The 72,089-nt window shown below is 43.9% G+C and overlaps 2 protein-coding genes across 7 annotated transcripts in view; one reads left to right on the top strand and one right to left on the bottom strand.

The window, feature by feature from the left end:
• Positions 1-9,584: 9,584 nt before the first annotated feature.
• On the top strand, positions 9,585-44,261 carry LOC142497447 (uncharacterized). 4 transcript variants are annotated; one of them, XM_075605241.1, is made up of 11 exons: positions 9,585-10,428; positions 12,331-12,401; positions 22,671-22,697; positions 24,357-24,671; positions 25,284-25,568; positions 28,116-28,157; positions 37,779-37,820; positions 39,320-39,358; positions 39,446-39,466; positions 41,660-41,782; positions 43,029-44,260. In XM_075605241.1, the coding sequence occupies exons 2-11, from the start codon at positions 12,338-12,340 to the stop codon at positions 43,325-43,327; spliced, it is 1,257 nt and encodes a 418-aa protein (XP_075461356.1). In that variant the 5' UTR covers positions 9,585-10,428; positions 12,331-12,337; the 3' UTR covers positions 43,328-44,260. The 4 variants fall into 4 exon arrangements, with proteins under 4 accessions (XP_075461356.1, XP_075461357.1, XP_075461355.1 ...); XM_075605240.1 differs by lacking the exon at positions 9,585-10,428 and adding an exon at positions 11,131-11,363 and having other exon boundaries at positions 43,029-44,259; XM_075605242.1 differs by lacking the exons at positions 9,585-10,428; positions 22,671-22,697 and adding an exon at positions 11,130-11,363 and having other exon boundaries at positions 43,029-44,261.
• Positions 44,262-71,532: 27,271 nt separating this feature from the next.
• The window catches only part of ZNF524 (zinc finger protein 524), a 5,625-nt gene continuing 5,068 nt past the window's right edge, over positions 71,533-72,089 (bottom strand). For all 3 annotated transcript variants that reach the window (XM_075605239.1, XM_075605237.1, XM_075605238.1), the window contains one exon: positions 71,533-72,089. This exon is cut by the window's right edge and continues 2,795 nt beyond it. The gene's annotated coding sequence lies outside the window, so the exon portion shown is untranslated.

The raw sequence follows: 72,089 nt of genomic DNA on the forward strand, positions 1-72,089 counted from the left end.
AAATTAAAAAGAATTCTGTAATAAAAGAAACACATGATTAGTATATTAAAAAATTGACAAAACATCAGCACAAGTAAAGAAGAAAGGAGATCCACGTACTAGATTAAAAAGGACTATAGTAATTAATAAAGTGCCCAGATGTCAACATCTTCATTTAACCCTTTAGGGGACATCGTATCTAATTTATGTATCCAGTACGTTTCTTTTGAAGATAATATTTTAACCCTATCTCCACCTCTCCTATTGATAGGAATCTGTTGAATCCCCTTAAAGGTCAAACTTGAGGGATCTTTATTATGGTGAGTGAGGAAGTGCCTAGACACACTGTGCTTGTCAAAGCCATTCCTAATATTTCTGACATGTTCTTGTATTCGAACTTTAAGGCTGCGCTTAGTCCTACCAACATATTGATATCCGCACGCACATTCCAACAGGTATACAATATATGATGACGTACATAAAATAAAATAATCAATGGAAAAAATGTCATTATTAATCTTAGAAGCAAACCTGTTCCTATCTGGGTGTAAGTATTTGCAAATAGAGCACTTTCCACAAATATGATTACCCTTGGGTTTAGAGCCTAACCAACTCCTTTGAAAGGATGAATCCGCAGTTTGATATATATCACTCGGTGCTAGCACATTCTTTAGGTTTTTTGCTCTCCTATAGATGAATCGTGGTTTCATGCTCAAATGTGACCCCAGAATTGGATCATTGCACAAGATGCCCCAATGTTTTGTAAAGACTTTTTCTATATCCCTATGCACAGAGTTAAAATCCGTAATAAAAGCCGCATTAAGAATATCGCTGTTTGTTGTCTGTTCTTTATTTCTCCTATCTCTGGATCCACTTTGAATTAGCATTCCACTACGATCCATACTGCGTACCCTCTCAATCTCTTTTTCAAGCAATTCCCTAGGGTTTCCTCTCTCTCTAAACCTATGAAATAGTTTAGTAGCCTGAACATTAAATACATTTATATTGCTGCAGTTACGTCTGAGTCTAACAAATTGTCCTCCTGGTACATTATTTTTCCATGAGTTTTTATGATTACTATTTGCCATCAACAGATTGTTGGTATCAACCTCCTTAAAGAAGGTGTCTGTCTCTACAGTTCCATCCGCTAGGGCCATGAGTCTCCCAGGAAGTCTACCTGAGCTGCATTAACCTTATGTGTGAACACAAGATTATAGTCGTTTACATTAAGATGGGCTATAAATGTATTAGCTGACTCATGGTCGCCATCCCACACACACAGGATGTCGTCTATATAGCGTCTCCATACTACGACATTCCTGTTGTAGGGTTTGTTTGGCGCGATGACATGTGACTCCCACTCTCCCACGTACAGGTTTGCGAAACTGGGGGAAAATCTTGTCCCCATGGCAGTTCCGGAAACCTGCAGGTAGAAGTTGGATAAAAACAAGAAATAGTTATGCTTCAATATGAAGCCTATTGACTGGAGGATGAATTCCCTATTCAATGGGTGCAACTGGAGATCTGCTTCCAAAAAGGAACTCACAGCATCCATCCCCTTTTGATCCATCCCCTTTTGATGGGGTATGTGCGTGTAGAGGGCTTTAATGTCACACGTAATCCATAAATAGGAGCTTTTCCATTTGAACCCATTAAACAAATTTAGAACTGCAGTCGAGTCTTTCAAATAAGATGTTAATTTGCCCACGTATGGCTGGAGAAAAAAATCTACATATTGACTTAGGTTAGCTGTCATCGATTGGGTACCCGATACTATTGGGCGCCCAGGTGGATCCATTAGGGCCTTATGCATCTTAGGCAGATGATAGAATATCAGGATCCTGGGAAATTCAGAGAATAGGAAAGCAAACTCTGTTGCAGTAATAATAGACAAAGAAACTGCATTATCTAACATTGCTTTAAAATCTTTCAAATATTCCGTTGTGGGATCCTTAGACAATTTGGCGTAAAACGATATGTCATTCAGGAGTCTCAGTGCTTCTTTCTCGTAGTCACATCTGTTTTGTACTACTACACCCCCACCCTTATCTGCCTGTCTTATAATGAGGCTTTTGTTATCTTTCAGGATTTTAAGCGCTAGGGATTCACTCGCACTGAGATTATGTCTTATATCTCCTGACTTAAAATTACGTGCCAAAACATTAAAATCATTGGTGACCATATTAAAAATGGTGACCCTTGGAATGTGCGGGATAAAACTTGGACTGTGGTTTGAATATTGTATGCTTAATATCTAGCTCTGTCTCAGAGTTAGTAATAGGACTAGTCGCAGCCTCATCAGAAATATGATCCCTATCTTGTTTAAGAAAGTGTCTTTTTAGGGTGATGTTATGGGTAAATTTATGAAGATCTTTGAACAACTTTGAACACAGCAAAAATCAACATAAGTGAAATAGTGAGCCAAACTAAGAAAACCTATCTCTGCTTTGGAGACTATCTACACATATAGCTCAGCCCTCTCTGACTGGGTTGGTTAGCTAGGTTCTTTACCAGCCCCAAATATATAGCATTAAATAAGCAGATATAGAAAGTCTCATAAATGAAAGTCTTATCTGTTCCTTGTGGTTTGGAGGGAAAATCTTCTCTGTCCCTGGTTCGGCTCCCTTTTCCTCAGGGTGTGCCAGCATTCAGGTTTAGACGTTTCCCCTGTGTCTTTAAAGCAGCTCTGCTATTTCTTCTGGCAGGGCTCAAGACAAGTGTCTCTTCCTTGGTTCAGCCCAGTTGTGGACTAAGGAATCTCTGTCCTGTCTCCAAAGTTCAGCTCAGGTGTGAGAGTGCCGTGGTGCCTGCTCCTGTTTCTCTGAGGCACCAGTGAGTCTGGATGTCTCGTGAGATACAGGATTAGGTCCCGCGACGTCACTTCCGGTCTAGATGAAGGATGGCACTAGATATTTGTGAGTTGTTTGTTTTTTGTCCTACTATGTAGCGTTTTTCCTGCACGATGGCGCAATGCATCTTGGTGAATAGTCTCTCAGAGCCCTGCTCATGAGTAAGATCTTGCGAGAGTTTCACCGGGATTGCTGACGTCATCGACACAGGTACACGCGATTAAGGTAATTAAACAATGTATAAATATGTGTTTGTTAAGTCTGGGGCATACTCTTTGACAAAGGGCATAGCCCGAAACGCGTCAGAGTGGTGATTGTCCGGTTTTATGGTGTGTCCCCCTATACTAATAAATTAGTTAACCCTTGATGTGCTGGTCCTGCTGTCCGTCCTTGTGCTGTGCTCCACATTCCTCTCTAGAGGCTTTTTTCCTTCCAGGTGTGAGCAAAGGAGTCTCACTTCCTATCTCAAAAGACAGGCTTTTCTAAGCAATCAGGCAGGTGGTGTTAGTTAATTGCCTACCAGCAGTTAACCACCACACTGCTGGATTAGAGGCACATTTGTGAACAGGGATAAGACCCCTGTTACATGTAGTTTATTAGCTTTATTTGCCGACGGGTAGCGGAGCCTTTGGGTTAAACCTCCATCACCGTACCCGTCGCACATGCGCCTCCCAAGGCCTACTATCTTAGGCGAACATTTGCCCAGGCCATCAGAGCAACTGATGTGGAAGGAGGTCCAATCTTAAAAGAATTTTGGAAGGGTTACAACATTCTCCATGCAGTAAGAAACATCGGAGAGGCATGGAATGAGGTGAAACAATCTAATTTAAATGGAGTTTGGCGTAATTTGTGCCCTGATTTTGTGTCTGATGTCCAAGGCCTTACAGAAACTGTTGCAGAGGTTACAGAAACTGTTGCAGAGGTTACAGAAACTGTTGTTCAAATGGCCAGAGATCTCAACTTGGAGGTGGAAACGAGGATATTGGGGAGTTGCTCGCCTCACATTCTAACGAGTTGAGTAATGAAGACCTCATGCAATTAGAAGAGCAAAACATTGCTGAGTAGGCGGCCCACCAATCTGCTGATGTGGCACAGCCACAGCCACGTAAATCATTGTCAACCAAAATGTTGGCTGCAGCATTCAAGCACATTGATAGCGCACTGGCCATATTTGAGGACAATGACCCTAACATTGAACGGAGTTCAACAGTCAGTCGTGGGGTGTCTAACCAAATCAGCTGCTATAGAGAGATCTACACGCAGAAAAGGAAAGGATCTGTCCAGACTTCAATGAAGAGATTCTTCAAGAGGCCGAAACCTTCAAGTCCACCTACATCACCTCCAAAAAGTCCGTTGTCTGTTGAAGATCTGCCCCCCCCCCCCCCCCCAATCATCTTCCTCCAATAATTGATGGTTTTTTTTGCTCATGTGCATTTCTGTACAAAATACAGCATAGTTTTATTTTTACAGTTTTATTTTACAGTTCTGGAATCAATAAATATAATGTTTCCATCATAATCTATGTGTGTGCTGCATATCTTATTGCTCGAGTAACATTTTCTGTGTATTTTAGCATAAAAAATGCCTTCAGGAACGGAACGTTTGATTTAAACAGTGTTCCTATGGGAAAACGGGTTTCGCTTTACGACGCTTCGCTATCCGACGCCATTGGTCCCCACTTGGTCCTAAATTTGCGGGGCCTTCCTTCAAACAGGCAACTGCAAAACATACAGGAAACAACAGTATCATCAATACAAAAATACATTGGCACACACCATACATAATTCAACATAATGCCTAATCACCATAACCACATTACTGTATTCAGAACCTCATATTACTACAAAGATTACTCCCTAGGAGAATCCAAACCTCAATAGTAATGTCTGGCGTCAGGCCGCCATGACACAGTTAGTTGTTGCGCTGGGTAAGGGAGAGACATGGCACAGCAGTCTCTCATGCTCACCAGCTCTTCGCAACTGAGGGACAGGAAGCGCACATCCAGCTCCTCCCTCAGTCAGTTCAGTCTTCCATTGGCAGATGCAGGGACCCCTCCCTCTGGTGGAGATTAGAGGAGGGTCCCACAGCTTCACGTCATGACCCAGAGTCAGCTCTAAGCCTGTCACCTCCCAGGAGGGCGCGGCCACGGCTTTCGCGCCACTTCCCCGATCAGGGTGGGGTTCTCTTTTTTGCGCCACTCCCGGCCAAGTTCTTGCAAAATTATTTTCTGCACACAGCCCACGCGGTCTCCCAGGGAGGCGGGAGCCGCCATTTTGGATCGCTCTGCAATCCCTACTAGCAGCAGTTGTGACTTAAGTAGTAATCACCGCCTGGCAATCAGATACTCCATCAGCCTTCTCACACATAATTGCAATGTCCTCCAGGGTCGCACCCCGGTAATTCAGGCAGGACAATAAAGGCGCGGCTACAGCTTTCGCACCACTCCACAGCAAACTTGCAAAAGTCATTTCTGCATTTTGTACCTCCGTTGTGCACACAGCACGTGCGCTTCCCATCTCTGGCGCGAACCGCCATTTTGGACTCTCCGCACGGCGCGGGACATCATCACTTATAGTCGCCATCTTTACTTTTCCTTTGCAATCGCACATGGTGCTTCTCTGCTGGACAGTCGCCATTTTGATGCAATAAAGTATGCCAGTGCACCTCTACATGTATCGTAAGTGTGTCTTACTCAGTTGTGTTGCACTACCTCAGGCTAGGCTAAACTCTTTCTGTGTATGCTGTACACGGTATCAGTCCAGTATGTGTCCTCTGTGGTTAGTAGTCTGGTTACTGGCTAGAAGTACTCTGGGCTTCTCCATGCAATACTTAGGGCGTCACCTACTGTTGGCTACACCTAGCGCAGACCCTCTCAGGAGTTCCTGACCCACGTTAACCAGGCTACCCCCTAAGGCATCCTACGACTAGCTGCCTCAAGGTGACTAGAACAGCAATAGCCCTGTCTCCAGATCTACTTTACACCATACAGGGCCCTAGGGTGTGCTTTGCGAGTAGACATCCCACCCCTGACGACTCCTAGGCTCCCTTCCATTCCGCAGCACTTTCCTGGTAGCATACATTTTCCTTTCCTCAGTTCGCCTAGCTAAAGCCTGTCCTGATGATCTCAGCAGCGCCACCAAAAATGTAACGGTGTTTCCCCCCCAATCTCATATTGGCCCCTTACGTGAGGAAACTGCCCCATGTTACATGTACTATAGTGTGGTGCACCTGCTGGCTTACAGAACTCCTGAGTCTTCCGTGGTGATATGGGGAAAAATACATCAGGACTGGCTCGTGAGGTAATGCTGAGAACTACTCACTTCTGGTACAGCGCCTCCATCTCTCCCAGGTCCCCACGACAGCAGGGAGGAGTCTCTGGAATGGAACCTCTCGGTGCAGCTTCTCCCTGAATGACTCCACTCTCAGGCAAGAAGGTTCTTTCAAATTGGACATCCTTTATTGTCATCTTTACTGGCAGACTGCCCATCATTGCGGCCGCTCTCTAGACCGCACATCATAAAGGTTGCCCACCTCAAGGAAGTCCCTGGACACCACTCCTAGTCAGGGCCCTAGAAGCTGTCCTTGCTCTTCCCTTACTCTCTAATAGAGTAAGGGGAATAGTCTGCCCACCTCTCCCCTAGGGGAGGACCACAATCCTTGCCAGAGCCCTGGCACTGTGTTGGGTCAGACAGTCTCATTCAAGTGGGATGAGACACTCACACACTTCAACACTAAATTCAGGAAGTGATGCATACTATATAGCTCCAGAAGGCACCACCCCTGTGTCACTGTAATTGGACACAGAGCATGATGTAACTTCCTTCACTACACAATACACATCACAGGGGATGAGGGCAAACCTCATGATTACTCCTGGCAAACCTGTCCTTTTAACAGGGATTATTGCACAGGAGGAGAGAGGCATATAACCCCAAAATTACACAGGGCTACAAGTGTAATATGTAAACCAGCCGGTCTGTAAGATATACAAAAAGATAGAGTTCGCAGCACACTCAAAACGAAAAGTTGTTTAATCTAAGAAAATCATTAGGCAATCACAGAAACTCCAGAGCGACGTACGTTTCTGACCACAAGGTCTTTTCTCCTTGCTTGGAGTGCCCCCTGGTGAGAGCTGCACGTGGTGCTGGCTGTGGGCTGCGAAACGCGTCGAATTGAGGCAAGAACGGAGTAAGAACGTGGTGGAAGGACGCCCAGCTGATCGGTGTTTATTGCGGCCGCAATTAGGAGCACCAACTGCAAAGCGTTTCCTCTCCACCTGGGGCAATTCTCGGAGAAGGAGCGGTGAGATTGTCTCTCGCCCAACCTCTCTGTATATCACTGCTTACTTTAACTGCTGCATTGTAAGTGTGCACTTGTGAAGTGCTTTTATTTGATTAAATTTTCGTACAGTCTGCGCTATGGTGTTTTTCCGTTTCCTGTCATAGTGCACCCTGTCCTTCCATCCTGCTATTCAGAGGGTCCTCCACATAGGTCCACTGTTCCTGCACACTTTTAGTGTGATATGCTACACTCACTCTCACACATGAGTATAATGTGTGTGGATTACTGCGTTTGAACTGCTGACTTTGCATTACAGTGATGTACTATTTTTTCCAAATTTTTTCTCTTGCATATGTGGTCTCCCGCTCCCTTACTACATCCATCCACTACGTTCCAAGGAAAACGAAGACGTTTTCTTTCTGTTAAGGTTGAGTGGCTATATTGCACATTTATCACTTTGGTGTTTGTGGGCATTTGACTTTTCCGATTTATCGCTTGCCACCATTGGGTGTCACTGTTCCATTGATTATTGTATCATTACTCATTTGTACATCTACACCTAGGCGCCAATCCTGGTATTTCTCTGTATTGTATCCTCCGTGTAACCTCTCTGGACTCGATCTCGGCTTCCATTTGACTACGTGTACCTCTCTAACCCCTGGACCTGGCTTCGGACTACGACTACGCTTTTTTCTCCTACCCTTGACCAATGGCTTCTGGACTTCACTAGTCGGACCTCTGGTGCCCCGGACTCGGCAAGTATCTGGCTAAACCTCTCTCACCAGACCTGGCAACGCAGGCTACCACACTCCGGGCATGCCCTCACTGCTGTGGGTGCGTGTTATACCCTTACCCACCTCAGTACTGGGGACTGGTCTGCTCTGCGGGCAGTACAGCGTTACACTGGTGAATACAGTCCCGCTACTCTTCGTGCAGTGGGAACCAGTGATTAGCACAGAGGACCACTATGGCACTACCATTAAGTAGCTAAGACTGCGTGCAAGAATGCGATGTGACGTGTGCGCCCTTACGTGCGCGCGCACGTTCGCCACTCTTTCACTTTGGTGTGTGTGAGTTTTCAAACTGAAAACGACACCCGGCGGGGAAGTACAGCGTTGACGCCGCTGCACTTGAAGGAGACAAATGAAGTTGTGATTTCAAGCGGCAGCCGCGTCACGTGTACTTCGCCAGCCAATTAAAACACACTTTTTCTTTTTTTTTTTTAATTAAATGGCTGAGTAGTCCCGCCTCCAAGTCAGTTCATTCTGTATGCTGGGCATGAGCACACATCGCCCAGCAGACAGAGACGCGGACGCACGAACGTGTAGTAGCCTGTCTGAACTTAGCCTAAGGCTACGCTTATAGTGCCAGCGACGGCGATGCCACGTCAAATTAAATGCATTGTCGCCGTCATGGCGCTTATAATGCATGCGTCGGCACGACCAAGCGACAGCGCTACCAAAAATCTGGTAGTCACTGTTATTTGATATTTTTAGCGACGGTCTCCCTATGTGGCCAATCAGAGAGCTTCTCCGTCCCTCTGCCTTCCCCCTTTCTGACATCACTTGTAGCCAGCGACGTCGCCTAAACTTACATTACAACTATCGCAATGGCGACGGGTGACGTCATCGGTCGCATCGCCGTCGGCAGTATAGGTGCAGCCTTAGGGAGTCGGGAGACGTTATGATCTCCACCTGCTATATATTCACTTTCTCCACACTGGGGAGAAAGCAGGCTGCAGGGCAGCAAGCATTTGGGGGCCACATGTGAAGCACCTGAGGACTGCATCTGGCCTCTAAGGTGCCTGTTGCCCACCAATGTTATACAGACATACCCCAGTTTAAGGACACTCACTTTAAGTACACTCGCGAGTAAGGACATATCGCCCAATAGGCAAACATCAGCTCGCGCATGCGCCTGTCAGCACGTCCTGAACAGCAATACCGGCTCCCGACCTGTACCAAAGCTGTGCGCAAGCGGGGAGACTATAGAGCCTGTTACAAATGCGTTATTTACATCAGTTATGCACGTATAGGATGATTGCAGTACAGTACATGCATCGATAAGTGGAAAAAAGGTAGTGCTTCACTTTAAGTAAATTTTTGCTTTACATACATGCTCTGGACCCTTTGTGTATGTTAATGCCTGTAGAAAGGTATGACTGTAGAAAGTTGCTTTTCAGGGATGGGGGAGATTCAACATTAACTTCTGCATTATAACAAGGTAAAGAAGTGCTTATTTATGTAACCCCGGTCTCTTTTCAGCCCCAGAGACCCCCCATGTAGCGCTCCGAGGCTCTGCGGCACACCAGGCTAGCGTGGGCCGCCATGACAGGTTGCGCGAGCGTGCGCATTGGTCGCGCAGGTGCAGTAAGGGTAGCGCACACGGTCCCAATGCTAAAGAGGTCCTGAGTGGACTACAATTCCCAGCAGCCTCTGGGGATTGCCCTTTCACTCACATCACGTGCAGCCAGCCAGCAAATAGGGTTTTGCAGCTTCTCCTGTGGAGGAAGGCTACAATGTTCCGGGGACCACGTTTGGCAGTTGAAGCTGGGAGCAGGAAGGGGGAGGAAGGGTGTAGGGAGCAAGTGGCTCCTACACCAGGTAAGGTAGTTCCCCAGATCCCAGGCAGGCCCCAATCCCCACCAGGGTAGTGGGTAAGTACTGAGGGACAGCCCCTAGGTTAGGGACTCTGCCCTTAGGTGTGAGTATGCAGTCTTGTCAGTGTCATGGCTGGTAGTGCTGTGAGCGCTGACAAGTAGGCACAGTGTGTGTGTGCAGTGCAGTGTAGCTGCAGGTACTGGTTGAGTGCAGTGCGGTTGCTGCAGGTACCGAGTGAGTGCAGTGGGTTGCTGCAGGTTCAGTGTGTGTGCAGTGGGTTGCTGCAGGTACCGGTTGAGTGCAGTGCGGTTGCTGCAGGTACCGGTTGAGTGCAGTGCGGTTGCTGCAGGTACTGTGTGAGTGCAGTGTGTTTGCTGCAGGTTTAGGTTGAGTTAGTCAGAGGGGATCCGGGAGGTGAAGGGAGAGGTAGTGTGGGTGCAGGGGGTCAGTGACCCACTTGCAAGGACAAGCTACCCTGTAGGCCCCTAGGAGTGTTCCCTGAAGTCACCATAGGTTGCTGTGCTGCAGGGACGGCCTATAGTGAGAGCGAGCATCACCCCTTACTGTGAGGACAGCTAGGGACAAAGGGACAAGCGTGCGGAGCAGGTCTGCTGGAGAGTCGTCTGGGACCAAACGGCTGGACATTGAGACCCAGGAGGCAGACCGCTGATTCATCTGACCCTTTGCGAAGAGGAACCGGTCACCGCCGTGACCGGAAGGTACTGTAACATCAAGTGCACCAACACCGGTCAACAGGCGCTGGTCCCGCCTTAGGCTAAACTCTTTAGGAACACTGAGCGAGTGGTTAAAGAACTGAGCCTATACCATCACTTTAATATATATGGACACGGTGTGTGGGGCACGCGGTGAGGGGACGGAGACGTTGCTCCTGATGAGAGTGGCCGAGCCACTAAGGTTACCTGTTGCATTATAGAGTGATAAGGTTACTCTGCATTATCGTTAATACAGTAAAGTTGGTTGCATTACATGTGTGTGTATGTATTTCTTGCCCAGGGGAATCTCACATCACGGGGATCCTGGGTAAGTGGAGGCGCTGCGCTAAGTAAGTGTATGAGTGTTACCCCAGGCTCCCAGCTAGCGGAGGCTCATATCTCCTGGAGCCGCAAGTGTTATACAGTGACCAGTAGTTCCTTTGGGAGGGTTCAGAAAAAGGGCTACATTTAAAAAAAAAAAAAAACCTCTAATAATGCGTATTGTTTTCAATTAAGCATTGTAAATATTATGAACTATTGTATTGTTCCCTATTATTATTCTTGTGGCAGTATCAACACATAATTGCAGTATGCTTGGCAAAGGTTCCAGCTGGGGAAACCCCGAGCATTTTCTGTGATTAAGGTTCCGGGTGCCTTTGTGTGTTCGTTGGAGCAGCTACAGGAGCTGAATCACACGCACCAGACTCATGTTCATATAGATAGTGTTGTAGGGGGGGGGGGTTTATAGAGGGACTGTTTTTTGGGATATGTACCACACGTATTGTGACTGCTCATGACGAGAAAGAGAAACGGCAGGCATGCTGCTAGCTTAGTAGTCGAATCCCATGTTTTATTATTTCAAAAGGCTTCTTTTTTTGGTTGAACATTAGTTACTGGAACATTTTTCTGCTGTTACTGAAGAATAAATGAATTACACGGAGGTAAATTTTGCTCTCTGCCTTTGCAAAAGCACTTCTTGGATAAAACATTATTGCTTTTGTGTATAACAGAATAGAGTTATAATAATTTGTAAATAGAAAGTGTGTACATTGAACACAGGTTGAACGTAATGTCTTTTAATGTCTTAATGTCTTTTTTCAACCTCATCTAATATCTAACTATTATTTATTTATTTATTTATTATTTATTTATAAAATATTTTACCAGGAAGGAATACATTGAGAGTTACCTCTCGTTTTCAAGTATGTCCTGGGCACAGAGTAAAACAAAATAATACATGGTTACAAATACAGTTACATAAATGAACAGGGTATACATTATATACAAGACATTGCGTGCACAGTTAAAGAAAATATATATTATGAGCGTATGAAACAGTTACAGACCAGATTAAAGTGTGAGACAGCCTTAGATTTGAAAGAACTTAAACTGGTGGTGGATGTAAGAGACTCTGATAGGTTGTTCCAGTTTTGGGGTGCACGGTAGGAGAAGGAGGAACGTCCGGATACTTTGTTGAGCCTTGGGACCATGAACAGTCTTTTGGAGTCTGATCTCAGGTGATAGGTGCTGCATGTGGTAGGGGTGAGGAGCTTGTTCAGGTAGCTGGGTAGCTTGCCCATGAAGAATTTAAAGGCAAGACAGGAAAGGTGAACTTTGCGCCTAGACTCTAGTGTTGACCAATCTAGTTCTTTGAGCATTTCGCAGTGATGTGTGTTGTAGTTGCATTGGAGAACAAAACGACAAATTGAATTGATGTTAGACATTAGCTATGTGTAAGGTATTAACAGTATTTTTTGCATGGTACAGTAAGATATTCCAAACCGAGAAACACTGAAAACACTGCATATACAGTACGGTGTGTTTTGTACTTAAAAAGAAAACAGTGCAAAAACAAAAAGGACCTGAAGAACATTCACAGAAAAGCCTTTGATTGTATTATAATTTTAGATATTTGATGCTCATGGAACGTGTTAGTCTCACTATGAAGAAGCTGATCTTTACTGGATGGTTCTGGAATGGTGAGTACAGTATTAGTTTGCGCGACTGATAAAATGCATGAAAATTGGTGTGCAACTTCACCAGTTGTATATTTTAATATAGGATTACTGTTACACACATACTTTAAAAGTCTCATTCGGATCCATGTACTAAGATTATATTTGCCCTTTTTTCTGCATCAAAATTTCAGAGCAAAAAATACAAACCTTCATATAATGAGCGTGGTATATAAGATGTATAAATACATTTGACGCGTTATTTGTGGTTTTAAATATTTTTGATACATGGCCCCGAAGTCATCAAAGCGCAATCCGCTGTGTTATTCCCGAATCAGCGATCTCTGCCATTAAAGTGAATATTGCACAGTGTCATGTTGAATACCTGACTGATACAATTTAAATTAAACCGAATGATGCTTTTATTTATAACTAAAATGAGTAAATATAAATGGGTCTAATATTTATAAAAGCCATACTGTGAAAATAATGTATTATGTTAACCTACAGCTTCAGTTACGGAAGCAATGGCTTCAGTTAAAGTTCCCATGGCATCGCTGCGGGTCGTCCATTACTTATTAATGGGAACACCCACAGCAACGGGTCACCACTCCCGGCAGAAACATTAGTCTGGCCACAGAATATCTGTACAGTATATAAGTAAACACCCGTGCTGCATCAGATACATGTCTGGGTTGATACATAGCAATTTCATGTTGTGCTAACACTATTAATATTTTTGGGGTTCATTCTAAGTTGAACATGGCAGATAATTTGGACAAACGTCCCAGTGTTTTAGTTTAGTACAGATGTAGTAAGACAATGTGCGCGTTGCCGATCCGCCTGCTGTCCTGTAATCGCAATTATCACGGCCCAGGTGGATATGGAACCCCCACAGCGCGTTCGGCGCTGACACTGTCCCCCGCGCTGTGGACTTTTGCTTGTTTGATTGCGGCACTGGGGACAGTAAGGCCGCGCTTATAGTGCTGGCGACGATGACGTCACCCATCGCCGTCGCCATTAGCCAAAGTTTTTTTGCAACGTCGCTGGCGACAAGGGCAGTGACGTCACTAAGGGGGTGGGCTGCGCAATTTGAATGGTTTAAAGACAGTCACATATGGCGACTGTCTGTAAAAAATCAAATTTACCCGGCCTCAAAATTTCTGGCCGCTCCTTCGCCGTTGCGCTTACTATAAGCGCTTGCAACAAAGTCAATGTATTTGTTTCGGAGCGGCGTCGCCGTCGCAAGGCACTATAAGCGCAGCCTAAGTCTCACTAAATCTGTACATACCAGTAACATCTGAACGCTGAGCCGGGCCCATTTCTTTGACAAAAAATACTTTTTTTATGCTGCTGGTGCATATTGAGAAATGTCATATTAGTAGAAGCGCGACAAGCGCAATTTAAATTAAGATTTTGCTCCGCTGCTTTTTTGACACCTAGTACATAGGTCCCATCAAGTCCACCTCATCGTGCCTGTATAAGAACTAAGAATCCTCTTTATACACATTTCTTATGCAAGTTTGGAGGAGCTGAAGCTTGTAGGTATTGACTGAACCACAAATAGATTAAAACAACATCAATTGACACCGATTTATATAACTAATTTTAACAGGCAATCAAGTAATGCTCTGAAACTACAGTACCTGTAATGATGCAAATAAACACAAAGTACTTTGAATTAACTGACATGTATCTACAGTATACTAAGGTATCACAGATAAAACAAAACAATACAGAAAGGGGAAGGAATGGTAATTATCCCAAGATTGTCAGTTTACTGGCATAGTGGACATGTTTCAATGCAGCTATTGTTTCCAGTTTAAAAAAAGTGCCTATAATCTCTGACACTAAACGTAAAACAGTTTCACAAAGCAGTCAGTGTTGAAGATAGAAGAATAAATACACTGTTAATGGTAAGTGATCGAGACGCAGAAAATAAATATCAGTATGGAAACATGAAGCTGCCTCAGAGATTTCGTTTCTGTTTGCTTTTAAAGAATTTGCCTTATCTGTGTCAGGTTATGAGCACTGTGCCAAGTTAAATCACTTTCGGCCAGCTCGAACAGTATTGCTTTTCTTTTGTGGTAAGGCTTTAGCGGCCTATTCAGGTAGCTTTCATACTGTAAGTGGCATAACGTTTGCTAAGTGCACTTTCCAAAATAATTTGCATGTGTACTGTAGCTCTTCAGAAAGCTTCGATCACATGTCAAAATGGCTTGAAAATGTTTTTTTAACAAGCATTAGCAAACTGCCTCTGACAAGCCGTGCGATAGCTCAAAACATTTCCAAACTCGCATATTTTGCCAGTAACTGCTATTCGGGTAGCTTCCATATGCACATCACACCTTAAACCCATATATTTTGTTTCTGCTACCTAAAGGGTGGCGAGATCGGTTTTGCGATGTGCATATGAAGGAGTATCATTTATTTTTACTACATAGGATTGAAGCCGGGGGTCTCCGGAGCTGACCCGCATTAATATCAGCTCCGGAGACCCCCTGCTTCAATCCTATGTAATAAAAATAAAATGACAGCCCAGCTTCCTTATTTTAGTGGCAAACCGCTATGGTAATGAATGGGGTTAAATCGCTGTTATTTGTTTGTTGGTAATAGAGGGGGTGAGTGAAGGGTGACGTTGCCCCAGGGTGGGTGTTTAGGACTCCTGGGTGGGTAGCAGGAGGGGTTAACCCTTTCATTACTTTAGTGGTTACTACCACTAAAGTAATTAAGGGATTAACCTCTCCAGCTACCCACCCGGGAGGCCTAAACATCCACCCCGGGGCAACTTCACCCTTCACTCACCCCCTCTACCACCAAAACCACACATAGTAAAGGGTAAAAGCCCTGTTAGCTAAATATGGCTAAAAGCACTTTTGCTCATTCAAATATACAGTACATTGCAATAAAATACAGGCATACCCCGCATTAACGTACGCAATGGGACCGGAGCATGTATGTAAAGCGAAAATGTACTTAAAGTGAAGCACTCCCTTTTTCCCACTTATTGATGCATGTACTGTACTGCAATCGTCATATACGTGCATAACTGATGTAAATAACGCATTTGTAACAGGCTCTATAGTCTCCCCGCTTGCGCACAGCTTCGGTACAGGTAGGGAGCTGATATTGCTGTTCAGGACGTGCTGACAGGCGCAGCGTGAGCTGCTGTTTGCCTATTGGGCGATATGTACTTACTCGCGAGTGTACTTAAAGTGAGTGTCCTTAAAGCGGGGTATGCCTGTACAATACAATACAAATTACAATACTATAACAAAAATACACTAGCCATTTAATCCATTGATTGTCACTGTGGTTATCTATGCCCTCAATGAGGCACAAATACATTGGCAACCAATGGTCACCCTACTACCCACCCCCTTTACCCCCAACAAACCCCCACGCACTTTTATACATTCAAAATAAATAAATAGCCAGCCACCCTATATTAAATAAAAGTTGTACTTCCCCCTGTCAGGATGAAGGCCGTCCTTGTCCTCCCCCTGCTCATCTGTGGCACCAACATTTACATTAAAACACTAGCTATTGGCCAGTAACCCCTTAATTACATTAGCGGGTAGTAACCGCTATGGTAATTAAGGGGTTAACCCCCCTAACCACCCGGGAGGCCTATTTACCCTTGCTGGAGCAACTACCCCCATTCCCCACCCACTCTACTCAGCACCACACACACAAATGGGCAAAAGTCCTAGTAGCCAAATATGGTTAATAGCGCTTTTGTCCATTTGTGAAGTCACATTGGCAATCAATGGGCACCTTAAAAAAAGACATTTAAATAAACAGCACATTAGATTACAATTAAACTAAACAGTAGCCAAAAAATGCATTAATTCTCACTGTGGTTATCTATGCCCTCAATGGGGGCAGAGATAACCACAGTGACAATCAATGTGCATACTATAGTCAATCAAAGTGTTTCTTACCCTTGCCGGGATGAAGGCTCACCCTCCTCATTCAACTGCGGCATCAACAACTCTTGACCCACAAAACAATGATCCTCAGCTACAGTATCATGCACGGAAGTCCACTATCCTCCGTTGCTTGAAGAGGAATATATCTTATCTTCCTTCTTGAACAGGTCCAGGAGATGTTGACTTGCCATCTTTATCCTGTCAAATGAGATGTGACAGGCCTTATATAAGGCCTATGATGTCACATTTGACAGACACCTGGTACATCCACCAATCTGATTGGTGATGTGCCACGTGTCTAGGCATCAGGTTTGGCAGAGAATTACTTCTCTACCAAACTTGATCGAATCACATGGTACACCCACCAATCGGATTGGTGGATGTACCATGTGATGCCTTCCCTTTTTTGGGTGGTGTGATGTCACCTTAAAGGGAGGGAAGTATATGGTACCTAATTAGAAGGCTTCCCTCCCTTAAAGGTGATGTCATATCACTCCAAAAAAGGGAAGGCCAATCGGATTGATGGATGTACCATGTGTCTGTCAAATGTGATGAGGGGTTTGGGTTTTTAGAGCATTGGCACTCCTTTTCCGAGAGGTGCCATCTATATTCTAGGGACCGATTGCACCTCAATGAAGAGGGATCTTCTGTGCTTGGGGGGAGAATGCTAAAAAGGTTGGAGGAGATTTTAAACTAGGGGGGAGGGGAATGAAACAGATAATGAACTAAATGGAATAGAGGAGGATACAAGGGGGTATGGAGGTAGAATGGGGGGCAAGTGCGAGTTTGACAAGCAGTGAGACACCCATAGTAAATACAGATAATACTAGAAAAAACTTCTAAAGACTAAACCAAGTGGGCGCAGAAAGGAAGGAGCAGATAAGATAATAGTACAGGCTGAAAAAAAACTTAAATGCATGCTTGCTAATGCAAGAAGCTTGACAGATAAAATGGGGGAGCTTGAATTAATAGCTGCAAGGGAGCAGTATGATATCATAGGCATTACTGAAACATGGTGGTATGAAACTGATGACTGGACAGTTAATTTAGAGGGTTATTCCCTTTTTCGGAAGGATCGAACAGATAGAAGGGGAGGTGGAGTATGTTTATATGTTAAACCACATCTAAAACCTATTATAAGGGATGATGAAAATGTAGAGACCTTGTGGATAGAAATTAGCAGTGGAGGTAAAAGTATAAAGAAAATGTTTGTAGGGATATGCTATAAACCACCAAATATCTGTGAGATTGAGGAAGCTAAAATACTTTTGCAAATGGAGGAGGCATCAAAACTAGATCATGTTTGCATAATGGGGGATTTTAATTATCCAGACATAGACTGGGGCAATAAGATTAGCATTACAACAAAAGGCAACAGGTTTTTGGGGTGCTTAAAGACAATTATATGACCCAAATGATTGAGGAACCAACCAGGAGATGGGCAGTACTGGATTTGGTTATATCAAACAATGTAGAAGTAATAACAAATATTCAAGTCCTGGAACATTTGGGTAACAGTGATCATAACATGGTCTCATTGGAAATAAATGATCAAAAAACAGATTGCTTGGGTTCAACAAAGACCTTAAACTTTAGAAAAGCAGATTTTAATCAACTGAGGTCTAATCTACAAGTAATACACTGGGATAATGTTTATGCAGGGAAAAATGTAGAAGATAAATGGGCAGTCTTTAAAACATTGTTAGAAAAGCACACTTATCAGTGTATACCCCTGGGTAATAAGTATAAAAGAAATAAGTCAAAACCAATGTGGCTTAATAAACAGGTAGGGGAGGAAACGGTCAAGAAGAGGAAGGCGTTTAGATTCTTTAAGTCAGAAGGGACAGAGACATCGTATCAGAATTATAAGGAATGTAACAAAAATTGCAAAAGGGCAATCACATTAGCAAAAATGGATAATGAAAAAAGGATTGCAATAGAAAGTAAGGCCAACCCTAAAATGTTCTTTAAGTACCTTAATAACAAAAAAATGAGAAAAGAAAATATAGGACCCTTTCAGTGTGAGAAGGGTAGGCAGATTATTGGAGATAAGGAAAAAGCAGAGGTATTAAACAAATTATTTGCCTCTGTGTTTACCAGGGAAGAATCAAGTTCAATTGTAGTGCAGCAGGAGGAAGCCACAACCTCCATATTAATGAACAATTGGTTAACTGAGGAAGAAGTTTATAAGCGGCTTGAAAAAATTAAAGTAAATAAGGCACCTGGCTCCGATGGCATACATCCAAGAGTTCTCAAGGAGTTAAGCTCAGTAATAGCAAAACCATTATATTTAATATTCAAGGACTCCATTTCCACAGGCTCAGTACCACAAGATTGGCGTACAGCAGATGTGGTGCCTATATTTATAAAGGGAGCTAGATCACAACCGGGGAATTACAGACCTGTAAGCCTGACTTCAATAGTAGGGAAACTACTTGAAGGTTTAATGCAAGATAATATTCAGGAATACCTAAAGGAAAACAAAATTATTAGTAATAGTCAGCATGGATTTATGAAGGATAGATCTTGCCAAACTAACCTTATTTGTTTCTTTGAGGAGGTAAGTAGGAATTTAGACCAGGGTTATGCTTTTAATGTGGTCTACTTAGATTTTGCCAAGGCTTTTTTGATACGGTTTCACACAAGAGGTTGGTGTACAAAATAAGGAAAATTGGACTCAGTAATAATATATGCACCTGGATTGAAAACTGGTTAAAGGAAAGACAACAGAGGGTTGTCATAAATTTAACTTTTTCAGGTTGGGCTAAAGTCGTGAGTGGAGTACCTCAGGGATCGGTACTGGGACCCCAGCTTTTTAACTGGTTTATTAATGACCTTGAGGTTGGCATTGAGAGCAAAGTCTCCATCTTTGCTGATTATACTAAATTGTGTAAGGTAATAGAATCAGAGCAGGATGTAATTTCTCTTCAGAATAACTTGGAGAGACTGGAAACGTGGGCAGGTAAATGGCAGATGAGGTTTAATACAGATAAACGTAAGGTTATGCATTTGAGATGCAAGAATAAAAAGGCGAATTACAAATTAAATGGGTATAAATTGGGGGAATCCTTGATGGAGAAGGATTTAGGAGTGCTTGTAGACAGCAGGCTTAGGTCGCGCTTATAGTGCCGGCGATGGTGACACAACGTCACCCGAAAACAAATACATTGCCGCCGCCGCGTGCGCTTATAGTGCACGTGACGGCAACGGAGCGACGTCGCCGTCGCGAAAACCTGAAGCTGGCAAAATTTGATTTTTCAAGCGCTGTCGCGTCACGTGACGGCCCTTGAACAAATTGAATTGCTGGAATCCCGCAACGTCACCCGCCGTGTCACCATCGCCAACTACAGCACTATAGGCACGGCCTTAGCAATAGTGCCCAAAGTCATGTTGTAGCAGCAAAGGCAAACAAGAACTTATCTTGCATCAAACGGGCAATGGATGGAAGGGAAGTAAACATAATGATGCCCCTTTACAAAGCATTAGTAAGACCACACCTTGAACATGGAGTACAATTTTGGGTACCAATCCAAAGAAAAGACATTATGGAACTAGAGAGAGTGAAGAGAAGAGCCACCAAATTAATAAAGGGATTAATAAAGGGGGTGGGCAATCTAATTTATGAGGAGAAGCTAGCTAAATTAGATTTATTTACATTAGAAAAGAGGAATCTAAGAGGGGATATGATAACTATATACAAATATATTCAGGGACAATACAAGGAGCATTCAAAAGAACTATTCATCCCAAGGGCAGTACAAAGGACTCGGGGCCATCCCTTAAGGTTGGAGGAAAGGAGATTTCACCAGCAACCAAGGAAAGGGTTCTTTACAGTAAGGGCAGATAAAATGTGGAATTCATTACCCATGGAGACTGTGATGGCAGATACAATAGATTTGTTCAAAAAAGGTTGGACATCTTTTTAGATAGGAAAGGTATACAGGGATATACAATGGTGAAAGAGGGTGCAAGCGCAAATAACACTACACAATATTGTTATAAAGTGATAATGAATTAACACTGTCCTTAATGAAATCGCAGCTCCCAGAGCAGGACTCAATCCCAGTCCAGATGACGAATGAAGAAAAAAAAAACAGGGGCGCAGATCTCAATCAGGCATAGAAAAAATAAATAAAACAGAAAATAGTGCAACACTGTATGATAAAAAATACCAGCATGGACAATCTCTAAGTAATGAACTCACGTGTTCCACGTGGTAACAGGCAATATGGTTATATGGAGTAACCAACTCTGAAACCTCCAGGTAGGTAATTCACGTCGTCATATGCAACCACTCAGGTGATCCATAGGAAAGAAGAAGGGAGGGAGACCCCACATGCAGAAGGAAAAAGCAAAATATATTATAATATTGCTTTTAATCAATAAAAACACAAAGTAATGCACTTACACAAGTGACTTTGTTAAGGGCATTCAGACCCCCCAGGGTCACAACACGAGAACTGGCAGACGTCACACCCGGTAACATCTTCAGATATTGCTCCACGGCCGTGAAGCAGTCAATTAGGCTGAACAGTGATGTCCACCAGCTGTGCATGAATCCCCCCAAAGTTTGCCCCCAAACCATATTGCCCTTTTACCACTTGGAACACGTGAGTTCATTACTTAGAGATTGTCCATGCTGGTATTTTTTATCATACAGTGTTGCACTATTTTCTGTTTTATTTATTTATTCTATGTCCTGATTGAGATCTGCGCCCCTGTTTTTTTCTTCATACAGGGATATACCAAATAAGTATACATGGGAAGGATGTTGATCCAGGGATTCATCCGATTGCCAATTCTTGGAGTCAAGAAGGAATTTATTTTTTCCCTTATGAGATATCATTGGATGATATAACACTGGGGTTTTTTGTTTGCCTTCCTCTGGATCAATAAGTAAGTATAGATATAGGATAAAGTATATGTTGTCTAAATTGAGCATAGGTTAAACTTGATGGATGTACGTCTTTTTCAACCTCATCTACTATGTAACCCCTTCATTACCTTAGCGGTAAGCTACTAATGTAATTAAGCTCTATTTTGATTAAAATTTTATTAACATAGTATTGAAGCAGGGGGTTTTCGCATTAATTCCAGGTCCTGGGACCCCTGTCTTCCCGAGGAACAGGCCCCAGTATGGGCGCCGGTATCTCCTGCAAATGTAAATTTCCGGCACTCAATACTGGGGCCTGCACGTTGGGGGAAGAGGGGGCCCCCGGACCTGATATTATTGCGGTTCAGATCCGGAGACCCCCTGCTTCATACTATGTTAATAAAATGTAAATAAAAACAGCGCTATCGCCTGTAGGAACTGTCCAGGGAAATGCAGTTTCTCTCTTCTCTCTCTGTTCAGCACTTCCAGACTGGTGTGTAAAGTAGATTATTCTTTCTGGATTCGCTGGTTCGCCAAATGAAGGTTTTCTTCATTAAATAGGTGCAAATGAATGTCCCACGTTTCAATGTATATCAAATAGTCCATGGCACAGTTCTTTTCTCAATTTAATCAGAGACACATAGAAAACATCTGTTACAGCAGAATTTCAGTCATCAGGTTTGCATGATTCAGGCATATAGAATGCAGTTATAGAGAGGAGAATCCGTAGCTTGGCGATGTTAAAGGATTCTGAATTCCATACACTCAAAGGCAATCTTTATACATTTCTCTCTACCAGTCTAAACATAACAGTCACCTATTTCTCTTACTGTCAAAATATTCTTGGTCAATCATCAATGTCTAAACCAATATTCCTTCATTTAGTTTGATGTAGAAGAAACTGTTAGTTCTGTCCCTAAATAACTAGTTAATCCTATGTTCTTAATCCTTTTAAGACCTCTCTATTATATTGTCTTACCAACTAACACTATCTCTATGTAACTACCCTTTGAATTCATACTCAAGCAATATACTATTCAACTCAGCAGACATTAAACATACAAGGGTTCAAACATGTATATACCTGGCTGTCTTTAACTTCTCTTTGCAGAGGCAGCTAATCATTTTCCAATATAGTCTGTAACTTAATACTAAATTAACTAGTTAAATGCTGAATATATATGTATAGAGAGAATATAGCATAATTAATATTTAGGCTGATTTCAAGCCTATCTTCAGAGTGAAATCGCACAGGCATATCGCTTGAAAATGTAGAACAAATATGATAAGCAAATTCCAACTCATGTAGTGTGTCGTTTTTGTACCAAAACAATATTTACAAAGCGATATCTTATTGAATACCGTTTCTTCACAAAATTCATACCAGTCGGTAGGAACACGCACGCACGTTCGATGTTGCAGTGAAAACATTGAAGCTACCTGAATAGGCCCCTTAAAGTGACTGTTTTTACCTTTCTCATTTTTCAGTTTTCATCGTGGGAGTATCACTTGCAGGTGAATATTTGGCTTTGCTTGATTGGTTAAAGAGAAATTAATAGCAATGGCAGGAAAGTGTCCATCATTAGTCTGAAATACAGTGACAGCACATCCTAAAGACAGTATACACACATCTAAATCTCTTCTTAATCCAATTATTAAAAAGCTGTCACACAGAACATGAAGAAGAAAAAACACCTGACGTGTTTCAAGTCAATACACTGTGCATTATCAGAAGGGCCTCCATCACTACATACAGTTTGATAATGGGGTTAGTAAATTGTGTGAATCCCAAAAACACCTCTTTGCAAAATCAAAGTGCTCTTAAAAATATTCTGGAATCAGGTTTTGATATCTATCTTTTAAAGTTTCTGCATAGAAAACATACACATTCAATAAACACATCCTTTACACCCTACAAGATAATTTGGCAGCCATCGTGTACACTCACAACTAGAAATGTGGAAAGCTTTTGCCCAAGTTCACTACCATGCGAAATTGGCCCTTTTTTATTTGCGACAAAAGCTGATAATCAGTCATAGCTGATTTGCAGCTCGTCACAATACAACAAGCATTTCAGTTTTGTTAAATGATGCCAACTACTATCCACACCAGGGTTGCCACCTTCTAGTGAAGGCTAACCCGCAGATCAATGTAAACAATGTTACCTCTTACCGGCGGCGTGTCCCGGCTTCCTCTGGCATACTCCGGACATCCTTCTGGCTTCTCCCCCTGCAACTCCCACCTACATGGCTGCGCGGTGTCAAATGACGCCACATTGTCATGACAATGGGACGCTACGTGATGTCCCGACGTTACGTGGCGTCAAGTTGCCATGACAACGGGACGACTTATGGCGCTGAAGCATCATGTGACGCCATGTTGTCATAGCAACGTGCGTCACGTGATGCCGTGACGTCACGTAGAGCCTCGTTGTCATGGCTAGGGGGAGATGCAGGAGGATGCCGGGAGACGCCAGGCGATGCCCCTGCCACCTGGAGATTAAAGAATTAAACCCGTAGCCCGGAGACACGTGTTCAATCCCGTAGCCACCGGGTCAAACCTGGAGTGGTGGCAACCCTGATCCAGACCCTGTAATAGGACTTTTGCTGGAGAGAAAGAGAGAGATGCAAAGTATATTCAAATGATTGAAATTAGCATATTTCCCAGGTGTCTCAGGTGTGATCACACTTATCTCTCTATGGGGTGTAAAGAAGCGTTTGGGGGGGTATATCACTCAAATAAGTGATTTCTGACAATGGTTTAGTCCTTAAAAGTTCTGAGAACTGACTCACCAGGAATAGAATTTGGTTTAAAAAAAACTGTTACAAATATACTATTATGTTTAAATTGTTTTGGAAATCAATCAAATTTAAGTAACAAAAAAAAACAAATGTTGCTGATGCATTTTGGAAAATTCTGCACATCTCTACGCCCAACAAACCTGCAATACAGATATAGATGTAATCTTTCCTCGGGCTCACATCCAGCCATACTCTAATCTACCAGAAAACTGCAGTACATTTAAACCTTTTGTAAGTCTACAGCACTAGGGTCACATGACCAGAGACAAACACTCCCCAGGAATGTCAGTCAGGCTACATCTGTATATATAAATGCTATCGCAACTAACCTTTTATAGCAACAAACCACACATTGACGACATTGTTCTTTCAGATGGAGAGTGGCTGAAGCTGGTGAACGGCCCCAGTATCTGTTCTGGGAGAGTTGAAGTGTTTCATGATAATCAGTGGGGGTCAGTGTGTGATGACTTTTGGGACTCCCGCAATGCACAGGTTGTGTGTACCCAACTGCACTGTGGAATTGCACTGTCGGGACCAGGCAATGCTCGGTTTGGAGAAGGAAGTGGTCCTATTTGGCTGGATGATGTCAAATGTACTGGAAGAGAGTTACTCCTGAGTGAATGCATACTTAACCAGTGGGGTATATCTAACTGTTACCATAGAGAAGATGCCAGTGCTGTTTGCTCAGGTAACCTACATTATAAATCATATCCTTTGACTGTGGACATGTTTTACATGTAGAGAAAGTCCCATAGACACACACATTGTCTGTCAGGCATTGTGTGCAGTACCTTTGACTGTATGTAGGTTCTTTAGTAGAATCTCCAACAATCGTCTACTCTGCTAAGTATAATGTACAATTCACAAAGGAGTCGAGAGCAGAAGACTCTTAAACTGCTGCTTCAAGTCCATAGTAAGGGCATTTTTATTGCAAAAAAAGTAGTAAATCAAAACATTCTGGGAAGTCAACTGCACCCTTCGCCAGGTCCCTTAATCAGGGCTGCCTTTGACATGCAAACATTGTGATCCTCAGAGGGTTTTAATACAGTAGAATAAAATCATGTGAAGGTGACAATTTCTGCTTTGCTCAATAGTCTTGCAGTTTAATATGGCAGGGTTTTACATTTTCATTGTTGAATGGACCTGTACTATTATAAACCCCTCTTGATTTCAAGGAGTTAATTATCCACATCATGTTACTGCACAGCTAAATTCCAGGAGCACCCGACTACCTGTGCAAATATTTTACTTTCTTACTCCTCTTGAATGGTTTTCTTATTGAGTTTCCCTGCTGTTACAGAGCACTTGCCAAAACCTACAATCTCCATCTTTACCTCAAACTCTTCACATGATGCTGGGCAGGAGCTGCAATTGAACTGCACTGTGCCCAAACTCTATTTCAACTGCACTGTTTACATCATAGAGGTGCATTCAAACAGGACTCTAGCAAAGCTGCCACTCTCTGCTCCTGATAATGTTATTCGCTATAACATCAACGCAAGCTTGGAAACTCTTAAATACACATGTCAGTATGAAGTGACCGTGAAGAATATATCCTTTATGTCACCTCTGAGTGACCCTGTAGGTAAGTCTTGTATTCTCAGGTGTACTCAGCAAGCAGCTTGGACGAGTTCAGAAGATATAGGGATAGTGTTACAGGTAGGAAGGTAGAATGATTTGCGTCTAGAAGGATTAAAAGGGTGTATTTCCCCATTACCTTACAGCAGGAATGCATGTGGAGTGTACGATTTCCCCAGAATTAACCCCTTCAGTGTCAGCGTGGCCAGCAAGGCATTGCAGATCAAGGCAATTTTGTTTTTACTTGGGACAAAATGGGAACAATCGTTTTTCTATCTTTTTTCCTATGCTATAAACATCTAACAGCATGACTCATCTTGCATTAAGAGTTATATAATAAACATACATTTATATTTCTCAACCAGGCAGAAAAATAATAATGAATCCTTTTTTTGCAGTATTTGTCTTATATATATATACAGTATATATATATATATTTTTAAACGTGTACAGTAGGGTCTTGCTTTTCGGCGTTCCGCTAATATGGCCTGTATAGCAGAACACGAGAGAGACACTTGCTGTGATAGGTCACATTGCTGGGTGTTATATCCAGGCTGTCTTTACCCGCGCAGCTCTGCTGTAACTCGCCATCATAAGGTCACCATGACACAAACAGCGTCACGCTGAGCGCTAGGCAACCTTCACTGGCGGTAACACCACAAATATCTTCCTCCAGGAAACATTCAGGTCTAGTTATACACCAGAGCTCCAGCATAGGCAAACGGAACACTGAAACCAACTACCAATGAGTGTTAGCGCAGAAAGGCTTTCACAGTACGCCACTGAGCAGGAATCCTTCGCCTCTGAGTACAGATGCAGGAGTATGGGAGTCAATAGGCTACTGGATGTTCCGCTTTTCGGCAGGGGTCTGGAACCTAACCCGCCGTATGAGTGGGGCCCTACTGTATTTGTTTGTTTCAGTGCAACTAAGGCTGAGGCCCCGCTGCATCCGACGGCGCCCGCGTGCGCGCCACTCACCTGCTGACTTCCTCCCAAGTCGGCCCCAGTCCGTCCTCACTGCAAGGCTCACAACACGCTGTGACTCGTCAGACAGCAGGGGATGCAACAGGATTGTGTTCCCATGCGGTGACGCGTCACATGGTGCGCGAGGGAGTCAAGTACATCTTTAGGTAGTGGGAAAGCAGGCTGTCCTGGTGTGTATAGGGCTGTGAATTTGTCTTTGCTGTTTTTAACATAGTTTTAGCACTGCAGGCTGGAGTCAGATGAAATCAATGAGACTATTTCCCAAGCCTAGCAATTAGTAGACACACTGTAGCCTCTTTAAACCCATCGTTGGCGTCCCTGCAACTGATCCCCATGGTCACCTCGTCCTAAAGACGTTAATGACAGACTGGGAATGCAGAAGATATTAAAAGTGCGTTTGTGGGGATATGACAAGAATTAAATGCGACGGCCAAACCAATAAGTCAGCGGTGCGCAAACTGGGGGGCGCCACCCCCACGGGGGCATGAGACTGCCTGCGGGGGGGGCACACGGTTTACAGAGGCCCCGCGTGCTTCCCGAAGGCACTTAAATTAAGTGCCAGGGGAGTTGCAGGGCCTCTGTAAACCTTTACTTACCTTGGCTCCACATGCGTCGCCATGGCAACGCGGCGGCACATGACACCGCAAGGTCATGTGATGTATGCCGACGCCGGAGACGAGGTAAGTGGGGGTGAGGGAGGGCGTGGGGTGAGGTGACCGTCAGCAGGGGGTGCAGGGGAAAAGTTTGTACCCCCCTGCAATAAGTATTTCCCTTGTAACTTCAGGGAAGTGCCTGAATAATTTGCTTACTTTAGCTCTGAAAAGTTCCTCATTTTCTTTTATTCTCAGTTGCTTAGAAATAAACGTGGGTGGGGCTGCTGCAGTGCCGTGAGCTGCTTTGTGCTTTGGCCCCGCCCCCACTGTCATGGCAACACCTCTGACCCGTTTTGGCCACGCCCCCGCGCCTACAAATAGTCCCTACAGACCGCAGATAGCGGTGAAGTGCCTTCCCCGCGCCGCCTGGACGCAGTGCAGGCGCGCCGACGCATGCAGCGGGGCCTCAGCCTACAATAACAATAGATGATACACATGCTATGTTAAAATAATTTATAATATCGCCCTCGCTGAGAATCCTAATTTACTAAAATCCACAGTATATTTGACATTGAAGAGGTTGGTGCTAAATATAAGTTACAGTACAGCAGGGCCCCGCTCATACGGCGGGTTCTGTTTCAGGCCGCCGCCGTAAAGCGGAAATCGCCGTAAAGCGGGGCCCTACTTTACTGTATTGTACCTTTTGTAAACAGAGATGCAGAGCTGAAAACCAACTGTTTCGCTGACAAATGGCATCTGACAAGGAGTTGCGCCTGCGCTAAAACTGTTGTTTAGTGACTGCCGGATACTTTGCTGCTGTGCACGTCATGCCGAAAAGTGCCTGAAAAACGGAACAAACGCTGAACCTAATGAATATGGGTATACATTGGGAAACGCTGTATGAGTGGAACGCCATAAAGCGGGGCCCTACTGTATTTAATGATTTATGTTTTATTGTAATCTCTATTTTTTTTTAGATGGCATCCAAAATCCACCTACAGTGACGCCCCCTAGTGGAGGTATGCGAGCTATATAAAAAAACAGATACATTAACTGAAAAACCTTCTAACCCAGCGGCGCGCAAACTTTTTGAGCTGCAGCCCCCTTCCTGGGAGCCGCAGCATTCGCCCCCCCTCTCCCGATGGCTCGGCTTCCAATGACGTTGCGGGTCATGTGACGTCACCTCATCATTTGACGTGCGTTGCCATGGCGACGCGTCACCGAAGACCCGGCTGGCAGCACGGTGGATTAATAATCCGAACCTGAAAATGGAATCTGAATCCAAAAAAAACGGAATTATGATATCGGAAGGAGGAGCCGAGGAGTATAAATAGTGGTGCATCCTCAAGCTGAAGCCATTGTGTTGCAGAGTGTAGCTGTTGGTTGGTTAGGCCAGGGATGCGCAAAGTGGGGGCGCACCACCCAGGGGGGTGGGAGAATTTCCAGGGGGGGCACAGCGCTCTCCCCCAAGGCACTTAATTTAAGTGCCGTGTGGGACCGCGCGAGGCCTCTGCAGCTTCTCCTACCTGATCTTCGACAATGTGACTGTGATGTCATGTTACCATGGCAACATGTCATTTGACGCCGGAGCCGGGTAGGGGGGGGCGGGTTGGGGCGCGAGCCGGGACTTTGAGAAGCCAGGGGGCGGCACAGGGTCAAACGTTTTGCGCACCCCTGGGTTAGGCCGTACTAGATCTTAAAAATGTATACATTATTTACTTAATAAACCTTGTAGCTGAACCATTTACCAGGCATTAACCTGTGATTGGCTGGAGTTTCAGTTAAGTGGGCCCTGGACATGTACTATATTGACTTGTATTATTAAAACAGTTTATTAATATTATTCTGGAATAATCACAATAACAAATTCAATAACATTTCCCAAGGACAGGGATAAACTTATACACAGAGTTTCTCTCGTTTTCTCTCTGCTAGTACTGGCAGTCACAGCTCTTACAATAAAAAAACATGCGATTAATCATTTATACATTATTGACTTAACACAACTTGTAGCTGAACCGTTACTAACCAGGCATTAACCTGTGACTGACTGGAGTTTCAGTTAAGTGGGCCCTGGACATGTACTATATTGACTTGTATTATTACAACAGTTTATTAATATTATTCTGGAATAATCACAATAACAAATTCAATAACATTTCCCAAGGACGGATAAACTTGTACACAGAGTTTCTCTCGGTTTCTCTCTGCTAGTATTGGCAGTCACAGCTCTTACATGAGATAAATCATTTATACATTATTGACTTAACACAACTTGTAGCTGAACCGTTACTAACCAGGCATTAACCTGTGACTGACTGGAGTTAACTAAGTACTACTACTCTAGTGACTGACCCTTTGTCAGTGTGGCGTGGGCCCTGGCGCTCCTGTACATGTTTCTGTTTGTAGTATATAATAACTTGCATTATTGCAGTTCATTAATATTACTCTGAAACAATCACAATAATAATATTCAAGAACATTTCCTACTCTCAATTATTTGCGAGGACAGAGATAAACTTGTGCACATAAAGTTTCTCTCATTATCTGAATCTAATGTGCGCAGCAGGACAACAGCAGCAGCATTTGCTGCCATATTATAGCCCTATTTATAACACAAGTGAAGTACAGGCATACCCCGCATTAACGTACGCAATGGGTCCAGAGCATGTATGTAAAGCAAAAATGTACTTAAAGTGAAGCGCTACCTTTTTCCCACTTTTGATGCATGTACTGTACTGCAATCGTCATATACGTGCATAACTGATGTAAATAACGCATTTGTAACAGGCTCTATAGTCTCCCCGCTTGTGCACAGCTTCGGTACAGGTTGGGAGCCGGTATTGCTGTTCAGGACGTGCTGACAGGCGCATGCGTGAGCTGCTGTTTGCCTATTGGGCGATATGTCCTTACTCGCGAGTGTACTTAAAGTGAGTGTCCTAAAACCCGGGATATGCCTGAACACAAATAACAACAACATCAACATGTCTAAAAGTAGTAACACCAGTTTTAGTGGTTTGAATAAACATTTAGAATGTAGAAGTAGAGGGGCAGAATAGGTGGACGTAGTTTTGGTCGAGGTCATTGTGGTGGTGGTGGGGGTGGTGGTTTATGGTAATGAATTGGATAAAAAACCCGTGAACGGTGGTGCTGTTGGTGGGGATCCTACAATTAGTACTCACAGCCACAGCAAGTATAAGCAGAAGGACAATAATGACATTGTCACTGAATCACAATCTGACTGCAGAAAGCCCATTTCCCCTATCCCCGCCCCCCCCTCCCTCATCTCTAGTAGACAATGAACTTCCAGTTAAAGAAAGATATAAAGAGGGAACTGGAAGTCCAAGCCAGCCTATGGTCCCAGGGCAGTGGATTTCAACCTTTTTTTGGTTAGGGAACCCCAGAATTCGATTTTGAGATTCTGGGGAACCCCAACCCTTGCCCCCACCACTTCCCGCACCACAACATAGACAACCACGATTACATTCACAAGTTCATCCAGAAACACTAGTTGTCTCCCGTTGGCCATACTTTCAATACAAGTCCCAAAATACAGAATATCATAGTGTGGGTAACTCCAAGGGCACTTGAAGTACGGTTCAATGGGTGATCTGTGGCACCAGACCCTGTTCCACTCTGAAGCCTACTTTGTCTCTCTGTCACTCCCTGGCTCTATTGTCTCTGAAGTGGTGGTAGATGTGGAGGAGAATGAGGATGTTCCTCAAGCGGCGAGATGGGTGGAGAAGAGTCACTTCTCACAGCAGACGTCGACCATTTATCCCGCCTGGGCCTGGTGTGCCGTGGTGGAGGAAGAGTGGGAACCGATGCCTCCTTTGGCGGGTGGTGGTGGCTTTTTCCGCAAATGTTGCAGGAGACCTCTCATCCCCAGGCGTGCTCCACTCTTGCCCCTACACACCACCGCACGACGAAGCATGCAGTGGACCACATCAGAGAAGCTCACTGAGCCATGGCTGGGCAACTGGAAGTATGTCCACACCATGCTGGTGACTCCTCTGGGAGGTCCGCTGTGCCCCTGTACCGCTGCAAACTAAAATAAGAGTCTGGAATACCAGGAGGGCAAGCCTGGGGACTAACACCATGATAAGGGGCACATCCGCATTCCTCTGTCTCACCTTCTCCAGGGCACTCCTCGTTCATCGGAGGAGCGACCATCACCACCACCAATGTCACCCCCAGCTGCTCCAAGTTACAGTGGGGCACTCCCTGGATCAGATGGTCTTACGGCAGTTGCAACCTTCTGACTGATTTGAAGGGCTCCCCTGAATCTTTGAGGAAATCTGCAATCAAAAAGACTAAGAGAACAGTCTTTACAAAGGTCTTGAGTAGCTTTTCTATTAGCACCTTTACACTGGGTGGTGGATTTAACACATTATTAACTAATAGATCACAGTTCACGTTATATTTTAAAGATATTATTTCTGTCATTTGCTTTAACACATTGTTATACATAGTTCACTTTTTTAGGACATTGTTATAAGTAAGCGCCGTTGCAATCATTTTTTTCACTATGATTTGAAGGGCTCCCTGCTATCCTACCCACTCTTCCTGCCTGCGGTGCCACCTCCTGAACCCTGGCATCCCCACGTGATGGAGCTTCCAGTACCCAGGAGAGAAGCAGCAGAAGTAGCTATAGCGGTGCTTGGCATTGCCAACTCAGGTGATGCATCTGAAATCAGATCCATGGACACATTCAAAACATGTCATAGACATGTTGGTGATCCACAACAGGCTAGAAATGGGCTCTGCTTCAGAAACCCCTACAGCAGCCTTACCTGCATGCATACACAACGTGTGTGGCTGCATCTGCTCCTTGCACACCTGTTCAAGTCTATGCTACTACATGCTTCCTCTAAAACATGGCTACTTTTCACCTGTTCCCCTGACACAGGCTGAATAACCGCTGGAGAAGCCGGTTCCTGAGACATGCTCACAACCGGGGTTGAAGCAGCCTAAGTGCTATGCCTACTTTGGCACCTGGAACAAGCAGGAAATTTCACTGGTACATTAAAATGCTGAGGCTCTTCCACCTGCACTGCCAATTTAGCCTGACAAAATTGACTTCCTCCGTCTCATAGGAGGGCATGGGCAGAGCCCCTCCTGCCCCGGCTGCCACCACTCAATAAAAAAGATGTAACAAATAAAAAAAACTAAAAAAATATTATTTTCTAACAAAATAGAAAACAAAACTTTCAACAATTTACTGTGTCTGCGTGTGTTTCTCTCTCTCCCTCTGTCTCTCTCTCTCTCTCTCCCTGCTTTCCTTCGCCAAGATCGGTTGCAGGCAAGAAGTGGGAGTGGCATTTTTCTGGGCAGATTAATACGTCGGCGGCTTTTTTAAAGTACTACTTGGATTAATCTGCAGTACTTTTTTCTTACAATACGATGTTGGATAAAAAATAAACATAGTCCGTGGGTTGGATTTACGTTAAATCCGATGTCGGATTATTTAAAATCTGTGTAAATGTATTTTTATTTATTTATAAAAATGTTTTACCAGGAAGTAATGCATTGAGAGTTACCTCTTGTTTTCAAGTATGTCCTGGGCACAGAGTTAAAGCACAGGAAAATCTGGGAAGGAGATTTGGACCAGTCCGTCCACCTCTACTGACAATGTGAGGGTGACCCTTCAGCTGATAGGCAAGGCTGCATTTACATGTATAATGTTGCCCTTTTCACCCACCATAACTTACAATGTGATATATTATCACTTGTGATACATTCACATATCTTATACAGGTCTGCAACCCTGCCTTTCCCCATTATCCCCTAGCATACAGTGCTTCCACTGCACCAAGGGATTCTGGGAAATGACATGCAAATGTAAACACAATGTGTCGCCTTTTGCCTGAAATTAATTTTTACATGGAACCTTAATAAGCTAATGCTCGCTGTTCACACCGCTTGTAAGCACAGCATGGGATTAGATGCAAAACCAGTCAAACCACTCAGTCATCTGGTTCGACCTTTTGGGTCTCATCAGTGTGAGGTTGGTTGTACTGGCTCTGCAATTTTCAAGCTGGGTAGGTTTACCATACACATTATTTAAGTTATGGTGGGTGAAAACAGCAACAAAAAACCTCCACCATTAGCAGTATCACACACACACACACTGACACACACTGACACACACACACACACACACACCACAAGTACCACAGGTGTTCTGTACAAGTGGAAATGGGCTTGAAGAAGGGATTTATCCCCCAAAACACTGCCCCCCCCTTTACTTCATTTGTATTTCATAGTGTAGTAATTAAAAAATATATTGAAATACAAGATCAAAGGGAATAATATGCAAACAACTAATAGACCTTGAAATTCTCAATTCGAATACTGACTATAAATCTTAGATGTGAACATTGATGTTGTATGAATAAGCCCTTACAATACAAGATGTATCGTTTTCAATGTGATTTCACCTTTGTAAAGTAAAAAATGTGTATGTTTCAAAAACTGCAATAAAAAAGATTGAAACAAAAAAAGAAATACAAGATCAGCGGGTAAGTTACACGTACATCAATTAGGACATAAACGAGCATGTTAGGGACATGTTTGTAAGGAATCGGAGAACATAACCCCTGTGGCGTGCTCCCTCCTTACTTGCCGCATCTCAGTTCCCGCTCTCCTTATAGAGCATGCACGCATGAGTTCCCTCCTCGTACCTCGGAGCCTGGCCACCCCCGGTCGCGTCACGCATTCTCTCACATGTGGCGCGTACACGTGATGGCGTGTATCGCCCTCCAGCTGCCAGTCAAGTTTCACGCCCCCTTGTGGCGTATTCTCTACCTGTGTACCTAGTTTCCCTGATGTCTCTCTATATGGAGTGCGCCGCCCTCTAGCTGCGAGTCAAGATTCCCTGTTGATTCTCTGTGTGGCAGGCGCTGCCCTCTTGCCTAGTTTTCCTGATGTCTCCCTGTTTGGCATGCGCCGCCCTCTAGCTGCGAGTTAAGATTTCCTGTCTCTCGGATTGGCGTGTGCCGCCTTCTAGCTGCGAGTCAAGTTTCCCTGATGTCTCCCTGTATGGCGTGCGCCGCCCTCTAGCTGCGAGTCAAGTTTTCCTGTTGTTTCTCTGTGTGGCGGGAGCTGCCTCTAGCTGCGAGTCTATCTTCCTATGCATCGCTGCCCCTTTGTCTGTTGGATCGCTCGGAGTTCGATCCTTAAGGGGGGCTACTGTAACGATGCGCGGAACACGCCCCCTGCGGCGTGTTCCTTCCTTACCTGTTTACTTCTGATCGCCGCCCTCTAGCTGCGAGTCAAGATCCTGTGTCTTTAAGGATTCTGAAGCAAGCAACGCCATCTTGCTTCCTGGCAAATCCTGCCCTCTTCTTCTTGACAGGAAATAAATCTCTCTTTGACTTTCTCTTTGCATTTAGTCTTTTGCTGCCTGCCCTGGTGCCTGCTAGTACTCATCGCATGCTGTTCCTGCCTGGATCTCCTTGGGGCTTTACTTATCTCCTTTGGATTCCGGAAGACTGGGACAGTCATTCTTATACTACTGAGGTTAGTTTACCGTCGGGTAGTGTAGGTACCTGCTTAGTAGGGTTCACCTTGACGTGGTAGCAGGCTTATAATTCCTTCGCCAATGGATTAGACTAAGAACCCTTATGTTATGTTTAGTTTCGCTGCACCTTGCTGTTTCTGGCACTACGCCTTTAAGGAGGCTGAACGTCCTCCAAGAAGCTATTCCCTTGTGGATGTTACCTTGTGCTCTGGACTCTACCTCCCCGGCTCCTTCCATGCCCATGTTCCTGTTCCATGTTCCTGGTTCCCGTTCCAGACTCCTGTGCTGAAACGTTGGCTTCCAGCAACCCCCGCGTTGTTGCCTGAGAACGCGCGCACTCCCGCTCTGCTATCAGAGCATGCGCGCACATGCAGCTGGATCTCGTGTCTCTGACCAGGCACCGCACCTCCGGACGCGTCGCACATTCTCATGCGCGTGGCGCGGTCACGTGACTACGTGCGCCGATCCCCAGCTGCGCTGCAACTTACTCCCTTTGCATCCCCTGCGGCCTCCCCACCTCGCTAACGGGTCCTTCCCTTTCCCTGCGCTTGTGAGGAGAGCACAAGCGTGACAATGTTGCCACAAACAGCATCTCCCACACTGCACCAGATCACACGGGTAGAGCCTGATGAAGCATCCAGGATACCTTATCCAAGGAACACCAACTCCTGCTGGAAACCTCTGTACTGGTCTGCTAGGCTTTCCGCGTCTGAGTGAGCAGTTGGGTAGTCCCTCCACACTGTTGGAGAACACCGGTTGCACGCTGATTGCACGTGATGATCTTTTTGGAGACTGCTGATGACGCTTATAATGCAACTCGTATACTTAAAAAAACGTCCTTTGATATTACCACACAGTGTAACGCTGCTAAGTCCACAAATCAGAGAATGTGCACAGAAATTACACAATTCCAACGCGTTTCATAAACAAATACTTGTCAGGGAATAGTGAATTAATGCTAAATGGCAGTAAATATACCCCACAGAGTCCTGCGATTGGACAGCAGAGGGAAAAATACTGACCAATCGGGACAGTGTTTCCACAGCTGAACTCAATGTAATCAACATCAAATAAGAGATAATGTTTATACAATATAAAAAAATAATTAAAAAAACGATTGAGCACAATTTAATAAGAGAAACACATAATAATACAAGTATAAATATACAGTATTCAAGAGTGTATATAAATTCTCTAAAAATTAAAGAGAAATATAATTAGTAACATAATTAATATATGCATCACCCCCAATGAACTACCCAAAATTTACATGAAAATCAAACAGATTAGATGGGTAAATTACTTAGGGCTAGTGATCATTTAGAGAGATAAAAAATATTAAATAATATTGGACGGAAAAGATACAAACGATGGGCATTAAAGGGAAAATGTCTGAAACCACTCAAATGAGGATGAATTACACACGAGTATTTAAAAATATAGTTAAGTATTATAAATATAAATAATTATTCAAAAAAACAATGTGGAGAAAATATGGAGTAAAAAACACTGATATAATTATAAAAACTAGAAAAAGGATATGGAAAGGGGAGTCTAGCACAAATTACCTTTTAATTAATACAGTGACCATACATCAATCTCCTCATTAAGGCCCAAAGGAGCCAAAGTTTGCATTTTATATATCCATAGGCTTTCTTGCTTGGATAGAGATTTAACTCTCTCACCTCCTTGCGTCCCTTGGGGAACGATTGCAGGCCTACGGCCGTGCAGCATCACATGGCGCCACGTTGCCATGACAATGGGATGCTACGGGAAGTCACGCGACATCAAGTTGCTATGACAACGGGACGCCTTATGGCGCCAAGGAGTCACATGACGTCACATTGTGATGGCAACACAGCGCTGCGCGATGTTGTCACATCACATCGCATCTCCTTGTCATGGCAGCATGCATCACGTGAGGTTCCCATTGACATGGCAACGCGGCGCCATTTGATGCTTTATAGCCAAATTGACAGGCATTCCTGGGGAAGATGCCGGGAGGACACCAAGGATGCCGGGAGACATTGACGGCAAACGCCGCCACCCGGAGGTTTTAAAGGTAAACCCGTAGCCCTGAGTCTCCGGGTCAAACCCGGAGTGGTGGCAACCCTGAGCATGACTCATGTTGCACTAAAGGAGTTATAAAATAAGCATACATTTATATTTCTCAGCTAGGCAGAAAAATAATAATTAACCATTTTTTGCAGTGAGTCATACTGTGTGCCCTCCCTCTGGGGAGTGGTGGGAGACTGTTCCTCTTAGGGGGTAAGGGACGAGTTGGGACTGCTCCAAGTGCCCTTTGGCTGGGAGTGAGTCCAGAGACATCCTGAGGGTGGACACCCTACAAGCTGATATCAACTGTGCTGCTGAATACAGAGAGAGAGAGAGAGAGAGAGACAATAAAGGACACTGTGTTTTATTATACCTCCTGCCTGACAGTGAAGTCTATTGGGAGAGGGCGAAGAGATTCTCCTGCAGAGACTTCTCCCCATACACCTGGGGGTTGCACGAGATGGAGGAGCTGCACCTGTGAGTACTATTCGGGCAAGACCCCAGAAGCCTGTCCTGTCATTCCCCTATAACACCATGTGGGAGACTCAGGGCCCCCGGTTACCAGCAGATTGCACCACACTCAACCATGTAACCAGAGCAAGTTTCCCAGAGATAGGCCCAATGTGAGATTGGGTGGGGGAAACAGGGTTACATATATATATATATACAGTGTTCGACAAACCTATACATTTGCTCGCCCCGGGCGAGTGGATTTAACCCCCGGGCGAGTAAATATTGGCCCAAGCAGCACACGTTTGGTACTAGGTGGAAGTAGATTTTTTTGTGTGGCGAGTAGATTTTTTGGTGATTTGTCAACCACTGTATATATATATATATACTGTATTTTTTAAATGTGTGTTTTTTTGTCTCAGTACAACAAACAATATCAACAATAGATGCTATAGTAGCTATGTCAAAATTAATGACTTATAATATCCCTGATGGCACTATCACTGAGTGGTATTTGTTCAAATCTATATTTGACATTGAAGAGGTTGGTGCTAAATAAAAGTTACTGTATTTAATATGATTTCTGTTTTATTGTAGTCTCTATTTTTTTTAGATGGCGTCCAAAATTCACCTACAGTGACGCCACCTAGTGGAGGTATGCGAGCTATGTCAAAAAACAGATACATTAACTGAAAAACCTTCAAACCAGTGAAATACTCTGCAATTGTACCTGTCTATTCTTATATATTTGTCATCACAGCATTTGTAGATTTATAGCTACAATGGAACACTATCTGCACATATCATGTATATGGAAGGCAATATCACTACATTATCATAACAACAATATGGGTATGCACCTTAACCCTGGCTGTGCTCAAAGCTGTGACCATGCAGCAAGCTTAAGCCTATAGGGAACCGTGTTAATAATGGTTATTGAGGCAAAAAGTGACACTGTGTGCTCATTTGCATGTCATTTCCCAGAATCCCTTGCTGCAGTGGAAGTGCTGTATGCTGGGTGATAATGGGGAAAGGCGGGGTTGCAGACCTGCCTTAGACATGCAGATGAGCATACAGTTATATTTGCATATATATATATATATATATATATATATATATATATATATATATATATATATATATATATATATATGAGAAATAATTACACACATCATGGGATAAATTTATGGTTAGTGGTGCTTGTGATGGTATTTGCAGCCTGGCAAGAATATTAAAGGTTAAGCCCTCTGGTTGCCCCTACCCATTAAGATGGCAGCTAGATATAGGATCATATGTCCATCTTTTTGTAGCCAAAATGGCTGACTAAAGGTATTTTGTGTTTTCCGTTGTAGGCAGTTTATTCCCTTGGTTATGCTACTATGTATTTTATAAGACTCTATTGTGTGATGGGCTGGTAATCTACTCAGCCAGGCCAGCACACAATGAAGTCTTGGGCTATAATATAATTTGGGCTAGGAGAAGTGCTTTGGAACACTGGAGAGTTGGAGAAGTGAGTTGAACCAGGTAAGGGAAATATATATCCCTGAAGTGGACCCATTGATCATCCTCGACTCCGAGGCTCCTCTCTCTGCGGGAGATATCACACTTAAACTGGAAACTGAGGTCAGGGTCCCAGACCCGGTGGCTTGATTCCCATTTGTTAGTTTGAATTTCCCACTCTTCTTAAGCCCGCCTCTGTGGGCTGTTCTAAAGCGCTGCCATCTCCCATGGCCCTGATTGGTCCGACTCAGACACGAGCCCTCACTCTCGGATTGGCCTGAGAAGACAATCTCTTTGCTTATTGGTTGGCACCCAGTGTTCCAAGACTTCAGATGGGTACGGTCTCATAATTGGACTGAAACGCTGTATTTTCTAATACAAGTTTTTTGCTTTTGATATACATATACTGGACTCCTGAGTCTTTTTTGTCGCATTTGGTTTGTGGGCGAAGTATTTTGTACCTTTTTGAAGCGTGCCTACTGTATATGATAAATGCAGAGATTACATATATACATCACACATATATATATATATATATATATATATATATATATATATATTCTGTGGATATATACACACATGTACATGCACATGAACACACATGCATTTTTTTGGGATGAAATAGTTATGTTTACAAATGATCTCTTACTGTAGATGTAACAGACAATGGAAAGTCAAACGCAACATATGAAGGTAAATCTTTTTTCTCTATTTTTAAGACAATTTTTAAACATGATGGTTGCGTTAATATTTTTTTTTTGTTTCTTGTATGTATTATAGAGGGTGGACCACAAAATACAGGTGAGACATTTTTCTCTATTGTTAAGAAAAAGCGTTAACATGTTGATTTACCTTCCAACAGATTTGTCGAGCAAAAGATACGCCCTTTCCTCTGTTACTCGACTGCTAAAACTCTGACTCAGGCCCTCATTCTCTCACGTCTCGATTACTGCAACCTTCCTGCCTCTCACCTGTCTCCCCTACAATCTATCCTAAACGCTGCTGCCAGAATCACTCTACTCTTTCCTAAATCTGTCTCCGCATCTCCCCTCCTGAAATCCCTCTCCTGGCTTCTGATCAAATCCCGTATCTCACACTCAATTCTCCTCCTCACTTTTAAAGCTTTACATTCTTCTGCCCCTCCTTACATCTCAGCCCTAATTTCTCACTATGCACTATCCCGACTCTTGCGTTCTTCTCAAGGATGTCTTCTTTCTACCCCTTTGTATCTAAAGCTCTCTCCTGCCTTAAACCTTTCTCACTTTCTGCCCCACACCTCTGGAATGCCCTTCCCCTCAATACCCGACTAGCACCCTCTCTATCCACCTTTAAGACCCACCTTAAGACACATCTGCTTAAAAGAAGCATATGAATAGCACTGGATAATCATGGACACATGATACATAAAGCTTGGCCCCCTGCAGACGCACTTACCAGAACTCCCTCCTACTGTCTCTGTACGTTCTCCCTACATAACAATTAGACTGTAAGCTCCTCGGAGCAGGGACTCCTCTTCCTTAATGTTACTTTTAAGTCTGAAGCACTTATTCCCATGATCTGTTATTTATATTATTTGTTATTTATATGATATGTATTACTACTGTGAAACGCTATGTACATTTATGGCGCTATATAAATAAAGACATACAATTGTAATAGAAGAAAAACATGAGCCATTAGTCTGTAGGGGCCTTTGCTATTTCGCAGAACACTGGCTACATCAATTGTAGCAAATTGTTACAGATCACTCTGCAACCCCCCAAAATTGAGACAAGAGAATAAAAAATGCAATTAAACAGACACCTTACTCACTAAAGGCGTCTAAAGAACATAAGTAAATGGCATACATGGTAGAGCAAGACAGTGTTTTGTTCCATAGGGACCTTCATCAGGACTCTAAAACATCAACTTGTTGCCATGTATGCCAAGCAATAAATATGTAATTGGTTAATATAGAATTTACTCAGTTCTGTGGGTGCACCGGGATTGCAAGCACTAGACAGACAGAGAGAGTTAAATAAACAGAGTTTATTCTGTCTGGAGCTAACAGGGAGTAACATAGAACAGAAACACAGTTACAACTCACCAAGACAGGGGGTTTACGGGGGACTCCTAAATCACGAGGTGCTGGACACTTCCGGAGCAAGCTTACCTAGGATGCCTACACAATCCGTCCATCTCCGGATATCCCGTAACTCGGGATCACCGCCTCTCGGGTCACAATTCATATTTCCAATCAGTCTCTAAACACAGAGACTGACCACGAACAACCATGGAACTCAGATCAGCGTTGGCTTACATATAACCCCGGCCTCCATCAGAAAACATGAAAAAACATGTGCCGACCAATCTATGAAGAGATAGTCTTTGCTGGGCCAATCAGAGACCGGGGGCTTGTCCGAGACGGGCAATCAGTTCTGGAGGCTGGTGCAGTGTCGTAGGTCGGCCCCAAAGGGTGGGGCCTCATGGAGAGTTAAATATGAACCAACCAATAGGGAACAAGCCGATGGGGCTAGGAACCAGGCCTCGCTTCCCAGTTTCAGCTCCATACCTCCCGCAGAGCAAGATGTCTCACTGCTACGGAGAGAACAATGCTTGGTCCTCCAGCTGCTCGCTTAGGCTTGATATTTTCTAGCTCATTACTGCTATATCCTTCTGTGTATTATTTAACATCCTCACAATCGCTTGTTCTTTGTTCCAGCTCTTGAAGTGCTTGTGTGATCCCAGTTATATATCCTCTAGTGTTTTCTGGATAGGTTCTAGTTTAGCATCCAACAGAGGAGATCTACTCATACAGTAATTGCTTGCCTTGTGATCACTTTACATTGAGTTACACTTATGTCATCTGGCTGCTCGCGTATATTTTCTGCTTGTCCCCCTTTTTTGTCACTCTTCATTTATCTATCCATCTACACATCTACACAGCTACACATACATACAAATTAACAATGTTAAATTACTCATGAATAAGGTTATTTTTTTTTGTTTTTGTAGAAGTCCCTGTGGTGACTGCTGTCACATTGGTTGTAGTTTTGATACTACTACTGCTGGTCTTCTTGATTGTCTTTATTGCATACAAAAGAAAGCATTCACAGACAGAAAGAGAACCAGCTCCAGGTAAGATACACCATCAATCATACTGGTGCAGAATTCACCAGAGACATCCCGTTATGTTTAGAATGAACCTGCAATGCATCATTCCATAATACAAACTAAGGCCGCGATTATAGTGCCCGCGCTGCACCTCTGTGAGGCAGGCCATAGAGCGCGCGACCAAGCGTGCGACTTGTGAAAATACCATTGAATTAGTTTTTTGCATGCGATGGCCACGTCAGGTGAGCGGTTCAGCCAATGAGGGTGAACCAGCCTGGTGATGCGTCTGCCACGCCACCCCATCGCCTCCTGACCTCCTCCAGCTTAGTGCATGTTTCGCGCGAGCGACAGGCCCGCGTGACGTCGCACGCAGCCACTATAATCGCAGCCTAATGCAGGGGTAAAACTAAATATACAAGTGGGGGGAGATGTATCAAGGCAAAATAAAGTGTTGTATTCTGACCAAATACTCCATGTCATATGTGTCATTTGTTAGAAGCTTGTCGGTCAAGTTGTTTTACATGTAGCACAGGTTGTGAGCAGGGCAGTGAATACCCTCAGACCTGGTGGGTTTTATTGCACAAATAGTAAAGAAAAACAGAACAAAACAAGTGTAAAAATGGCTCCATCCAGTTATAATATGTACACCGCCTACTAACAGTCCCCAAATCCCAACCTGGTGCACGTGGAGAAAACATTGTAACATAATACCTTGGTGCACACCTGCCACCTAATGTTAAGAAGATGCCATACAATGTAGCAAAACCAACGAAAAATTTGGAAATACATGTTTGGATTGGACAAAAAAAAAGAAAGTTAATTTGTTAAAAATGTTTTTAATATAAAACACCAATAACATAATAGGGCTGAGATTGTAACTATGTATACTCTTTACAGAACAGCACTGATATCAGTTAGTTTCCACCTAATCAGTGATCAAGTAGATTGGTGAATGTCTTATTGCTAAACCTTTTCTGTTTGAGGACATTGCAACAGGACTCAGTTGGTTACATAATATAATTAAATGAGGTAAGATAGTACTGTTGAAGTTTTGGTCCACCCGTAGAAGCAGGATTTCTAGCTGCCAACAAACCTTAGCAGCTTGGCACAACTGTTTGTTTTAACCTACTGCTCTAGGACATCCTGTAAATGTCAGTGGATTTAGGATGCTGCAGTTCAGATGTTCAGAGGCTCTAGATGTAGTGTCCAGATACTTGACCCAGCAGCTTTAACACATTTCTTCCTTACATAATTGTTTATCACTGTACAGGAAATGAATATGAAGGTTCCGCAACAGAGACTTGCACCGACCTAAAGACCAACACAAAAGAGAAGGGAACAGCGGACTCTTCCACAGACATCGTTAATATCCCTTCAGGGGAGCCAGACACTGCTACCGATGCTAAAAACAAGGAGAACATTTATGAATTCATCCTACTACCCAACCCAGATTCTAACAGTGGTCCATATGAGAGCACGATTAACTTTGAGGAACATGAGGAGACTTATGAGGTTCTTAATGAAGATACTATTAGCACAGATATGTATGAAACTCTGCGACCAGTGTAAAGGTGAAATGTCCTTGTTTTGTGAATGAATACTACTTTACTACAAGAATCCAAAAGGAGGCAGAGTTGCGCTAGTCAAGGGAATTAAGACATAAGATTTATCTGAATTCCCAGATTAACCTGCATAATATTCACTGACCAGAGAATAAGACAAATATACAGTAATGTGGCCTTTATTCTGTAATGTGTGATATGCGTGCTCGTGCTATTGCAGGAAAGAGTCCTATTAAAGTCAATGAGGCTTTCATGCGATAGCCGGTAATCTGCGTTTATCACACCTTCAGAATAAGGGCCAGAGTCTCTACAACAAAGGCCTTACATGTGCTGCCGAATAACTGGCATCACAGCTTAACAAGCCAATGTTTGCTCTGAAAGGTGTCTTATGGCAGAAGACTGTTCAGTGAATATGGGTCAAAGTGAAGTGACCAACATAATGTCACACAAAGTGTGAGTGTTTGAAGCTGGAATCAGAGCCATGCCCCCTTTCTTCCAGAAAACCATCAGTTAATAATAATAACTTTATTTTATATCGCGCTTTCCTCCCAATGGAACGCAAAGCGTTTCACAATTACAGTATAGTGCATGGTACGCAGCACATAGCAATTTTAACACTCAATCTCTGCCCAGGTGAGTTTACAATCTACAGTATGTATAAAATATATGTTATCTCTAATGACTAATGGATTTATTTTATGTGCAACTAATCATCATAAAACAATTCATACAGCACATTTTTATCTATCCCTGAGAAGCTGCAGATTGTTGAAATGTATTGCAGAGAATGAAATCAATTAAATACAATATCTCATTTCTCTATCGATATGGCTTTCTATTGCTCCGGGTGCATGGAAAGAGTGCTTTTTCTAAACACTGGAAACGCCAGCCTTGCCTTATTCATCTGGTCATGTTTTGTTTCTTGTTGACCAGGTCGTGTAGGTACAAAATCAATACATTAAAAGGGACTATATTAATTCACAATAACAACGTTCTTGGTAATGTTTTCAGATTGTCAGCAAGCTCTCTAGGGTGTTCTTGGTGGTATGAATGATTATATTCAGTTTTTTGCTCAGTTTGTGTACGCTACACTTACACGTTAGACTTGTCAACCTCCAATTTCTGAAATCAGTGGGATCTGGGACTTCAGATCAAAACATGGCATTTTAATGTAAAACTACTGTTTTTTTAGTAGTTAGACACTGAAATATATGGGACTGCTTATGATTAAAAAAAATGGTGTCTCACTCCAAATCAGTGAGACTTACAGAAAATCAGTGAGAGCTCACAGTTCTGCTACATATGTGTAGCCCCCTTTCCCTAGGCCTAAGGGAACTTCGCGGGCAACTACGTGTGCTGCTGTACCTGTCTGCTCACAGGAGGCCTAAGCCTCCGTCTCTGGGATAACCCCTCACAGGAACCGATACACAATAATAAGTAATACACCACACAATGTATATAACTAAGCTTTACCATACACACATACTAACACAGATAACATACAATAACCGGTACCCACTGTATAAACCCAGTGACCTAACACGTGGTGGTTCGCCCAAAGTACTGAGTGTGCTGTGGCACTAATAACCCCTGGTGTCCTGTCCCAGCAATCCCACCCAAATGTGGGGTAGAGCTACCCCCTGTAGATGTAGGTGCACGTTGGGTACCTGCCTGGGTACTCCAGTACCCAGGTGCTGCTTGGCGCAATGGTTTGGAGCGGGTCTCCATGTAGCGGGGCCTCCACCAAGAATCCCCTCCCGATCCTCCTTGCAGTATGAGCTCCAGCCAGAGGGTCTCGCACAATGTCTCTGGATCCTGTGACCTGGTCCCAGACTGCAGGGCGCCGCATGGCCGCCCGGTCACCAGCGCAGTACTAATAATACTAATGGGAAGAGTCCCTATCTGGGGTCTTCCCTACAACACTCCTATGATATGGCTCGGGGCCTAACTGAGACCTAAGGTCTAGGCCTAGCCCAGGAAGCTAAGGCTGCGTCTATACTATAGCAGATGGAGCGGAACAGAGGGGAGGCGCACACACGCTGCAATACTCTTGCTAAAGCCTGAGCTTTTTCGTGGCTTTGCAGGGTATGCAGCGGGGGAAATTTGGGGGCGTGGCAATGAATATTTGGACTCTCCAGTTGTAATCCAGGGGGAGCATGAAGGGAAAAGAACATAAAACAGGAAAAAACAATCTAAGTGCAGACAATAAAATTCAAGTGATATAAATTCTGCGTTCTTTCTTGGCTCATATGTGATGTCTACTTACAAGATGTAAGTCAAAATCAAGCGGTTTTGACACTCAATGGTCTCTGCTGTGCAGGTATTCCCACCAGGTGATAGGGTCTCCAGCTCTCAGCTCCGCAGCAAAGTGTATGTATGTATGTGAGAATAAGCAACATCTCCCTCATTATGGAAACAATGATAAAGACACAATTTAACCCCTTCCCTGCTAGATAGAAATAAGCTCATGCAATCATATATAGCATGAAAATATTCTGATTCAACCCTATATTACCACAGTTAATCCCTAGTTTATTACACTGTTTCCAATTTTTTGGACAAAATTTAGATTCCATAGAATCACCCTCCTGACGATTAGATTACCCATAAAAAAAGCTATGAGTATCATCCGTTTTATCACCTCATATTGCGGTTCCAGAAAGTAACAGGTTAATCCTGTCATAAGTTAGAGGTTTTTTTCCCTATTTGGAAGTGCTCCTTCATGCATACAAAGGCACAGATGGTAATTAGTGCAGACCAGTTTTTTATGCACAAGTGTTCCAGATCAAATTCCAATTAAGGAAGGTATATAATGTCACCTTAGAGTAGGGGGCGGTACACTCCTGAGGAAGCCACACACCCTTTTTTGGCGAAACGCGTAGAGTGGTAGCCGCCCAGAGAGGAGAGAGAAGAGAGGAGAAATTTACTGACAGATACTCACAGAACCGCGACCGGAAGTGACGTATCGGGACGGAGCGGAAGTGACGCATCGTTGTAAAAGTGAAGCTGAAACATCCATCAGAGAGGCTGTATCCCAGTGAAGAACTCCACAGTACCTGCGGGCAGCTGCTATGGGAAGGTGATCGACCCACAGAAGAGGGAACCCACGAGGGGAGAGAGACCTGGATCAAAGCGCCCACCGCTGGAGGTACAAAGTCCCTGAGAGTGGTGGTCCACACCAAGTCACACCGGAGGAGGCGGGTGAGCCTGAAGTGTAAACCAATTAATCTTCTCTCTTTGATCACAATGATTGTGGTACATGCCTGAAATACTTGTTTTTATTGTAAGTGTTCATTTTTAAAACCCCATAAAGTCTAGTTTTTTTACATCATACTGGTCTGCACTATGGTCTGTATTTCTTTTACATACACTTTGCTGCGGAGCTGAGAGCTGGAGACCCTATCACCTGGTGGGAATACCTGCACAGCAGAGACCATTGAGTGTCAAAACCGCTTGATTTTGACTTACATCTTGTAAGTAGACATCACATATGAGCCAAGAAAGAACGCAGAATTTATATCACTTGAATTTTATTGTCTGCACTTAGATTGTTTTTTCCTGTTTTATGTTCTTTTCCCTTCATGCTCCCCCTGGATTACAACTGGAGAGTGACGATTTGTGGGACTAGCGAAACCAGTCCCCACCAGCTGGGTTTGAGCAGGGGGTTTGAACCTTTTAATAATATTATCACGTTATTTGAACACAATATCACTGTTTAACAATTAATTGATTTGGTCAAAATATTCACTGTATATTATTAGTGTACACTAATAGAGTTAGCGCCGTTTTCTTTCACCTTCACGTAGCAATGAATATTTGGAGACATGGCAATGACGTTCAGGGCGGACGTTACTTCCCTACCTCACATCCCGATCCACGGGCATTTTTTCAGATGCAGCATCTGAAGCACTGGGCAGACAAGTTCACTTTCCCCCGGTATGGAAATTAACTTTAATTTTGTGTGTGTTGTGTATGTTGTTTGTGTTGTGTGTGTTTACCACCGACATACAAAAAAAAATGGCGTCACTTTGAAAATGTAATTTCACTTTGATTGGAGGAGACAAGTCACGTGATCATGGCATCGCGCAAACAATCACTTGGCTCTGTCTCCTTCAATTTCGTGCCTTTGCCAACTCTGTCTGACGTGCGCGCTGGTGCCATCTTTAGGCATCCTCAAAGAGGACCATAGATGTGAATGCGCAGCGTGCGCGCGCCTCCGTTCCGCTCCGTCTGCTATGTATAGACGCAGCCTCATGCTCACTGGACACTATCTGTCTCCTAGTTGCCTCCGTCAGAACTGAAGCGCGCACTCCCCGCATGCGGAGGATATTATGTTTCCCCCCAACTGCTCGCATCCCATTGGCTGGGACAGTTCCATGGTGCAGTCCCCCCCTGTAGGGATTCTGGGACTTGTAGTCCCACAGCTGCATATACGGAGCCATCCTAAGATGGCCACCGCAGTCCTGACACTGCGCATGCGCAACTACCAAAATGGCCGGCCCCACAGTCCCGATTGCGCGAAGCTCCAGCCAACCAACTGAACAGCTCCCCCGCACTGGAGGCAGGGTAGGGGGACTCGGCTACATATGTTATAATACATTTTAATTTTCCTGGCACTACATGATCTCATCTGTAGGATCAAGGCCTCTCTACGGCCCTGGTGGGCCCTGGGAAAAGTATAAACTAGTGACCCGCCTTGCTTACCCTTTGTTCTGGAACACGATTGCATGTTTCCCTGTTCTGAGACTACCAGCACTCCCCAGTGTATGTTGCAACATTGTTACTACAAATGTAGCCTTCCCATAGTCACGAGCCTGTTGCCGTGGCAACCACCCTCTGATAAAACTTCAGATAGTTTGGCTATACTCCCCTGCCATGTTTCATTAAAAGGTATAGCCCTTTGGTTGTTCTTGTCTGGACAGGCATGTGTGCTTGCTTTTGAGTCAGCAGCCATTAGGAGAAGTCTGTAATCCCATCTCCTGGTAGCAAGTATCTTAATTTACCTCTCCCTGACTTTTGTCACCTACCCCAGTCCCCTCCTTAGTTATTATTCTTTTGCCTCTACAATAAAGAACAGAAAGAAAGAAGGACTCAGTGTGCCTCTAAGGGGAGTGAGTTAAACTACCTGCCTCTACCACTTGCCTTAGTGTGCAGGCATCAGAACACCCTTGCTTTTAAAATACCATACAATTTTATAAACTAAATGTATTAGTGATAAAAAAATATATATTTTTTTTTTATTGTTTTATTATTAATATTTTATTATACACATCATATTTTATTAGTTATTATTATACTCGCAACTTATGTTATGGACTGGGGGGTTGTAAATATGGGTTGCAGGGTGTAGGTATGGACATGGGAGGCAGGGAGAAGCACAACAGCAGTGCAGGGGAGCCCAGTGTGCCTGCCTGCAGCCTCAGAGGATGGAGGGTGGCTTGGAGGCCTGCAGAGGGGCCTGTAAGTGATGCGCAGTGCACTCACAATATAGAAATGGTAAAAGCGCGGTTTGAATACAATAGACTCAGAGCAAATGATGACTCGATCTCATCGCCATGGCGTCCAACTGAAACTCCTTCCACGTCACGTGATCTCATCACTCATCTCGCAGTGTTTGCATCTGGCTTAGTCGTCCGCCCAGCGCTGCTAACCACCCTCTGCGCTTCGCCAGGTGAGCCGATGAAAGCTGCACACCTTATTGTCAAATTGGTGTGCGCACAAATTGACTTAAATATGACTCTTATCAAAAGGGGCTCTAGATAAACTCATAAAAGGAACACGAATATTAAATATTGCCTCAAAGGTCAGAAAATGTATGGTTTAAAAACATGCATATTTAAAACACAAGGTAAGTAAGTGGAATGTAAACAGTTAGGCCTCGGACATGGTGCCGCAGACCGCTGAGCGAACAAACTGCCTTAAGGCAGTGTTCGCGTCCATACTGCGTGGGCGCGGGAGGGGGCTCGTGTTGCGCAAAAAATCAGTTGTAACTGATTTCTTGGCGCGACAGGCCGGCCATGTGAGCAGTTCGCCCAATAAGGGCGAACCAGCTCCGTGACGTCACTGGCACGCCCCTAGACACGCCCCGCGGACGGCGCACGTACCATGGCCAGGGAAAGCACCCGCTTTCTCTTAGCCTCTGCACGGGCTGCGGCACCATGTCCGCAGCCTAACACATACAACACTGCTGAACACTGGCACTAAACAATGTATCCATGCAACAAGGGCAGCAAAGAACCACAGGGAATTAATTACAAAAAGGAAACATGATCTCTCTCTATATTTAGTCCCATTGGGCCGATTCCTCTGGCGAAACGCGTAGAGTGGGAGTTCCTGAGTACCTTGGAGCTGAGGGGAGAGAAGCCGCCAGCTGCCCAGATACTGCCAGACCCTATCCGGAGGTGACGTCAGACGCTACATTCACTGCGGCATCTGATCACCACACACTGAGCTGCGGTCAGACCCAGGACTAACAGACGTCGGCGGGGGCAGGACGGTGAGCCAGTGCGGCAGACTATTTCTCCCATACACTATATAAGTGTGAATAGCCCATTTTAATTGCATTATTGTAAGAGCACACTTTATATTTTAAACATAAAGCATTTTTGTACCTAGCTGATCTGTGCTATGGAGTTTCAATCTGTTTTTCATGGGGGTCTTATCCTGTTGAACACTGTGAACCCTGCTGAGTTCTACCACACCTGTCTTTGGAGTGATAGCCACTGACTACCTGCTACCTCATACCATACTGTCACAGTAACTTGTGATAGGATATAATATACACAAAATATCTGGGTTGAATTGAACACGACTTAGATATAATAAAGATAGTTTATTCCTTAGATAGGTGAACACACAAGATGGTACAAATAACAGACAAGAAATAGCACTTACTTAAGGGTTGGGTAATGAAGCAATCAGGTATCAAGTAGTTGGTAAAATCGAAGACACTGGGCATAGGGCTGACACTGGTTTATATGTGATTTCAGTCCTATCCCTTGGCATTGAGTGCAAGTCATTGGAGGACAATTATCTGCACCCAATCCTTCCTTGCCAGCTAGCATGGGAACATTATTAGATCATGCCCCCCAGCTAGTTGGCACATGCGTACTTCTGACCCTTGGGGTCTCATTTCTTTAGCCCCACACAAAAGTCAGGGCGCCTACAAGTCTACCAGACGTGGATCTGGCCAGGAAACCCTTTGTCTCTAGGTGTGAATTATAGCAATTACAGACCACTCAAGTCCTGCGTTTCTCCGCCCTAATGTATACAGCCAGAGTGGCTGAGCCTTTGATCAGGGGGTCTGTTGTAGACAATGGGTCGCCCCCCCTGAGCATTTACATTAAACAAAGCCAGTACCTTTCGCGGGCTTTTATCCTCGCTTTGAAATACTGTACAGTTTTTAATACATATATATATTAAAATAATCCGTTCGGCCGGGCCGAGCGGGCCGAAATTTGCCAGACCCTCATGCCGGAGGGGACTCTCCATGGTGGCCAAGTTTCAGCTCGCTGCAACCCACCGGACCGGAGATACAAAATTACAGTTTAAAAGCCCCTTTGGAACACTAGGCTTTTTTCCGCCATGCAAGTCAATGGCAGAGACCCAAACTTTGCAATTACCCTGACTCCGTTCTGTTGCCCCGAGAGGGTCGGTATTTGCCATGCAATCCTGCCGGAACTAGGACTACATGGTGGCCGAATCTCAGCCCTCTAGGTTGAACAGAACCGGAGTTATGGGTTTCTGCTCATTCTGACTTAGCCGTTTTCACTCGCGGTTCTTACCTCCGCCATTAGAGTCAATGGCGTGACCCTCGTGGCGAGCACGACCCTTTACGGGGGTCCTTAATTCTCGGACCCAGTGGTGGTCGAGTGTGGGGGTTCCTAGGGTCTAGGGGCAAAAATAATTTTATTCCTGGGTGCCCTAGAACCTAAGTTTCCCACGCCAATTGTATTTGAACTTGAACTAGTGTGATCAAAAGCTCTTTTTTAGATATTGTATGCGGTCTGCGGTTTGGATGGCTGCCAACCCGTTCCTGGAGTCGGTGTCGAGGAATCCCCATTGAAATGAATGGCTCCATTGACTTACAATGGGGGACCGCCGCTCCTCCTCTCGGGCGCCACCTGCAGGTCTTCTCTGAGAATGGGCCCAAATCGCCGGAATCCTCATAGAGTTGTATGGAGCCTGCAAAGGCGGGAAAATGGAACAAAGGGCTATAATCACTTCCTAACTATTAACCCTTCTCCTCCCGAATGGATCCCAGTGTGAGTGTTGGTGCAGACACTGGAATGGGGGAAATACATTGTTACAGGGGAATACACATTTGGGTGCTGAAGCAGGGTAAAAACACATTACTAGACCGCAGTCCAGTTAACCCCTTGCCTCCCAAGTGGGGTCAGGGGTGGCCATATGGGGTGCAACCCCTTTAATACCGGGCCAATCACACTCTCCATCCACACACACCTGTCGGGGAGAGATGTTAATCCCCCTACACACTGCTTGATTATATCTTACGTTTTGTAAGTAGGCCTTCTAAAAGAGCCAAGACTTCATCATCACATTTACTGAATATAAGAACCTCTACACTTAGGGTATCTCTGTGTTTTTTGTTTCCCCTTTATCTAGAATCTGAGAACCAATTTCTCTGCACTTTGCACTGCACTAGTTTATTTATATTCACTTATATGTATGCATAATTGTGACATACACTGATTATTAATCTATACATTTTTTACTATTAAGTAAGAATCACTAACTAAGTTTTTTGCGCCTATTTTTCACTTTGTTACAATATTTGCATAGAGTTATGATGACAGCACTTGGTATCTTTACTCTTTGGGTAACATACCTCGGCTGCAGGAAAAGAGTTTTCATTCTCAGTATTTTATATTTTGTATATTATCACATGTATTTCACATGTATTTCTATTTGCGCTGTTCTGTTTTTTTTCTTATTGATATTATAATGAAAAAAGTTCAAAAAATTGCACCTACAACTGATGCAGTTTTTCTCTCTCTGCGTCAAATAAATCTGCATGACTTAGGTGGCGTTAACCTCTACATTTATAAGGAAAAATGTTTAAAGAAAATGAGGTTCAAAGCTTTTCTTACATCTGGATTTTTTAAAAGTGTTATAAGCTTAACCACACATCAGCCACCTGCCCTGACACAATCTACTAACATCAGGGACTTGGATCAATCCTGCTGAAGAACGTTTAAGAGAACAATGAGTTATCACCTCCTGGATGTTGTTAGTATTAACTGGAGATTTGTTTTTTGTGAATGAAAACACTACTGGTTCTTGACCTTGGCTAATGTTTTTTCCATACCCTGGGGACATATTGAAGTAAAAATAGCTTTACAAGGCCACGTGCTACAGCAGACAGATTAACATGAAAGATTCAAATTTACATTATATGTAATGTTGAATTACTAACTATAACCATTTGCTGCAGATACAGCCTACTGACCAAAACGTCGACTCTTCATTAAACCTATACATTAATTGCATAAATCCAGTGGCGTGCCACGTTATTCCTTATATCTACACACGATCCTCACTTGCTGTGGAAGGCTGTGCACATATAGCATTATCAGAGAAATTGTGAGTGCTCCTATTCTTTATTGATTTACTTCAATATATAATGCATTGAACAAGAGTCTATAGATACCCTATAAGTTTTTACTTAAGGTATTCTTATAATGAAATCCGGAACAGGATAGAGCAAATAAGAAAAAATCCCAGGCCAACTCCAAAATAAGCAGATCAATTTATTAGCAAGCTAATGCCAAAAGAACAGGGGCTTCACGAACGCACCTACGCGTTTCGTGCAAAGAGCACTTTATCAAGGTGTACAAGGCTCAACATCATCTGCATTTTTATACCCACCTAATTGATCCGCCTTAGCACCGAGGGTGACGTACAGACGCGCGTCTGTACGTCACCCTCGGTGCTAAGGCGGATCAATTAGGTGGGTATAAAAATGCAGATGATGTTGAGCCTTGTACACCTTGATAAAGTGCTCTTTGCACGAAACGCGTAGGTGCGTTCGTGAAGCCCCTGTTCTTTTGGCATTAGCTTGCTAATAAATTGATCTGCTTATTTTGGAGTTGGCCTGGGATTTTTTCTTATTTACTCTATCCTGTTCCGGATTTCATTGGACTGTGCTCCGCTCACCTACATGACCGTGGCTTACTTACCCGTGGATGCACGTCGAGGATACAGTGGACGTCCTGATAAGGTATACATCGCCCTATTATATATCCTGTCTATGCCGGACATTGTCATTTACACTTTACTATTTGGATTATTATTGTGTACCATCAAAAGCGGTAGTCACGTGGACATCGCTAGGTGCATATCCATTTTAGTATTTGTATTCATTCATTAAGGACGTCGCATGAGTATCTGGACATTTATCCCTACACATGTTATACAAACCATATTGGACTAATTGAGCACTACATTCTACTGTTTTATTCTTATAATGAGTCTGCCATTACCATTGAAAATAGTTCCAAAATTTCCAACAGCATTTTGAATAATTACACAGACATATGGGAATCTTAGCTATGAGTAAATCATTTTAAACCTAATCAATTAAAACATGTTTCTCCCCTGATCACTCAACCCAGGGATGAGACAACCTTTATTTCATGGGTTTACATTTCCTAGAGACTGTAGTATATTGAACCTTCTCAGGTTCAGTGCTAGAGACAGGAGATGAGATTATGGATTAGTACAAGTAAGGATGTCCACTGGATCCAGATTTCTTGAACATATCCTACTAAATTTAGGACCGAAGTGAACTACCCTATAATAGCAGTGAATGTGATGTTTATTGTATTAAAGGGTCAATCTCAGCTGTTCGCGGAAAAACATAAAAAATTGACGTTAAATCTGTTGTTGCCATTAGTGTTGCAATCTATTTTAAATTCTGAAGTCGTATTCTGGAGACATAATTTATTTTTATTTTTTTATTATTCTGCACTGCAGATTTAAAATGACAGAAAACCTTTACACATATTAGGCAAAATGAATAGTTCTGCGGCAGAATAAAAAACAGATGAAAACGGACGCATGCGCCCATTCAGAGATGGTCGCATGCTGAGCGGTCTCTCCCGCACCTGGACATATCATAGAGTCTAAATGCTCAAATAACCAACTATGCAGCACATATCGAGGAGGTACCGACAAACAAACTATTCAGGCAGGAAATGTAGGAACAAGGAAGCCTCCTCTCCGGTGGGTGTACAGTTCTTCTGAAGGAGAGACTCTCAGGCACAGGGAGCAGGGGAAGATAGCGGCGACTGAGGCAGACTGAGGCCAGAGGATATGCTACAGTGCAGTCTACAAGAAGGGAGACCTGGAAAAGCTCCTGAATAGCATCAAGCAAGCTATCAGTGCTGAATTCAGCCAAGTTATATCTGAAATTATACTCGAGTTGAGAGTACATGAGATAATTCAGACCCAAAGCGACAATGACAATAAAGCGAAAGCTTTACGCAATTAGTTATCTTTAATTAGAGAAGCATAAGAAGACCTTGAAAACTGTCCAAGGCGGAATAACATTTACTTACGCAACATACCTGAATCTTCCCCCAAGATGAATTTACAATGTATATACACATATTACTGAGAAACTTAGCAGCATATTTGCCTGCAGATCAGTTACTACTAGACAAAGCACACAGAGCCTTAAGGCCTAAGCAGCTGAACCGAGACATGTGATAAGGCCTCATTATTTCAAGTCAAAGGAAGCAATTTTCAAAGGAAGCAATTTTAGGTGCCACAAGAAATAAACCATATATTCAATTTGATTGAGCCTGTATCCAACTGTGTAATGATCTAGACCCCTCCATGCTAAAAAGATGCAGAGAATTGCGGCTGATCCCTACGTGCCAGAGACAACACCAAATCAAAAATAAATGGGGGTTTCCCTTTAGGTTGCTCATCTGGAAAGATGGTAACACTACCTCAATTAAGGAAGGAGAGAGATTTCTGGCTTATCTATGCCTTCCAAAGCTCTTTCGCCGAGACAACTCAGACCCACAAGGATGAAAACATCTGGCAAGAAAAGAAACAATACCCCAGAGAAATCCCAAACTCCAGAGAATATACCTGCAACAGAATCTTGAAGTTAAAGGTTGAAGTCTCATGGTCTTTCTATTCTAAGATGGATGCTTTGCTGTTTGCATCCAATTAATATGGTGGTATTGTCGTCCGGGTATTGGGGGTTACTGTATATCACTGTTTTGTGTGTGTGGCAGATTTCGGACGACAACACCAACAGCCCTTTAGTACAAGTTAAATTCAGAAGAACAATGTTTTCAAGTCTTCTATGAGGCCCTGCTCCTCCACACCCATCACTTTCCTATAGGTCACAGAGCAAAAAAACGAATATCAGCTCCAGAAACAAAAAGGTAAGTGAAATCAAATAACAGTCTTTTAAATTGATAATAGCAATGTCCGGTACATATAAGTATAGATGCAGGGAGAGGGGAGAAAAACCAAGGGGTTAAGCAAGGTATAAGAAGCGGGGTACTTACAGAGAGGTTGGATTTTCTTTTACTTTCCTACAGGTGCCTACGTCATGGAAGGGGATTTCCTATCCAGGAGCTATATACCCATCCTTATGTCATTCTCTCCATTCCTGTTTTGTTTATTTTTTACATTTGAGCTCTCCTTACCATCTTCCCATTACATATGTTTTACATCACAATGCAATGTTGAATATACGAGAGACGAAGACTACAAATGGTATTAACAGATTTTATTATAGTCTGTTAGGCTGCACATTATTACTGTCGGATATATTATGGCATTGAAGTTTGCATCGCATAATGTGAATGTGATTCCTATAAGACACGTAAGATAGTATTACTACAATTTCACAAAAATAATTATGATGCTGTTTTTCTCTTGGAAAAACATTTCAGGAGTTACGACCACCCAAAGATCTCTAACAGCAAGTTTTCTGTGTCGTTCTTAGCATCTGCATGTAAGGGTTCCGGTCCAGGGTTTTCCTGGAACTTGCCCTTACATGGCCATTGCAGCCATCTTGGTTTCTAGAAAACCTCTTCCTGGAGATAGTAATTGGCTGCACCTGTTACTGAGCTTTAAATACCCCCAGCCCCTGCCCGAGCATGGTATTCTGTTCCATGTGTTCCCGGACCCCGTCTGTCCCTGTGTCCTGTTCCTGTTGATTCCCTGTTGCCGATGTCAACCTATGACCCCGACCTTGCATCTCTGCCTCCTGGCTTGACCTCTATCTGCATCCCAACTATGACTACTGTATACTCAATTCAGGACTCTATCTCATGATTCAGGTGAGGGATTTAATATCCTACTAACTTCCTGTCTTGAGACGAGCATCCTTATTGCTCTGTTTGATGTTCTCTAATACACAGGTCCAGGCATATATATGGAAGGCTGGAGCTCGAACTGAATTGAGCACTGGTTTAAGCAGGGATAGGTGTAATCTGGAGGGTATCCAGTTTGGCAGCAATGGTGTACACTGTACAGAGATTAGGAGATTAGGGCCAGTTGTTGGTCTTGGTCCAAAAGGCATTTCTCAGGGTCTCCACGAAGATTCCCTTGGGCGGAAACAGCCTTCCCCACCTCAGCGGGGTCCATGTCTGGCCAGAGAATAATATAAATATACTCATCTCAAGACAGGAAGGGACCCGCAGGGCTGAGGTAGGATATTAAATCACCAACCGGAACAATGAGACAGAGTCCTGAATTGAGTATTCAATAGTCGTAGTCGGGATACAGGCAGAGGTCAAGGCAGGCGGCAGGGATGCAAGTAGGGATGGCAACATGGAATCTACAGGTGCAGACTGGGTCCAGGAACACAATTAACAGAATACCATGCTTTGGCAGGGGCTGGAAGTAGCTGGCTGACAATTACTAACTCCACGAAGAGGTTTGCCAGGAACCAAGATGGCTGCAACAGCCACATATGGGCAAGATCCAGGGGGGGGGAAAACCTCCTTCCCCCCATTCTTTCCCCCCTCCCTCCATCCCTTCATTTTCTCTGTCCCCCATTCTCTCTCCCCCTCCATCCCCCATTCTTTCTCCCTCCCATTTGCTCTCCTCTCCCCTCCTCCCTCCCTATATTATTCTCCCCCTCCATTTCCCATTCTTTGCCCCCTCCTTCCCTCCACTCTCTTCTCCCCCATCCCCCATTCTCTTCCTCCCCCTATCCCCCCCCCCAATTCTCTTCCTCCCCACCCCACCCCACCCCACCCCCGCATTCTCTTTCCTCCTCCCCATTCCATGGCAATAGAAAAAAATCCATTAGCACATAAACTTAGATTGACTATTACCATCAAATGAGTAACAGTGTATCGTGGTGTCAGGAAGCAGGGCTCACACAACACCTCCTTACCTGCCTCAGAGGTCGTTGCTGCCGCTCCTAACTCCCCGCTGACGTGTCCTCGGCGTGGGACTCGGCGATCTCGCCCGGTGCTGGCTCTTGCGGCCGCCATCTTGTCGGGGCGTGCGCAGGAGGATCTTACACAGCGCGCGCCTCCCGCAGTAATTTATTCACTCCTCCGGTCTTCTAGCCACGCCCCCCGTGTACAGCTGCAGCCCCACTCCTGCTCTCACACTTCACAGCTGATCACAGGCAAGGTTCACAGCCTGCACCAGTCGCAAAGCGCTCCACGGCACACCTCCGCTCTGCCTCCTTCCCTGATTGGTACTTCCACGTATATTACCCCTGTTCTCCCTGGGAATCATTGCTCTGCATAGCTTCTGCTGGTTGGGCTAGTATTCGTATGTGCTCTTGTTCTTCGTATTCGTCAGGTTTGACCCAGCTTGGCTTTCGACTCTGGCTCTGGACCCCGGCTTTCTCCTCACGACGCTGTCTCTCTCCGCCCTTTGATCTCGGCTCGCTCCTCTACCTCCCGGACCTCTGGCACCCTCGAGCCCCGGCTACGGCAATCACCACGATCCTTCTATCTCCGGACACGGCAAGTACCTTTGGTTCCCTTACTAAAGACTCCTGGCCTGGCAACAAATCTACCACACTCCGGACACGCCCCTCTGCTGCGGGTGCGTGGTGTTATACTTTCCACCTCAGTCTAGGGACGGGTCTGGTCTGCGGGCAGCACTACTGTGACACGTGGTCACCGAGTTTCCCGAAAACAAAGCATGTATTCATGTATTTCATATTTAAATATATTTAAATTTACATTTATTAAAATACAAATAAATACATATTTATCACTAAATCAATAATAACACATTGGTAAGCCCTGACCTTAATAAAGTTTATAGGTGAACCTAATATTTATAGTTGCAGCTGATGTTCTGTTTGGATATTTTGTTGATGTTAATGTCCAGAATTTAAGGTAGATGTTAAATTGGACTATGGATATCCAAAGAAGACAACAACATATGTTGTAGTTGGTATATTCCCAAGTTCCAAATATTGATGGGAAAAAAATCTTATAAATTGTGTATTTATTGGATTTTGATTTATGTTCCTTATATATGGAGCAATTTGTTGGGCAAGTTGGAGAATTATGTATTTGTTGATTGAAGACATGTATCTAACTTAGTGCTGTATATAACACACTTGGTTGTGTATAATAGAGGGTGATATTACCTTTAAGATGTACTCTTCTATAGATGATACATCATCAGATGTAAGAAGTAGATTAAGTATATCACCTTAGTTACTGTCCTCCAGATCTCTGAAGGGTTTCTTTGATAGCAGTGGTACCGCAATACTCCGAACTGCTACCGTTGTTGATCTTTGATTAGTCGGCTGCTGTACATTATCTTTGTTCCTTTACAGCACAAGATTACTGCTGGGATCTGCATCTTGAGAAGTAATCTCCTCTGATCTTTCTATTCCTCCACCAATATTCTTTCTTCCAAAACGCCAAATTGTAGCTTTAACGTGGAGGTCCGCCGGTACACTTTATGTTTCCCTGGGAGTATCCTGCCCCTCCAGTGGATGATCTACAATTTGAGTTGGTCACTCTAAATAACTGAAAAGCTTACATTGCTCACATAAAATGTGAGTAACATCATTCATTTTTACTGTCACAAGTTAATTATCTCAACGGTGCTACACTATTTTTTGGTGTCTTCTGTTCTTTTTTTTATATACATACCTGGATGAGAGTGCGCACCTGACCCCTTTGCTGCTATTCCTATAGTGGATTTGGACTGAATCCACCCAAGTTGCAGCACCCATTACAGGACAGTACTCTATTTTATTTATTTATTATTTTAATAATACACAGTACTTTGCACTCTTATCTTTTCTTTTACTCATTATAAGACTTGTCACAGTAGGAAATGGGTGGGAGCGCTATTTAGCATCATATCCTAAATATATGAAAGTTACAGGGGGATCCCTAAACTAAAAGGGGGTAATCAGCCTTCAGTTATTCGATCAGGGATTCCTTGTGTAGAATCCCAGAATCCCTAGTGTTAGTATGTTCCTTCTGTGGCTTATAACATATATATTTATGGCAACAACTGTGGTTAGTGGTACTAACATTGGATTGGTTTGTTAGGTCCTGTCTAGCTTGGAGAGATTTGTCAAGGGGAGAAAGGGGCTTGGTTTGTGCCGTTTGTTTAGGGTATAGTGTTTTCTCCATGGATATTTAATATGACTGGAGACGAGAGGTCTGGGAAGGTCCTACAAAGTTTTATAATTTCAGATGGGTTAACAGCACTGAAACGAGAGCCCAGTTAATCTGCTTAAATGTTCTGATGGGTGAGTAACATAATTATGTACAGGTTGTAACACTGAATGAAGGATTAATGCAAGTTCATGTTCACCTGACTTTATTTTTTTATTTTTCAGTAGCAGTTCGACAGACATTTCTGTAGCATGAGAAAATAACATTAAACCTTGGCTATAATTATAATTTTCTGCAGGAAAAAAAAGACATTATTTACCTGGGCATATTGTCATTGTGGGTTGAACATTCCTATCAACAAAAACTCGCAAAATGCCTTCAGCACTCAAAGGGTTAATGGAAAAGTACTGCTTTCTATCATTGACATTTATATCTTAATGTACAATTCTAAAAGAGGTATTTAATCTCTACTGGTGCCGACAAATACAATGAAATTAGTCCGTTTGAAAACTTGTCTATGTTCCCTCAATTTGGGTGCTTACATTGTTTTTCTTTTACAAACGTTACACACAAGATATGACCTTTAAACATTCCTGTATTTATGTGTGTATTTCCCCATCTGTTTTTTCCTGCACTGGTAGGAACTAAAAACCCATGCGTGTTGTTTCCAACCGGACATTTAAAAGAAGGTCACTTACTTTTCCCCAAATCCTCACTCTCGTCCGCATACACTTGTATTGTGTAGGAACTGCAGCATTAGAGGCGTTGTTTCCGCAAGGACCCGAAAGAGTGAGACTCGGTGTTATGGAGTTGGTGTGAACGGGCGGCGGCAGTATTTACATGCTGCACCGCTCGGTTGTTTCCTTGCATGTTAAGTCCAGATAATTACAGGATTTAAATACTTTCACCTAAATGTCACTTTTAAAGATAAAACGTTTTTCTGCACCCGTTTTCTATGATGTTTTTATATTTAAAGTATAGTGGGGTTTTTTTGTTTTTTTTACAGGTGTGTGTGTGTGTTATGCCAGTAAAGTTAGGGAATTATGTTAATTGCATATGTGTATCTTTACTTTATACGCTTTTTTTTTTTCTATTAGTATTTTTTTTTATTTATTTATTTTTACATCACAGGCCACAGGTGTACTTTTCCGCTGTCATGCTGGCCAAAATATGAGAAATATTTTAAGAAAGGTTTGGTTGGAAAATGCAGATCTTTTCATCTTCCACTTTAACATTAAGAGAATTTTATTATAAGAGAAAGTAGAAACATTCTACATATTTCAGTGAATTAGCCTCTTTCAAAACTAGGAAGGGTCGGTCAGTATGCGCTTAACTTTTCATTTGATGAAAACTAGTGTTCAGTTTTCCTTACCCTACTAAAAAAAATGCTGGTGTAATTAGGGTGACCATTCGTACCGGTTTTACCGGTACAGTCCCGTTTTTTTGAGGCCTGTACCGGTTTAAGTCTGTCACGGATTTTGTCCCGGTTTTTGTCCCGGTTTTTGTCGCTGGTCCCGGTATTGCGGGGCAGCGGCGGTGAGGAGAATGCGGCGGCCGGTAAGTATTTTGTATGTGTGTGTGAATGCTGCCGGGGGGACTGAGTGATGGAGAATGCCGGGGGCGTGACTTAGAATGCCGGCCGGCCCGCAGGGGATTGGTTGCAGGTAGGTCAGAGGAAGCCGGGGGCGGGACTTCCGCTTTGTGCAGAGCACAGGTGTCTTCCCGGCTTCCTCTGTGCGCGTGAGTGTCCCCCTTCTGTCCCGGGTCCCAGCCAGGGGGGGGTAATAGGAGGTGGTAGCGGGGGTGCGCCTGCCTTTGTACCACCTTGTACCTTTGCCCCCCCGGCGCTCCCAGCATTGCCCCTCCTGGCGCTCCCACCATTGCCCCCTTGGCGCTCCCACTATTGCCCCCCCGGCGCTCCCACCATTGCCCCATCGGTGCTCCCACCATTGCCCCCCCGGCGCTCCCACCATTGCCCATCGGCGCTCCCAGCTTTGCCCCCCCGGCGCTCCTACCATTGCCCCCCCGGCGCTCCCACCATTGCCCATCGGCGCTCCCAGCATTGCCCCCCCGGCGCTCACAGATTTGCCTCCTGGCGCTCACAGCTTTGCCTCCCGGCGCTCACTTCCCCCCGTCCCCTTGGTGTGGGAGATGGGCTCGGGGGCGGGCAGTGGTTCCTGCGCGGTTGCGGGCGGTGCAGGGGCTGGCGGGCGGTGCATGGGGAGGCGGGGTGTGTGTGTGTGTGTATCAGTGTGTGTGTGTATCAGTGGGTGTGTGTGTATCAGTGGGTGTGTGTGTATCAGTGGGTGTGTGTATGTGTATCAGTGTGTGTATCAGTGTGTGTGTGTATCAGTGGGGGTGTGTTGTGTGTGTGTATCAGTGGGAGTGTGTGTATCAGTAGGTGTGTATCAGTGGGGGGGGTGTGTGTGTGTATCAGTGTGTGTGTGTGTGTGTGTGTGTGTGTGTGTGTGTGTGTGTGTGTATCAGTGTGTGTGTATCAGTGGGTGTGTGTGTATCAGTGGGTGTGTGTGTATCAGTGTGTGTGTGTGTGTGTGTGTGTGCGTGTATCAGTGGGGGTGTGTGTGTGTGTGTGTGTGTGTGTGTGTGTGTGTGTGTGTGTGTGTGTGTGTGTGTATCAGTGGGGGGGGGGGTGTATCAGTGGGGTTGTGTGTGTGTATCAGTGGGGGTGTGTGTATGTATCAGAGTGGGGGGGGTGTATCAGTGTGGGGGGGGGGTGTATCAGTGGGGGGGGTGTATCAGTGGGGGTGTGTGTGTATCAGTGGGGGGGTGTGTATCAGTGGGGGGGTGTGTGTGTATCAGTGGGGGGGGGGGTGTGTATCAGTGGGGGGGGTGTGTGTATCAGTGGGGGGTGTGTGTGTATCAGTGTGTGTGTGTATCAGTGTGTGTGTGTGTGTGTATCTGTGTGTGTGTATATGTGTGTATGTGTGTGTGTGTGTGTGTGTGTGTGTGTGTGTGTGTGTGTGTGTGTGTGTGTGTGTATATCAGTGGTTGTGTGTGTATCAGTGTGTGTGTGTGTGTGTGTGTATCAGTGGGGGGGGGGGTGTATCAGTGGGTGTGTGTGTGTATCAGTGGGGGGGTGTATCAGTGGGTGGGTGTGTGTGTGTGTGTATCAGTGGGGGTGTGTGTGTGTATCAGTGTGTGTGTGTGTGTGTATCAGTGGGTGTGTGTGTGTGTATCAGTGGGGGGGGGTGTGTGTGTGTGTGTGTGTATCAGTGGGGGTGTGTGTGTGTATCAGTGGGGGGGGTGTATCAGTGGGGGGGGGGGTGTGTATCAGTGGGGGGGTGTGTGTGTGTATGTGTATCAGTGGGTGTGTGTGTGTGTATCAGTGGGGGTGTGTGTGTGTGTGTGTGTATCAGTGGGGGGGGTGTATCAGTGGGGGGGTGTGTGTGTATCAGTGGGGGTGTGTGTGTGTATCAGTGGGGGTGTGTGTGTGTGTGTATCAGTGGGGGTGTGTGTGTGTATCAGTGGGGGTGTGTGTGTGTGTATCAGTGGGGGTGTTGTGTGTGGGGGTGTGTGTATCAGTGTGGGGGGGTGTGTATCAGTGGGGGGGGTGTATCTGGGGGGGTGTGTGTATCAGTGGGGGTGTGTGTGTATCAGTGGGGGGGGTGTGTGCATCAGTGTGTGTGTGTGTGTCAGTGTGTGTGTCAGTGGGTGTGTGTCTCTCTCCCTCCCTCTCTCTCCCCCACCCTGTCTCCCTCCTTCCCTCCCACCCTGTCTCCCTCCTTCCCTCCCACCCTGTCTCCCACCCTGTCTCCCTCCTTTCCTCCCACCCTGTCTCCCACCCTGTCTCCCTCCTTCCCTCCCACCCTGTCTCCCTCCTTCCCTCCCACCCTGTCTCCCTCCTTCCCTCCCACCCTGTCTCCCTCCTTCCCACCCTGTCTCCCTCCTTCCCTCCCTCCCACCCTGTCTCCCTCCTTCCCTCCCTCCCACCCTGTCTCCCTCACCCTCCCTCCCTGTCTCCCTCACCCTCTGTCTTATCTTAACTGCCGTATACCTACACCGAAGTAACCTACTCTGCTTTCTTCCAGATCTGACTCAAATTTCACACGGGAGACATCGGAAGACAGGTAAGGAACACCTCCCCTCCAGTATAGTACCTTGAGGGACTGCGGATCAGGTAAGATCCCAGGCGGGATTGCTGCTTTTAGAAATTGTGAAGAGGGGGCATCCTGACACTGGTTAATGGGTTCAGAATCATTCACATCTGTTTTTTTTTTGTTCGATTATTGAGGTGTACACACACACACACACTCTCTCTCTCTCTCTCTCTCTCTCTCTCTCTCTCTCTCTCTCTCTCTCTCTCTCTCTCTCTCTCTCTCTCTCTCTCTCATGGTAGTAAAGTATAAGTGTACTACAATAAATAAACTGTTATATATATATATATATATATATATATATATATATATATATATATATATATATATATATATATATATATATATATATATATATATATATATATATAATTATTAAAAAAAAATGTGTCCCGGTTTTTCATTTTCAAAATCTGGTCACCCTAGGTGTAATGCATTGAAAAGAATACCTTTGCTCTTCACAAGGCATGTGTTTTTCATTGCTAGCTCAGAATGCAGTTCACACGAATTCTATAAGGGCAGATATTAATGCGAATAAAAGTTTGCAATTTTGTAATTCGAGTAGCTGTGTATTGAAATAAATATTATTTGTGAATTCTGCAAATAACAAGAAGCTGAAGGACTCATCTCTCTTAATTCCTATCCTTATCTCAGTGCAGAAGATCTAGGTGTAGCCATGTGGTAAAAATGGTATACAGTTGTCTCTCATGCTGGCAGTAAGCCTGGTAAATATACATGATTGCCAGCATCAATCATGGAGGTTTGCCCTCACACCCTGGTGAGGTGTCATATGTACATGAGGGGAGTGGTAACAGACCTTGCGTCCATTGTTAGTGACACAGGAGGTGGAGCCATTTCCTGGGTATATAAGGCACAGCACTGCCCAAAGTTAGGTGGAGCATGTATGCAAGTTTATGTTCAAGGTCAAGGATAATCTAACGTGATTCTGCAGCAAATAGCCTGACCTGCAGCAGAAGGCTGGCAGGGCCTACACTGTGTCCAGGGACCTGGCACAGGTGGTGATCTCCCTGAGGGGAGAGGTGATCCAACTCCATTGGGAGGGCAGATAAACCTTCAGAAAGGAGAGCACAGAAGATGAGCTGTTGCTGCGAGGGGCAGTCTGCCCATACCATCATCAATAAAGATGCCCTGTTTCACGACAACCCCACTGTGTGAGTGTGAAGTTACTCCACAGCGGAAGGCACCACCAAGAAGGAGTTCCTCATCAGAACCATCTCCATGCGAACGCAGAGATCCTGATGAGGTGGAGGCGCTGCACTGTATGTAGGTAGGACTCTAGCACACTACCTCAGCTACCTGTCTGGGTTGGCAATCCCCATAACACCATCATGCAGGAGACTCAGGAGTCCTGTTGCCAACAGGTGCACCACCAGACACGACCATGTAATGGGGGCTGGTTAGACCACAGGGGCCAATGTGAGATTGGGTGGGTCAAGCCAGGCCAGAAAGTCCGTTACATAGGTACATGCATTAGTGAGCCTTGGGTGCAGGTAGGCATATAGCTCTTCTATTTACATATGCTGACACTTGATTTACATACTTTTCCGAAATTGATACGTGAAAAGTAGGCTGTTATTTTTCCTAGTTCAACATTGTATTTAATTACATTTTATGACATTTCTGAAACAAAATCAGTCCTATGGAATAAAACAATAGTTGAGTTGAGATATGGTTGTAAAAAGACATACAGGTGCAGCATTATGGTTGGTCGCGCTGCCACCTCTAAATCCGCTGCGGCACCGTTTTTTCTTCATCTGTGCTCGCGAAGTCCCAGTAAGGAGACTTAATGGCCCATCAGGATTAACACGGGGGTCCCTGCATCTGAATGGGACTCACGCTGTGTGAACCCTACCGGGATAAACCTGTCTGTAAGAGACGTGCAGTAAGAGTGACTCAGTCTCAGTCACTCTACCTGCGCGCCTCTAATAGGCGATCATGCCACTTTAATTTTAATAACACAGTATTGAAGCAGGGTGTCCCCGGAGCTGAATAGCATTAATGTCTGCCTCGGGGACCCCCTGCTTCCTGAGTTACAGGCCCTGGTATGGGGTGCCGGTACCTCTGCCATGTTTAAATGCACCCACGTCAGGACACACGTGACTGGGACACACAAACAATGCAGGGAGATACCGGGGCCTGTAACTCAGGAAGCAGGGAGTCCCCAAGGCTGAAATTAATGCAAGGTGGGGGTAGTGGCCCTGGGAGGGTGGTAAGGCCTCCCACGTGGGTAGTGGGAGGAGGGGGTAACCCCTTAATTACCATAGTGGTTAATAACTAACTAAAGTGATTAAGGGATTGCAGGTCAGTTAGTTTTTTTTATTTTACTGTCGGTGCCCACTGAAGACGAGAAGGACAAGGACGACCTTCATCCAGGCAGGGGTAAGTACAACCTTAATTTACTACATGCTGGCTGGGTAATGTTTTATTTTTGAATCGGCAAATGGATTAACGTCCTTCCCATGTTAATTTATTTGAATTATCCTGATAAAAGTGTTAAAGTCCCAAAAATGTTGTGCGATAGTCTTCTTTAAATAATTATGCAACACAGATAGTGAAGTCCTTAGAATCTTTTATTTTGTGTGCGGCTGAGGCAACATTCTATTTTAGTGTCTGGTATATCCCTGTACAGTCCCGTAAAAACATCTTAAAATGTTGCTATAGAAAAGTTTAACTGCAGTTGGAACAATTAAGAAATGATCAAACCGAATTCCTGGTGGTATTTGGTGGTAACCTTTGTCTGCTTAGCAATATTAAGTTTCTCCTCAGACCACAGAGATGATCATATGAAAGAGAAGATAAACACTTACATAGTGTAATACCCCGGGATAGAAATAGGTTACAAATAAGGACAATATTAGCCCAGATAAAAGGGAAGTACATCAATGAATGGTCTGAGTGGTGTGACACCAGTGTCTTATGGTGGGGACCCTCACTGGCAGACCAACTCACAGACTGAAATTAAGGTAAGATATTTTTTTTTTAAATAAAATACTTTTGGACAAAACAAAGATCGGTCGCGCATGTGGACCGGCCTCTGGATGACATCATGGATTGCTCAAGCTGCAGCGGGGGAACCTCCGGATCACTCCTACATTAACCCTTCACCTTACGTGATTGATGGCTATGCGTCGCTTCCTCAGGGGTTAATGCAGGAGTGATCAGGAGGTTCCCCAGCTGCAGCTTGAGCAATTGGTGATGTTATCCAGAGAGGCCACACGCGACCAGCGAGGTACAGCGCATCTGCAGCACACCAGTCGGAATACAGCACCAACACCACCACCACCTGCTTACCAGCCTATGACCTACAAACAAACACAAACAAAGCCCAGTGCTACATCCAATGGCAAAAATACACAGTGAGATACCTATATATCTCTTGAATAAAAGGGTCATTTAGTTTAACACTTTGGCCAAAGCATTGTAAAAGCTTGACCATAATTCACAGGTCCTAACACTGATTAAAATTCTTAATAACCTGTACAATACTTCTTCCTAGTATTAAGAATTAGCCGACTTTTAGGCAGCTCATGGACATTAATTGTTTTGCATTTTCTATATGATTATGTTGTTTCCATTATTGGTATTTTCACTGTGTATCATTAGTCTATTTGCACTGGTCTCTAGATATCACAGCACTATATCTACATTTTGTTATTAGCGCTTAACACTAATTTAAGTTCTCGTGTCCCTGTATACCTTTCCTTTCTAAAAACATGTCTAATATTTTCTTAGGGATATGTTTTGAATCTGTCATCACAGTTACCATGGGTAATACATTCCACATTTTAACTGTCCTTACTGCAAAGGACCCTTTCCTTTTCTTGCTGCTGAAATCTCCTTTCCCCTCATTTGAAGGGATGACCACATGTCGTGTGTACTTCCCTTGGGATGAATAGTTCTCTTGAAAGTTCCTTGTAATGACCCTGAATATATATGTACATAGTTATATCCCCTCTTACATGCTATTTTACTAGTGAAAAAAATCTGATTTAGCTAGCCTAAAAAGACTTGTCAGACCTTCCACCTCATTAATTAATTTGGTGGTACTTTTGTGTACTTTTTCTAGTTCCATAATGTATTTTTATGGAGTGGTGCCCAGAACTGTACTCCATATTCACGGTGTGGTCTTACTAAAGATTTCTACAGTGGCAATATTATACTTTCTTCCCTTCCATCAATACCCCGTTTTATGTGAGATATCTTATTTGCCTTTACAGCTACTGCCTGACATTGAGCACGATTATTAAGCTTGCTTTATACAAGCACTCCTAAATCCTTCATCAATAATTGACCTAATGTTATCCCATTTACTTTGTAAGTAGTCGATTTATTCTTCCTTCCAAAATGAATAACTTTACATTTATCTCTAGTAAACTTCATCTGCTATTTACCTGCCGAAGATTCCAGTTTATCCAACTCCTTGTGTAGAGAAATTATATCCTGCTCTGCTTTTAGCACCTTACATAATTAAGTGTAATCAGCAAAAATGGAGACTTTGTTCTATATGCCAACCCCAAGATCATTAATAAGTTAAACCAGTGGCCACAGTACCAAACCTTAAGGTACTCCACTCACTTTTGCCCCAACCTGAAAAGGTTCCATTTATGACAACTCTGTTATATATCCTGCGACCAGTTTTCAATCCAGGTGGAAATATTTTTACCCAAACCAATTTCCTTTATTTTGAACACTAACCTCTTGTTTCAAAAACCTTTCAAAAATCTAAGTAGAACACATAACTGTAGTAACCCTGATCTAAATTCTTACTGTACTTACTTCCTCAAAGAAGCTAATAAGGTTAGTTTGGCATGACCAATCCTTCTTAAATCCATGCTATCACTAATCATTTTGTTATCCAATAGGTATTCCTGAATATTATAGAAACATAGAATTTGATGGCAGGTAAGAACCACCCGGTCTGCCCATTCGCCTATCTGCTGTAAAACCTCAGGCTCTATTTGAAACTTGACCGCCTTATGTCTATACTAAGCATACTATTATCCCTTAATAAACCGTCAAGTAGATTCCCCACTATTGGGAAGGCTTACAGGTCTGGTCATATAAGATTGTTATCCCATACACCACTAAAAAATAAGGATTCATAATTAGATTCTTGACAAAATACAAATTATTTTCCTACCACATGTAACATAAATACATACAGTATGTCACAGGAAAATATGTGCATACAAACCTGCTTTTATGCTCCAGGGTATGGAGTAAGACATCCTTTCTACACACGAAGCACACACTTTCCCTCTGTGTTTGTTTAATAGTCTAATTTATCTAGTTAATAGTTCGGCCCCTCTTCAATATGCTGTGATGCAGTCTCCTTGTCAGCAATGCATAATGGCCCAAATTAATACAGGAGCGGAGGACTTCACCGTAGGGTAGGAACGTTCAGCCTTGTCAAAAGATCTAGTAATCCTTTAAATATTGTACTCAGATTTTGACAACAAATGTAAGTATATGTCAATCAGTGGCTAATGGTAGATAAACACCCAGTTGGGTGTGGGTGATCTCAGGAGAAGAAAAGCACAATAGCATAGAGTGTATGTAAAGGGTAACATACTTTATAATATAAAAGTCTTTAGAATGCGCCCTTACATGAAAATCATTATTTTCAGCATTAAAACATGTATAGAAACCAGGAACTCCCAGGGTTGTGGTGGGTGACAATCTCACTCACGTTTTGACACTGCTAAGGTGACTGTTCACTGTTGATTGTTTATTGTGTACAATACTGTGGTTTATTTATTGACAAGAGAATGTTCCCTTGCCATATTATTACAGGTCTGTGAGAGCGCCACCCTAGACTGTGTTTGTCGTAACTAAATGAATATAGGCCACCATGAGGTTTTACCTCGCCCATCGTACTTTCAGTGTCTCTTTTGCTAACACCTCCTCCTCCTCTATTGATCTCTCTGTGGGGGTACCCCAGGGCTCTGTCCTGGGACCCCTTCTATTTTCTCTTTACACACTCTCTCTAGGTGACCTAATCACATTTTTGGGTTTAAATATCACCTCTATGCTGACGACACACAAATTTACCTTTCAACCCCTGACCTTACACCTGCTATACAGACCAAAGTTTCTGAATGCCTCTCTGGAATATCATCCTGGATGGCCATCCGCCGACTGAAACTTAACATGGCAAAAACAGAGCTCCTTATACTTCCTCCCAAACCTGGCCCTACTACCTCCTTCCACATTGCTATTGGAAATACGATCATTCACCCAGTAGCCCAAGCACGCTGCCTAGGGGTTAAACTTGATGCCTCTTTCTCATTCGCCTCTCATATTCAAAGCGTTTCTAAAACGTGTCGCTTTTTCCTCCGCAATATCACAAAGATACGCCCTTTACTCGACTGCTAAAACTCTGACTCAGGCCCTCATTCTCTCACGTCTCGATTACTGCAACCTCCTGCTGTCCGGCCTTCCTGCCTCTCACCTGTCTCCCCTACAATCTATCCTAAACGCTGCTGCCAGAATCACTCTACTCTTTCCTAAATCTGTCTCCGCATCTGCCCTTCTGAAATCCCTCTCCTGGCTTCTGATCAAATCCCGTATCTCACACTCAATTCTCCTCCTCACTTTTAAAGCTTTCCATTCTTCTGCCCCTCCTTACATCTCAGCCATAATTTCTCGCTATGTACCATCCCGACTCTTGCGTTCTTCTCAAGGATGTCTTCTTTCTACCCCCATTTGTATCTAAAGCCCTCTCCCGCCTTAAACCTTTCTCACTTTCTGCCCCACACCTCTGGAATGCCCTTCCCCTCAATACCCGACTAGCACCCTCGCTATCCACCTTTAAAGACCCACCTTAAGGCACATCTGCTTAAAGGAGCATATGAATAGCACGGTGGCTAATACTATACACGATACATAAAGCTTGGCCCCCTGCAGGCGTACTTACCTGAATGCCCTCCTACTGTCTCTGTACGTTCTCCCTACCTACCAATTAGACTGTAAGCTCCTCGGAGCAGGGACTCCTCTTCCTTAATGTTACTTTTATGTCTGAAGCACTTATTCCCATGATCTGTTATTTATATTATTTGTTATTTATATGATATGTATTACTACTGTGAAGCGCTATGTACATTTATGGCGCTATATAAAGACATACAATACAATTGCAGCAGACATAAGTTTCATTTAAAAATGTAAACAATCAGTATGGCCGGCTCATACAGATAACCTATGAGTACCCAGGATACTTACTGTAAATATGTCCTTTAAAGAAGCTTGTCCGAGACTAAAGTCTGTTATCTACAGGAAACAAATCACACCGAGTACCAGTTGCATAACTGTACGTCTTAATTCCTGTCCAGCTCTAATGCTATTGGAATTCAGCAGTGCATCATGGTTCTCTCTCAAGGCACTAATCACATGTGCAGAAACGGTGTAGTGTGATTATATCTCAATCATCAGTGCCTTTTAGTTCACCGTTTAAAAACAACACAGACCTGTTTTATATGTAGTTATTTTTTTTATTCCAACACATCAGTAGCAAACAGTAGGTCCATAGCTGGGTAGCAAGGCAGTGTCTTAAATACTCTCCTCAAGAACCATTCAACATTACCAGTGTTATCTCTGCTACAGTGCGTGGGCCACTTACACATCCGGTATAATAACTGTTTCCTGAAATACAGCCATAACGTTACATAGCCCACCAATTCCTAGTAGTACTGTTTGCTGCTATTAGACTGCAGGTACAGACTCGCCACGGCTGCGGAAAGGAATTCTTATAAGAGCGAAGGGAAAATATTTCCACACTGGACACATTACCAGTCTAAGCAGATGCTTCTTAGCATAGACTGAGAACATGTGAGCCAGAATGCAGTGATCATACACTGAGAGGCACTGGTTATACTGTGAGAAGGTCATTTCCATCACAAATGGAATGCTTTCAAATCACACGCCCATCGATAAAGCCCAGCAGCAAGTAACATACTTCTTATTTGTAAAGCAAATTAGACAGTTAAGAGGGGAGGTAATTCAAATATATTAGAAAAACACACATACA

The sequence above is a fragment of the Ascaphus truei genome, chromosome 6 (assembly GCF_040206685.1).
Source record: "Ascaphus truei isolate aAscTru1 chromosome 6, aAscTru1.hap1, whole genome shotgun sequence".
Classification (NCBI taxonomy): Eukaryota; Metazoa; Chordata; class Amphibia; order Anura; family Ascaphidae; genus Ascaphus; species Ascaphus truei.

Bases quoted from the DNA above. Each gene is read 5' to 3' on its own strand.
- LOC142497447 (XM_075605241.1), top strand. From the start codon at position 12,338: ATGCTCATGGAACGTGTTAGTCTCACTATGAAGAAGCTGATCTTTACT. The intron at 12,402-22,670 runs GTGAGTACAGTA...CTCATTTTTCAG, and splicing joins TACTGGATGGTTCTGGAATG to TTTTCATCGTGGGAGTATCA. The intron at 37,821-39,319 runs GTATGCGAGCTA...CTCTTACTGTAG, and splicing joins AGTGACGCCACCTAGTGGAG to ATGTAACAGACAATGGAAAG.